Source organism: Oncorhynchus clarkii, chromosome 13, assembly GCF_045791955.1.
Source record: "Oncorhynchus clarkii lewisi isolate Uvic-CL-2024 chromosome 13, UVic_Ocla_1.0, whole genome shotgun sequence".
NCBI lineage: Eukaryota > Metazoa > Chordata > Actinopteri > Salmoniformes > Salmonidae > Oncorhynchus > Oncorhynchus clarkii.
Genome location: NC_092159.1, coordinates 25,748,186 through 25,820,274, shown reverse-complemented (window position 1 = coordinate 25,820,274; position 72,089 = coordinate 25,748,186). Strand labels below are relative to the sequence as shown.

Sequence of the window (72,089 nt, the reverse complement as noted above, 5' to 3'; positions counted from 1 at the left end):
GAAAGGAAACCGTACTCGATTTGAACCTCTGGTTGATCTTGAGGACCTTTATACTGTAAGGAAAACCTCTGGGAGGCTTAGTAGCTCAGGTTACCTGAAAATGCCACAATGTGAAAAGGGACAGCACAAGTTGGAATGAACTCCAGACATCCTACAGCTACGCTAGCATGGGGGGAAAAGCAGCCTCATTTGTACAGGTGTCAGAATCAATTTCTCTGAGGTGTGAACGACTAAACCAGAACTTCTAGACCAGAACCCATAGCTCAACCTAACGCATACTGCCGAGCAATAGAGAAAGGTACTGTAGGTTGGCTTTGGAGTGAGAATATAGAGATTGGTGAGAGTTGCTTGACAGGATTGGGGTCAATTAAAATTGAAATGTGGTGAAGTACAAATTGTTGATCGCAATGGAACGACACATCTCTCAAACTTTGACATTGAATTTGGGAAAAAAATATTAGCCTTTGAGAAAAGTAGTTTATTTTTATCAATGTCTGTCATTCTTGAATCGTGTGATGGAATTCCCTCCCAGAAGAGAGAATGTCTAGCTTTCCAAAAACCCAACTCCCTTGGTGATAGATTCCCTGTTAATGAAAACCACTCTCTGACCGATCTCCCAGCGGAGCTTCATGTGGTTCTGATTACTCTGGGCTACTTAGTTCCACTAAATGTCATGCAACCCAATAGTTTATTTAATGATTGTCGGTTTTCCAGCTCTTTTAATGAGGCTCGCTCGTAGGTTACCTGTGCCCTATGGATGTTCAAAAGCCATTTTCATCAAATGACCTGTATATTTGTTTGCTGTACAATAAAATCAATAAGTTGGGTAATAAGAATTACTGATTGAGCCGTCAAGATTCTTCACCTCGCATGGTCGTTAATATCCAAAATACTTATTTTTGATTAGCCTACTAAGCTCAACTCCAAGGTGAAGAAAGTTTCTGATGAACTCCACCACCGGAGTTGAGCAGAGACCAGGTAAGCATTTCATAATTGACTTTTTTTTTAAAAACTATTGACCTTGGCCGAATCAATATATTCTAAGATGAATTCCACAAAGTCTGGTCTCTGCTCAACTCCATTGGTGGAGTTAATCAGAAACCCTGCACCATGGAGTTGAGTTTAGTCAGCAAATGTTGTACCAAAAGTCTATAGTTCCTTGACTATGCAGCGTTAATGAGACCAAATACATTAAATACCATCTGTCAAGAATAGACTTGGTCTAGGCACCCATCCTAATATTAATCCAGTGAGATAATAACACTATCAGCATCCCATGTCAATGAGATTTGATATTGCTCGAAGGACTTGCAAACTTTCAGGTTTCCCTGAGATGGGTGAACTGACTGATCAGTTGTTTCAGGCAAAGCAACAGAGTTATGTTACGAGGATGTGACTTGACAGAGATTACAGGACATTAAGACAGAGGACCCTAAAGTGAATATTCCCTCTCCTTCCTCGTGCCCGACCGTTGTCTGAAAGGGATATGGCCTCTGGCGGGATCCCCGGTACAATGTGTGTAAGTCTGCCCCAAATGGTACCCTATTCCTTATATATTGTACTACTTTTGACCAGAGCCCTATGGGCCTTGATCAAAAACAGTGCACTTTATAGAGAATAGGGTGCTATTTGGGATGAAGGAAGCCTAGAAGTATCAGTGTCCTCACTGATTGGGATGTGACTAATTAATGGAACACTGTGAATTGGGGCAAAGAAGGGGTCATTAGGAGTTCATTGCAATTCTCAGATAACGTAATTTCAGCTGAAACATTATCGGTAGTAAACACTTTCGGCCATCTTGTTCTAGGTGTCAGGTGGGCCATAAAACCACAAACTGTTCCCCTTAGATGTGTCGTGTAGGGGGTGATATCAACACAACAAAAAATTGCAACAGTGAAATGTTATTTACATTTGGCAAGGGAGGGTCTAGTCAAATCCCTTTACAAACAGATAATTGTTCTAAATTAAACAGCGTTGTGAGACAATAGCATTGTGATTAAGTCCGGTAGGTAGGAGATTGGCATCTTGGTGCCTCTGATTTGCAGCAACAATGCTGTGCACCCAGACTACCGGTACAGTTACACACCTGTCTGATGATAACGCGACTCTCCTTACATGTGCCCCAGCCAGAGTGGGTAGCAAGCCTATCTCTCCATCAGACAGCTGCCAGCCTACTAATGAAGGGACCTGACGAGTCTGTCCGGATGGGTTGACTGCATAGGCTGGGCTGCTGAACACGGTGCCTCGGAGCACTCCTCGGATGAAACTGAAACGCACTGAGTGGTGTGTGTGCTGGGTTGAATGGTTTGCCAATCTTCATAAACTTAAAGATGCAGTCCCGGATCTTAAGCACCTACAAATTTAGAACATATACGAATTGCAACAAAAAATATATATTTTGGGGACCCATTTCAAAATGAGTGTGTGAAATTATACAAAATCCCTGGAGCATCACTTTAACAGTGAGATTCCCTCAAGGTATTGAGTGGTGTGTGTGTGTGTCTGCGCTGGATTGAAGGGTTCACCATAGACATTACAGTAAGATTCCTTTATTGTCTCTAATGTCTATGGTTTGTCCCATCAAGACGGTGAGCAGAGCTTGCAGACAGACCAACACAGCTCCTCGAATAACCGAGTGTAAAGGATCTATGTAATAAAGTGATACATGGTGTGGATGTGATTGAAGTGGGGCCAAATCCAAACGAGCGGACTGTTCAGTCAGGGCCAGATCCTGAGGCTCCCACGGTGCAAACTGATATTCGACTATGGCTGAAGGATTCATAAGATCCCAAGTTACAGGACCCTGAAAGGGTTCAGGTCTCTACTCACACGCTCTACCAGACTGCATGTGTGGTGTAGTCAAAGGCAAAGCCACTTCAAAACCTTTCTAAAGCCCTGTTTATACCCGTTTCTAACAGGCATAATTTGTTCTCATCTTGTCGACATCCTGATTGTCCCCACATTTTTAGACAGGTGTAGACAATTAAAAGACTAATTGTGATCCAATTTTGATCAGATCTTCCTGACCAATTCCGGAGGTAGTCGGGGACTCATTGTATCTGGATATCAATCAAGTGTATACAGATCTGGATAATCAAACTATTGAAATCCTCACTATACAGGTCTCTAAATTAATTGGCACCATTGGCTTATTGCATCAATTATCTTAAAATTAATAAATTAACAATTTTGAAAGAATATCTGCCAAAAAATGTGCATACGGGGAGGGATCAGGATATCTGGTCACAGTATGGACAGAAAAGATACACATTTTACTGCCATGTGGGCACAATCAGAATGTGGATAGGATCAAGAGAAAGGATAGATGTTACATCCTAAATGGCACCCTACTCCCTATTTAGTTCCCTAAAGGCCCTGGTCAAAAGTAGTGCACTACACAGGGAATAGGGTGCCGTTTGGGACGTACACCATTTCTGTTGAAAGCACTACTCATTACAATGTGTGCTGGTCCTAAAGGAGCTCTTCGTACTGTGTTGACTGTTGCATCAAACTGGTTATTTTGTGCTTCGTGACAGTAGCTCTGTTGTATTCCACAAAAATAAATGATGGTATGCTAAAGAAAGAGTGACCCTACATGACACAGAAACAAAAGGGCACTAGATGTCACTGCTGTACACAATATAGTATTGTCTGGAAAGGGTGGGTGGGAATCCTTTCGCAACTTTAATATCTGTATGTCATCTTTTGAGGCAGTTTCATTATTGTGCAAATGACAAACATATAAACAATGTCAAAAAAAAGAAGTAAAAGACAGATAAACATAATATAGAAACATATGACAGCACAAGACGACTCGTGTTTTTAATCAGAAAACCGCTCATGTTGTAATGCTATGGTAATTTACAAAACTGATATAATGAATAATATGAAAACGTGACAGGACAAGCTTAGCCTACTCTGCAAACACAACTGGTAACAGACTCCCTGAAAATAGGTTATTGTTTATTTTTTTTTAAAGTTACTTTGTTAACAGTTAATAGATTAACGTAAATAAGAACATGTATATTAAAACTATTAAAATCTTATTCAGAAATGGATTGAGTGATGTAAATTACGAGTTAGAAAACAGACAAAGGCACGGCAGCTCTAGCCTTGTACAACCATCCTGGACTAGCGAGCTTACATTCTGTTTTGCTACGAGATCAGGATGGTAGTACGAGGCTACAACAACTCTATAGTGAGTCTACTTTCAAGAGCTCTGTATGGTCAGTCTAGCACAAGTCAACGTTTAGAGTAAACCAACACTGTCCAACTATGATTCTGAATCTTCTTGTATATGTGCACTGTACCAGCCTCAGGTTGGAGCCCTTAGGTTGTGGGCCGTCTGCATCCGTTGCCGTCTCCTCTCCATGGCCTGCTGTTTCTTCAGTTCAATCTCCACCACAGAACATTTCCCAGCTGCTTCACTCCCAGTGCCTTGTTGATTAGCTGTGCTCCCAGCTACACAAGTGTTTTTGACCCGAGTACTTTCGTATGACTTTCGTATGTTCTGTGGCCTATACGTGGAGTTAGTGCCAGCATTTCCAGCTGAGGCAATGTAACTCGGTCTTTCAGAACCAGAGACCACAGTAACAGGTACTTTGTTGTTATTGAGAGAGTGGGTGCTCCCGTTCCAGGGGGCCGATTGTAAATAAACTGAATTGTTGGGATATTTGGATTGTGTGGTCTCAGTCGTTTGATTTACATTGTATCTGCTGCTATTCAAAGGCGCAGAGACAGGGACAAACTTCTGACTTTCTGTCTGATTACTGGGCAGGAATTGGGAGCGTGTGATAACAGGGTCCTCCATGCTCTGTACCTGGCTTTCCAGGTGATCACATGCTTGGCACAATAGGTCATCGTCTTTGTCATCCCAGATGCAGTCAGAAGCAAAGACAGAGTCCAAGTCGTCCTCTGGCATGACGCTGTGGCTAGCTGGGGCCTTGATGACACCTGTTCCCTTCATATTGCTGTTCTCTGTGGGCTTGTGGTAAGAGCTATTCTCAACCTGAAGGGGCCACATTGAATAAGAGTTGGTGAAGTTTGATGTGCATGAGCTGGTTGAGATCGATGTACTTTGAAAAAGAGGCACCTGCGGCCAAGCCTTTATTCCATTAGACAGGCGCTGTGTTTGCTGGCTAAGTTGGTAACTGGACTCCATTGACGGAGCTTTGTTGATTGGAAAGAGACTTGGTTGGTTTTGCCGAACGTTCCTAAGCGGTGCTGGTTTGACAGTGTCGGGGACATTCCCTACTTTTGGTAATGCCTCTGAGAGGATACTTTTTGATTGTACATTAGGATTTGCTTCAAGTGTGAATGTTTTTCTGTTTTTCACAGTTTCATTCTGTCCTTTAGACACCGCTGGTTTTATGTCTCTACTTCCTTGAAGAGCATTTTTGGGAATGGCTGAGGGGTTGTTGTTTTCATGTTTTGTTTCATTCGACCCTTTTTGGGTCGAACAATGATTAGGAGCGGCAAAGAGGTCTGGGTTTTGGGTCATCTCAAATACCAGCGAGTCCTCCAGCAAACCGTCATTTTCCCAGTCGTCGTCAAAGTTATTATTTGCTGAGCATCTTTTGACAGGATGCGATGAGGAGACGGTCGAAGTGTGGCCATGTATGGAATAAGGATATTTTCCAGGAATTACTTTGGAGGACGCAGGCGCAGTCTTCACCTCCAAGGACTGAGGCAATGAATTCTGACTTAAGTTCAGACTTATGTGTTGAGTTGGTCCATCAAATAAAAAATCCAAATCATCTTCCATCTCATGGTCAGGAGGTATCTGGTCTTTGGAGTTTCTCATGCGGTTTGTTTTAAGGGCGGACTGTGTACTTTCAGGTGTGCCATTACTCAGTAAGGGAGGAGGCTGGTTCTCGTTGCCATCTGAAACCAATATGTCCTCCGAGTCTGTCCTCCAAAGCGCCAAACTCTGCTTGTGCATATCATTGACTCGTTCTTCGTCTTGCCGAAACATGTTGAAATCAAACTGTTTCGCCAACTTTAAAAGGTCGTCCACTCCATTTGTCCTGTAGGGAAATCTTTTTTTTAAAGCTATTTGCAAGTGACAAGCTCTGTTCTAATAATTGTACAATGTAGGAGAGAGGGAGGAGTATGTTATCTTGTCTTGGGGATTACCTTGGGGATTTCTTCTTGGCCCTGGGCTGCTGCATCTCTGGGGTGCAGGGAATAGCACTGTCTCCAATCCACTGGAGCAAGGATGACTCTGGAACTACAGGTCTCCCATGCTTAAATAAGATCAATTATAATAATATTACTACAGTAAATATTTCAGAATAACATAGTATCTGTGAGTATTGAACAGCACTATACTAAGAAAGAGCCAAATGAAAAAGAGTGGATATATGATGAGAAAATCACATCACTGGGTTTAGTAATGAACTTTGTGCTAGTTTGAATACATTTATTTGATGGCACACTTGTGGCTAGCTAGCCAGAGTATTACCAACCTTGGGAGCTATTCTGTTGACAATATCGGAAATGTCCACAATTCCAACATTTGCAGAGTACTTCTTGCCTCTTTTGCTAACTAAGAAGGAACAGGAAAAAAGGTAAGACAGATAAGGTGAGGTAAACTTTAAAAATGTATCATCACTGCTTAGCCTGGCAACATGCAGAGTTATATTGACATGTAAATATAATTGCCTGTCCTAAGGGGTGAAGGGGAAGTTGCATCCCAAACGATATCCTGTTGAAGTTCTGATTCATTCATTGGCGACTCTCCTTTGTTGAATACATTGTTGTATCTTGATCTTGTCACACGAGTTGGCTTCTTGAAATCTGATGGTAGATATGTGAATGATTATGTCATTTTAATTGGCTCACATGGTAACCGTTAGCTAACTAACTAAACCAAACAAAAGAAGTAGCTAACGACATGCCATTAACTCCTAGCTAGTCAGCGGACTAAACTTCCTTCAACATGGAGCGGAGTTTAGCCCACTACTAGCTAGTTGGCTTTAGGCACCATCTAACCAGAAAATAACTAACGTTACATAACTAGCTAGCAACGTTTGTAGCGCAACACTGCACATTAGTTAGCTAGGCACGGTGCACAGCTAATAAGCTGTTTTCATTGCTTACGTTACGGACTACAGGAAGAGCTAGTTAGCTAGTTAGATCAGTGACTGATCAATTCAACACATCAATCATGGCTTGCAAGCTACCGACCTTGACAGGTTTTTGGAGAAACAATGAGAGATGGAGTTGCCTGCGTTTGTTTGAGGCTTCTTCTCAGTCTGTTTGTTTTCGGTTTCCCTCCACCTTGCTTGCTCTCGTCTGAACCAGCTGTCATTCCCGACGCGGGCGTATCACATGTTCGCCATTCTGTCATATTGTTCGCAGGGATAGTAACTGGCATTTATAATGAAACTTGATATAAAGATATGTAGGTACCAGAATGTCTTTAGCTACATCGTGTAATAGCGAAATGTAGACATGTTGTTTTGGAACAACATCAGAGATTCAAACATTCCGCCATGTTGTTCCCATGATTCAGTTCCACTTCCGTTTCAGAAAGTATTTTTGTTCGAGGGCCTCCAATTTGCGTTGTTGCTGCACATCACATACAAGCATGCATAGAGCTCCAACGACAACATACAACTGAAATAGCCCCTGTTCCGAATTGGAATGTCAGCTTTGTTAGAAATTATTTTTGTCAAATTTGGTTAAGGATACATTAAATTGTTATTTATTTATTATTATTATGTATCTATATATTCAACAGCATAGTCCATGTTTATTATGTGGTCTAGATCTTTTAATATGGGACAGCTTTCTCTGAAACCACAGTGCCGGGTTATCATCATCCCACCTGCCCCCTTAACTAACTAGGCCTACTGTTATTATGATAGATTTTATAATGTAACTTGAATGTAATGTAAATGGATAATGTCTATTTTTTATATATATTTTTTAAACATTTCACCCAAGGGGGGGGGGGAAGCAATGACTTTCAGAATGGACATTTATTTTTGTTCTTGAAAAAGTAATAACTTATGAGAAATTGTATTGTATGAATTGTATTCCCATTTTTGTCCTGGCACCTCATCAGGCTCTTTCTCTGAAAAGACTGGAGGCAATGTCTGCTGCTGCTGCGGTGAAAAGTCACAGTAACACCCTCTGTCACACCAAATGTGAACACTCCACCCAAATGATAGTGAGATGAAAGAGCAGGGGCCATAGGCCCGTCACTTCCAATTTAGGTATGAAGCGTCAAACCCGCAGCCAGGAGATGCCTTGGTGGCCTCTTTTGTTGGAAAATTCAAAACCAAAATGTCATTTGCCTTGGAGGGAATACCATGACTGTACAGAGCCCACACCTCAACACATTGTCCTTACTTCATTTGTTTATCTAGCCATAGGTGGTCATATGGCACCTAATGTCGAAGCACCTAATTGGTGAGTTCATTAGGGGAATGTCATTGGTGTGAATGGGGCATATTGCAGATCACAGTAACAGCTGTGGTAGTTTGGTGGAATTACAGAGAGAACCCTAGCACCGTCTGCTCCTCTGGTGCCTGAGTGCTTTGCCACTGGCGGTGTGGGGGTTCATCAGAAACCACTGGGCCTTAAATTCAAAGGGCAAGATATAAGCATACAGATAAATGTCATTCCTTGCAGGCAACAATGGGTGATATTCTGGACACATAAAATATGCCAAATATTTGCTGGCTCCTCTAGGCTAATTTTGTGCGCTTACACATTGTTGAGCCTCCAATGAGGGTGGAGTTAGTTATGTATCCCTTGGTGATTCCGGACTGTGACGAAAACCCTAGCATTCATCAACATCCCTTCACTTTGAAATACCATACCACAGCAACTGGCTCCTGTCCAAAGACAGATATGCACGATATTTCATGGAGGGCGCCTCGGAATAGAATACCCTGCTGTGCTAAAGAAAACTGTGTGTTTCTATGCACTGAAAAACAATCCATCGCCGTGCTGTCAGAGAGAAAAAGGTACCTACCTGTTTTTTGCATTAGAGTGGCTAGGCTAAATACATGTCCCCCCCCCCCCCAAAAAAAACATTTCAAATGTGAGCTGTGACAATGGCCCAGGCTCTAATAAAAGAGCACAGAGTTTTCAGGTTAGCAGATCTCTTTAGAGCTGTCTCAGATTATGTTCTGTAATCTCTCCTCAATCATTGCTTACATAGGCCTACACTCTTAGGGGGAAAAAGGTTCCAAAAGGGTTCTTTGCAGAGGGATAGGGTTCTACCAAGAACCATTTTGATCAGAATAACCCTTTTTTGGGAAGACAAGGGTTCTTTGTAAGGCAAACGGTTCTACATTGAGTCTTTAACATCCAGAACTGTTTTTGCAAGGAAGGGTTCTTTGATGATTCTTTGGAAGGCAAGAAGGGTAGAACCCTTCATAGAGGGTTCTAGGCTGAACCCTTCATAGAGGGTTCTAGGCTGAACCCTTCATAGAGGGTTTTAGGCTGAACCCTTCATAGAGGGTTCTAGGCTGAACCCTTCATAGAGGGTTCTAGGTAGTACCATATGGGTTCTTTGAAGAACCCTACATAAAGGAGCAAAGCCCCAACCACCATATTGTTTGTTTAAAGAAAAATCTGAAGTAGAGAACTTTACAGACCATGAGTGGTCTTCTTATACACCATGTAATGAGGACATGAATAAGGGCTCCTTATGGTATAGCTGACCCTGCTCATTCCTGATTATATACTGAACAAAAATATATAAATGCAACATGCAACAATTTCAATGATTTTACTGAGTTACAGTTTATAAAGGAAATCAGTCAATTGAAATACATTCAGTAGGCCCTAATCTATGGATTTCACATGACTGGGCAGGGTGGACCTTAGAGGTCATAGGCTCACCCACTGAGGAGCCAGGCCCAGTCAATCAGAATGAGTTTTTCCCCACTAAAGGGCTTTATTACAGACAGAAATATTCCTCAGTTACATCAGCTGTCCAGGGGCTGGTCTCAGACAATCCCGCAGGTGAAGAAGCCGGATGTGGAGGTCATGAGCTAGCGTGGTTACACATGGACTGCGGTTGTGAGGCTGGTTGAGCGTACTGCCAAATTCTCTAAAACAGCGTTGGAGGAGGTTTACAGTAAAGAAAGGAACATTACATTCTCTGTCAACAGCTCAGGAGGACATTCCTGCAGTCAGCATGCCAATTGCATGCTCCCTCAAAATTTCAGACATCTGTGGCATTGTGTTGTGTGACAAAACGGCAAATTTTAGAGTGGCCTTATTGTCCCCAGAACAAGGTGCACCTGTGTAATAATCATGCTGTTTATTCAGCTTCTTGATATGCCACACCTGTTAGGTGGATGGATTATCTTGGCAAAGGAGAAATGCTCACTATCAGGGATATAAACAAATTTGTGCACAGAATTTGAGATAAATAAGCTTTTTGTGCAAATGGAACATTTCTGGGATTTTTTTATTTCAGCTCATGAAACATTGGACCAACACTTTACATGTTGCGTTTATATTTTTGTTTAGTGTCATTTAGGATTTTAGACAAATCTGACGGAGTTCACAAATATCCGGACATGTCTTTTAGGAATCACAGAGAAATATTCTTTAAAGTCACAGAGATCTATTGCAAGAAACTATATAAGATCATTTATCAGTTAATATACATTTTTGGGGAGAGTTTCCAGGCATAGAGCCGACATGGAAGTGAATAATAATAGCATTTAGAAAATTCCCAAACAAATCTTTCCCTTACAAAATCCTCCTAAATGTAAAATTTAAGCTCAAATAATGCAATAAAATCTCATTTGTTTAGCTGTAAAAGTAAAGTTTCCCTACCGGACAAGGATTGTCCCGACTTTCAAGAATCTGAGCTAATTTCCTGCAATTCTACACATTTTGCCATCAGGCTGAGAGAAAAATGTGCAGTTTTAGAGCTAATTTCCTGTAATTCAACATTTATTTCATGGCTTATGACGTGTTCACATGCTATCTGGGGGGCCTGAACTCTGTAGGGACTCCAACCCCACAAAAAAAAAACATTTTTACTTTTGGTTGGGGGCCCCCAAAGCTCGTGGAGATTGTCTCATAAAGTATATCAACGTAACAGTCTCTGTGGACAAGATTTATTCAGGGGAGCTGCAACAGGTTTACTTTAGTTTTTCCTGGTATTTTTAACCGAGCCACAAAGAAACTGTCAATGGGTTTCGGCCACATTTATTTGAAGAATGAAATGAGAATAATTAGGCAATTTAACAGCTATGAGAAATGGAGTGCTTTGTAGAAGAAAAAAATACAGTTTAGCAAAGGCAGCTTTTGCGGTTTGCTGCCTTTGAGAATCTCAGAATTCCCCCAAACTGGAAAATGTCTGCTTCCATGGAAACATTTGTCCCTAAATTGTGTCATCCAGAAAGAAAGAAAACATATTTTCAAAGTGATCAGAAATAAAGATGTCCTAATTCAAAACAGTGGAGTCATTGCTTAACTACTGAAAGACAAGGATATTTCTGGAAAGAATGTCGCCTGAGAAAAGCATGAAGCACTTTTTCATAGAAAAACATTTAACTCAATGAAATATGGGTGTTGGCACAAAACAACCGAGCAGACACGATGCCACAACCACATTGAATGTCTTCCTTTGACTACAGGAATCACTTTTAATAGTGGGAGATGTGCAGCTAAACCCTTGGCCACGCTTGAAACGGAACTTCATCAATAAACACATTTGTTAAGTCTCCCCGAGCGTCGGCGTACCGTTTACCCACGCTGCACTTGAAATATAATGTTTCGAGAGCCCCCTTCAGATTTCCACTTCAACACACACTTTAATGTGTGCAATTGACTCTCGACTACAGTTTCATTACCGAACCATAAATTACATAATAAGTGGCTCAGTCAGATCCAACTGAAAGCGCTCCAAAAAGTTACCCCTAAAAGTGCCCACTTATTCGCTTCATTGTAAGATATGCGTGTGTTTAGGTTGAGTTTAATACAGCATTTATTGCCACCGACTGGTCTGTTCTATTGTAATGTCATGCAATGTAATGCATGTCATATGGATTTCAGTTCCTAGTATTGTGAGAAATGTGAATGGGAGACACAGAGCACAACTCAATAACGTATTGTGTCCTGAGGGAGAAGGGCAGCATTTGTCAGTCATGTCAAGTGGTGCCAGTGAGATCTCCAACCATCCTTAAACTATGTTTAAAGAAAAGGACATTGCATGCACAGGAATTGCCTTATTGTGTTTGAGTTTGGCTGAAACAGTTCTCCTCCACTGCAAGCAGGAAGTGTCCAAACTTGACTCTTAACAGAGCACATAGGTCCTACGCGTGATGGATAATTGAGAACCTGGTTATTTTAGGCGTTGTTTAATTCCCTAGCATGTACATCCTAGGATACATTGCAGTGTAGCAGCACAACCCATTTCAATCAAACAAGCATGTTAGGACTTCAGTAAAAACAACAGACACTGTAAAAGCAAGGTTCTGAAGCACCAACGTCCAGGCCACCTGTGATGTGATGTTCTCACACCTACAGTACCTGTATCCATAAAGCATCTCAGAAAAGGAGTGCTACTCTAGCACCAGTTTAGCCTTTTAGATCATAATGTATGACATTACAGGGGAGACCTGAGTGTTGAACAGCACTCCTACTCTTGAGTTGCTTCATGAACACAGACCCAGATCTACTCTGAGAGGTTCCACGGAGCACTGTGTTTTCTGTACAACAGCATAACTTGTTTGCCAAACTAATTTCATATCTGGTTCCCAGGAAACCTCCTTCAGAGTCAAGGTGAAGCCTGCTTGGCTGTTCCAGGCCAAGGGCTGTTTCAATTTATGGAGAATCTTTACTGGACTATCGGGAAACAGCCTGCAATCACTGCACTGCAATGAAAAGCTGAGATTATCCCGTCTTTGGCAGCAGTTACTTAGATTTTTTGACTGTACAGCTTTGAGATATTACATTTCCCCGCACATGTCATATTGGTCTTGATAAGACTGTTTCATCCATCTCTGCAACTTTTATGGACACTTTTTCTCCACTTGCTGGCGGCCCCCTGAGAGAGGAACGTAACGTGCGCTACCATCAGAGAGATGTAAAAAGTGAATGGAGATGAACTTCCTTAACGGGAAGGGATGACTTTTAGAACAGGGGTGTTGTCCTGCTGTAGCCTACAAACATGTTGCAGCGTAATGCTATTGCAACAGGTTTAGGTTTCTAATAGTACATGATGTGCCGTCTCATCCACCAGCCGGAGCTCCATCTGGAATGGCAATTAGCCTGGGGACAAGGTTACATGTGATGTCATATCCCATCAATTACAATCAAAACCATAAACTTAACATGGGTGGTGCATCAAAGCTGCAAAGATCCACCTTGATATGCGTAAAACCTTTGCTCAAACCATACATACTACATGCCTTTCGCCCTGTTTGATACAGTCAACGGCTCCACTAGCTTTCCTCCTTTCAATATCACCTCTATGTCGCAATCAGAGATTGCAGAGAACCCACCTCGGTGTTTCTATTTCCTGCAGGGGGTGCGGCGGGCGGCAGGCAGTGACCCACTTCGACAGGGGTCATTATGACTGTTTATGTCTCTTCCATCCCGGGGCCAGCCCGGCTCCTGTGTCGCCATGCTTCGCCTGCGCACCACTCCCGTGATGGATGACAAAGCGAGGCAGTCTTATTGGAAAAAGGCTTGATTTACAGCAAGGCTGGCTGCCACCGGGCTAATGGCTTAATTTCTCTCTCTGCTCCGCTCGGCGGCACGTGATGTCATCAGCCCCAAGGTCATTTGTTCGTTGAGCCCCGATATGGCTCTTTGTTGTGGTGTCCAGAGGAGTATGGGGGGGGGAGGGGGTGATGTGCCTTTGATCAGTGGTACTTGCAAGACCATATGTGTGTGTGTGCACTATGAGCTTTTAGCTTAATTACCTTGATTCTGGTGATTATTTATGTATGCAGTGCTTTATTATATACACTCTATATTGCGCTTGTGTTACAGTCACCCCCCCACCATTGCCCCCATCTATTTGCCTCCACTCATTCACCCATGTTGAGTGGCTATTTAAACTCACTGGCGGCATGTCGGCCTACTACTCCCAGTCCCCACCTACTTTAAATTAGTACCGTCAAACAAGTAGTATGAGTAGTATATTCTCCGCATATACTGTATGATATCAAACATCTCTTAGCTCACATTACACTGCGGGCGACAAAAGAATGAATACTCTTCCGGGATATTTGATTTCTATTGACAAAGCAACTTGCTTTTGAGCTAACTACCGTACCTAATTGAGCCATCGCTAAAGGTAAATGGACAAGTGTTGGGCCAAGGCAGTCAGTGTCATTAGTAAGATTATTTTGAGTTTCCCCTCATGCCAGTTTTCCTCTTAGCTATCGATTATTTGTAATTTGGTGTCATTAGGTGTATCGGTAAACAGGAAAAATGAATGGAGTCTAGACAGACTGGGAGTGCAAACAAAGGAGGAATCATTAACTGGAAGGGATGGGGATTACGAAGTGCCAATGAATGGCGGCTGTTTTGAACCGCACATTTCATGTGAGCTCTTTAAACCTGCAATGCCTTTTTCCAGAGGCATATGCACAAAAATGTAGGTTACTGTAACACACACTAGGCAAGCATAACATCAACACCGTGTGCCATAACACTCTACGAAAGTACAATGGTAGCTTGTGAATGGTTTCTGAAACTTTTATATATTACATGTGTAACATACAAATTCTTCATAAAGATGGGTTGGCTGACAATCTTATCCAACCCTGTCCGTTTTGCCCCGTAGTTGCACAGGTGTTGGTTTTGTTGCTCAACAACCAACCTGTCTATAAGCTTTATAACGTCTTCTTCATTTCAAACCACACTCTGTACCGCTGCCCTCTGTATGCCCTACAGGAATGGCAGCCATCTTTCATATGTTTGCCTTTGGTGGGTAAATCATTGTAATTGTTCCTTTAAATGCAGCGACTTCCTGCCTACTGGGTCAATGTCTCCCGTTGGGGTAACCCGACCTCCCGCCTTCCTCTCCCGGGGGTAACCATGATCCATGCCTCCCTGGATTCCTTGATCCTCTGTCCGTCATCCAATACCTTCCCCCTCCACTAGCGCAAGGCGGTACAACATTTAATCCCATCTTAAATCAAGAATGTAATTAAGAGTAATAAATTATCCAATTTTTACTTGAACGCACTTGGATTCTGCAGGCGGCCGGGAAACGTCCTAGACTTTCAGAGAGACAAAAGACATTGGACACTTTTCAAGAGTGGGAATGAGCTCATGGCAAGTGTTACTCTAAAGCAGACTATTGATGGGCTGGGTCACACACCCAGACCAAGACCTGGAGGAGTGGAATGGGAAAACCTTGCTCTTTAGATTGATGCCTTGCTGGAATTTGGGTATGTTCAGACTAATGTTGGTTATGTGAGTCCAAATTAGGAGCTGCTTTGTTTATATAAACCCCTTACCTCTCTCTGGGCTCTTCGCCTATAGCCAGAGAGGGGTCATCCCATGGGCACTCACTACTCCCATCATTTTGAAGGCATATATATCTCCGCCTGTGTCTCTCGCATTCTTTCCTATTGAGCGAACGCACAATGCGGGGAGAAGGGCCTAAAAGAGCGTTGCTTCAAATCAAAAGTTCACCACACAAACACACACATGCGTGAGCAGTACGCACGCACACACGGACATGTGCATATGTGAACGCACATGCACACGTGCACATACACACATACACACACCTCTCTCCCTCCCTCCACCCCGAAGCCTGTTGAGTACGACGGACCTGTCAGACAAGAGGCCGTTGGGGGACTTGTGGAGGGAAAGTGCCTTATGGAGAGAAGTCTGGAATGCACTAGCCTTTAGCGTAACCGGAAAAGCCGGCAAAAAGGAAAACACTGCAAACCTATTCATTATCCGTCCCGTGACACTTTTTTCCAACGTTGAGACTAGTAAAATATCTCCATACCTCCTGGGCCAGTGGTTACGTGTGCATTACCGATTGCGCTCTTGCGAAAGGGTGACAAAATCCCATCATACACCCCATCAACTCTCGGAGACTTATTATCTGTTTGAGAGGACTATAGGTTTACCATGTACACACTGCGGGCTTGTGTGCCAAATGGCACGCTGTTCCCTATATGGTGCACTACATTTGTAGTAGTGCACTATATAGGGAAAAGGGTGCCATTTGGGAGGCACGCTGCATGATGTTTTGAGTGCCTGTATCGACACGCCTCCATACCAAAAGCATTAGCAGAGGATTAGAAAACCAACTGAAAAAAGTATGCTAAAGTAAGTGTAGCGTGAGTATGGTTAATCCAAGTCATTGGAAGACGTGACGTTGACATTGAAGCTATTCCACGGGCACTATTCTCGAGTCAGTAAGGTGTGTCCGAAAAGGCACGCGATTATCTAGTGCACTATTTTCACCCTAGCCCTTTGGGCCCTAATCAAAAGTAGTGCACTACATAGGGCTCTGATCAAAATAAGTACAAACAAGGGTCTGAATAGCACCATAGTTGTATTTGTATTTATTATGGATCCCCATTAGCTGCTGCCTCAGCTACTCTTCCTGGGGTCCAGCAAAAAGAAGGCAGTTTATACAATTTTAAAAACATTACAATACATTCACAGATTTCACAACACACCGTGTGCCCTCAGGCCCCTACTCCACCACTACAGCATATCAACAGTACAAAATCCATGTGTGTATGCATATGTCTGTGCCTATGTTTGTGTTGCTTCACAGTCCCCGCTGTTCCATAAGATGTATTTTTATCAAATCAAATCAAATCAAATGTATTTATATAGCCCTTCTTACATCAGCTGATATCTCAAAGTGCTGTACAAGAAACCCAGCCTAAAACCGCAAACAGTAAGCAATGCAGGTGTAGAAGCACGGTGGCTAGGAAAAACTCCCTAGAAAGGCCAGAGCGTACTTAAATTCACACAGGACACCGGATAGGACAGGAGAAGTACTCCAGATATAACACACTGACCCTAGCCCCCGACACATAAACTACTGCAGCATAAATACTGGAGGCTGAGACAGGAGGGGTCAGGAGACACTGTGGCCCCATCCAATGACACCCCCGGACAGGGCCAAACAGGAAGGATATAATCCCACCCACTTTGCCAAAGCACAGCCCCCACACCACTAGAGGGATATCTTCAACCACCAACTTACCATCCTGAGACAAGGCTGAGTATAGCCCACAAAGATCTCCGCCACGGCACAACCCAAGGTTGGGGCGCCAACCCAGACAGGAAGATCAAGTCAGTGACTCAACCCACTCAAGTGACGCACCCCTTCTAGGGGCGGTATGAAAGAGCCCTAGTAAGCCAGTGACTCAGCCCCTGTAATAGGGTTAGAGGCAGAGAATCCCAGTGGAAAGAGGGGAACCGGCCAGGCAGAGACAGCAAGGGCGGTTCGTTGCTCCAGAGCCTTTCCGTTTACCTTCACACTCCTGGGCCAGACTACACTCAATCATATGACCCACTGAAGAGATGAGTCTTCAGTAAAGACTTAAAGGTTGAGACCGAGTTTGCGTCTCTCACATGGGTAGGCAGACCATTCCTTAAAAATGGAGCTCTATAGGAGAAAGCCCTGCCTCCAGCTGTTTGCTAAGAAATTCTAGGGACAATTAGGAGGCCTGCGTCTTGTGACCGTAGCGTACGTGTAGGTATGAGTTTATTTATTGATTTAATTTTACTGCTTGCATCAGTTGCTTGATGTGGAATAGAGTTCCATGTAGTCATGGCTCTTTGTAGTACTGTACACCTCCCATAGTCTGTTCTCCCCATCTTAGCTACTGTTGTATCAATATGTTTTCACCATGACAGTTTACAATCCAGGGTTACTCCAAGCAGTTTAGTCACCTCAACTTTCTCAATTTCCACATGATTTATTACAAGATTTAGTTGAGGTTTAGGGCTTAGTGAATGATTTGTCCCAAATACAATGCTTTTAGTTTGATAAATATTGAGGACTAACTTATTCCTTGCCACCCACTCTGAATCTAACTGCAACTCTTTGTTAAGTGTTGCAGTCATTTCAGTCGCTGTAGTAGCTGACATGTATAGTGTTACATCATCTGCATACATAGACACACTGGCTTTACTCAAAGCCAGTGGCATGCCATTAGTAAAGATTGAAAAAAGTAATGGGCCTATACAGCTGCCTTGGGGAATTCCTGATTCTACCTGGATTATTTTGGAGAGGCTTTCATCTGTTAGACAGATAACTCTTTATCCACAATATAGCAGGTGTAAAGCCCTCAATCTTTTTATCATCAATTCTCTCAGCCAATCAACAGTCATTTGTGGAAGTGCTGTGCTTGTTGAATGTCCTTCCCTATAAGCATGCTTAAAATTTGTTATCATTTTTTTTACTGTAAAATCACATTGTATCTGGTCAAACACAATTTTTTTCCAGAAGTTTACTAAGGGTTGGTAACATTCTGATTGGTCAGGTATTTGAGCCAGTAAAGGGGGCTTTACTAATCTTAGGTAGCCGAATGACTTTTGCTTCCTTCCAGGCCTGGTGGCACACACTTTCTAGTAGGCTCAAATTAAAAATATGGCGAATAGGAGTGGCAATATCGTCCACTATTATCCTCAGTAATTCGTAAGAAATGGCCCTGTCACCGACAGCCTTTCATTAATCTCAACTTGTCATCCTTGCAGTGGTGTAAAGTACTTAAGTAAAAATACTTTAAAGTACTACTTAAGTAGTTTTTTGGGGTATCTGTACTTTACTATTTATATATTTTTGGAATATTTACTTTTTACTCTATACATTTTCCCTGACACCCAAAATTACTCATTACATTTTGAATGCTTAGCAGGACAGGAAAAGGGTCCAATTCACACGCTTATCATGGCAACATCCCTGGTCATCCCTACTGCATCTGATCTGGCGGACTCACTAAACACACATGCTTCGTTTGTAAATGATGTCTGAATGTTGGAGTGTGCCCCTAGCTTTCCGTAAATACATTTAAAAAAACAATTTGGCACCTTCTGGTTTGCTTCATATAAAGGATTTGAAATCATTTGTACTTTTACTTTTGATACTTAAGTATATCTTAGCAATTATATTTACTTTTGATACTTAAGTATACTTAAAACCAAATACTTTTAGACTTTTACTCAAGTATTATTTTACTGGGTGACTTTCACTTTTACTTGAGTCATTTTCTATTAAGGTATCTTTACTTTTACTCAAGTATGACAACTGGGTACTTTTTCCATCACTGCATTCTTGTTTATTCAGGTTGGGGGGTTGGAAATCCAAGAGTATTACATCTTGAATCTGTAAGCATATACATGTTAAAGATGAAGTCCTGAATCTTAAGCGCAACAAATTCGTGACATATTGACAAATTGGATTAACATACTGTATCACATGAATTGCAAAATTAATATGATATCATAAACATTGTAACATTTCTAAAAAGTGCACTATGCAGAAATCGATCTGCCAGTTTCTGGTTGCAAAAATTCAGTCTAATTTCAGTTTATGTGACAAAACGACAGTCATTGTGTGGAGAATCATTGTACCATCTAAATCACTGTGACAAAACTTAAAAAGCACAGAAATAGGGCACATATAATAGACCTACCGCTTCTTAGAATTGCTTTTAATAAGAATGACAGATCTAGAACTCACATTGTTTTATGTGAATTTGGTCAGGTGGCCCAAAAAGTTACATATTGTAGCTTTAACTAGCTTTAACGCGTCACGCAAAATGAATGATGTAGTACACAAAAAAAACTGGTCCGTTTTGGCTCATGAGCACCACAAAACTACTGTCCGAAATTATACAAACATTTGAGAGTGCATCGTTAAGGAAAATGGTTTATTTGATACATTTTTTTAAAATGTATAAATATATAACAGTGATCTGTGCAGGACCTTTTTCGCAGGAGCACCACATTCAACATAAATACCTCTTCCACAATTTTTTCCGGACATTTTGCATTTTTCTATTAGCCTTCCTTACATTTACTTTGAAAAACGGGCCCAATACATGTAACACAGACAAGAGTGATTGATTGTTTTTGTGCATGTTTGAAACAGCGACCAAATTATTTTCTTGAGGGCATTAAGGTATTAGTTGCCTTGGGTGGCCAACCAGCACAGATATTAGCCACTCTATCTGTCCTCACAGAGATAACATTGTCAGTCTAACTCACTTTATCACTCGGAACCCGATAACAACTTTTACCTAACCATCTCTCAATGTTCTGGAAGTTTCTGCTGCTTGTACCAGCATGCCATAGTTTGCATGTCAGTCTGCAAGGAATTTTTCTGTCAAAATATTTTGTACCTTTCACGGAATGTTCACTTCTGAACTTTACAACATTAGTAATGAGATATTGACATTACTAGTCAAGACTTGTGAAATCGCTGCATGTGACTATGTGGAGAATTCAGAAGACAAAACTAGTCGTGTAGCTTTCAGTGGTTTGCAGTTGCTCTGAACTTGTGACATGCATTTGAATGGAATCTAATTGAGTTTTAGTGAATTGAAATTGAAATGAACAGAAATTCATTTCATCCAATTTAATTTATTTGAAGTGAACTAAATAAAATATTCCCCAGATAAAGAGGAAATCTTCCTCTTCCTCCTCTTTCCTCTGGTAGGTCCAGGCTGAGGTGAGGTGGTGGCCATGCCTTGGCCCCTGCAGCACCCTGACACACAGAGAACCAGAGCAGTGACCCACCTCAGGAGACCAAGTCATCCGTCACTGCATGTCGGGCCCCCAGGGCCCCAGGGGTCGTGGCCTGCTGATTCCATCCATTGTTTCAGGGTGACTGCTTCTCCTAGTTGCATCAAATACAAAGGCTATTTACACACTGGCTCGGAGATGTCACCAGTCCTCATCTTGATTCCCATTAGCATTACTTGTGTGCATCTGATTTATTCTGTTTAAGTCTGGGTTTCATTGTAGATCTAAATTCAAATGAAACTTAATTGTGATGGATTAGATGGACTAGATACAGTGCTTTCAAAAAGTATATTTAACCCTCGACGTATTCCACATTGATTAAATAGATTTTAATATTAACAAAGTGAAAACATGTTTTTAGAAATTTTTGCAAATGTATTGAATATGAAATACAGAAATATCTAATTTACATAAGCATTCAATACATGTTAGAATTACCTTTGACAGCGATTACAGCTTTAAGAAGTCTCTAAGAGCTTTGCACAACTGGATTGTACAATATTTGCACATTATTCTTTTTAAAATGTCAAGTTGGTTGATGATCATTGCTGGACAGTCATTTTCAAGTCATGCCATAGATTTTCAAGTTGGTTTAAGTCAAAACTGTAACTAGGTCACTCGGGAACATTCAATGTCGTCTTGGTAAGCAACTCCAATGTATATTTGGTCTTCTGTTTTAGGTAATTGTCCTCCTGAAAGGTGAATTTGTCTCCCAGTGTCTGTTGGAAAGCAGTCAGAACAAGGTTTTCCTCTAGAATTTTGCTTGTGCTCAGCTCTATTCTGTTTAGTTTTTTGTTTTTTTTACTCCCTAGTCCTTGCCGATGACAAGCATACCCATAACATGATGCAGCCACCATGCCTGAAAAAAATGAAGAGTTGTACTCAGTGATGTGTTGTGTTGGAAGTGCCCCAAACATAAAGCTTTGTATTTAGGACATGAAGTTAATTTTTTTACTTTAGTGCCTTATTATAAACAGAATATTTGTATACACTACAGGCTTCCTTCTTTTCACTCTGTCAATTAGGTTAGTATTGTGGACTAACTACAATGTTGATCCATACTAAATTTTCTCCTATCACAGCCATTAAACTCTGTAACTGTTTTAAAGTGGTGAAATCCCTGAGTGGTTTCCTTCATCACCGGCAACTGAGTTAGGAAGGACGCCTGTATCTTTGTAGGGACTTGGTGTCAGTGGTGTCAGTAAAACAGAATGGGACAGCCCTGCTACTTACTGACTAATTTTTAACTAATTTGTAAAAACTTGTAAAAACGTAATTCCACTTTGACATTATGATGGGGTATTGTGTGTAGGCCAGTGACACAACATCTAAATTTAATCAATTTAAAATGCAGGCTGTAACACAACAAAATGTAGAAAATGTCAAGGGGTATGAATGCTTTCTGAAGGCACTGTATATCACTACTTTGTTGATTGATTTTTGCTTAGTTCTTCATTTATTACTTTGTAATAAATCAACACTGCAATTGCCACATACCATAATCCCTAAAGTGGCCCCACGCAAACTTTATGTATTTTATATTTGTTGTTTACACAGCACTTTAAGCATATTTAATGAAGTGGTTACAAAGTGGCATGATGAATCCTCAGCTGGAGGAAATCTGCTATAATCACACATTTAGGTAGCGTCCTAAATGGCACCCTATTCTTTATATTGTGCACTAGTTTTGACCAGAGCCCTGGTCAAAAATAGTGTACTATGTAGTGAATAGGGTGCCATTTGGAACGCTGCCGTAGTTGTGAAAAACAGTCAGATGAAGGCAGTTTCCAAAATCCCCTAAAGATGGCAGTCAAACATGGGGCTTAGTTCACGTTGGCTTTATCGGAGTAGACAGCCATGTCACTCAGGAATGTGAGACTTGCAGTGGAATCATGAGGAGCAGAGAGATGAGGGGGGAATCTTGACAAGAAAGAGTTACATTTTCATAAACATTATGGTGCTATTTTCTTCTTTTAAAAAAAAATTACATTTGTGGCAAAAAATAAAATTTGTGGCAGCCTCATTCTCTCATAATCTCGACACTTGATAAAAGTCGATAACCAACCGAAAATTCCACAATATCCTTCTGTCCTCAAACCAAATTAGTAAATTGATTTTAAGAGGAAGATAAATGATTCCTTTTGTGGCCGCCGGCTTTGAAATAAGGTGTATCTAGGGAACTCCCAGAGGATTGGGAGAGTGCATCTATTGAGAGGGAGAAGTAGAGCGTGAGCAGGAACTAATCACCCCATTTAAGTGTTTGGGGCAGATTGACGCAAATCTATTTTTCCCCCCTCAAATTCCAGGGAAGACTCTCATTTGTATATAGCTAGGCCTTTCTCACTATTGAGTGTCTTGGTAGTGGATAGTGGATATAATTTGTCTCTGGAGAGTCTCACAAAAGGATATCATGTAAATCGTAGGCCTATGTCTATAGTAGAAGATCATGTTTTAGTAAGTATCAGCATATTTTCAGTCCCTCAAATTCCATGCAAGACAATGCGTCTTGCATGGAATTTGAGGGACTGAAAATATGCTGTATTATAGGCCTTCTCACTATTAAGCATCGTTGGTAGTGGATAGTGTAGTGTACAGTGCCTTGCGAAAGTATTCGGCCCCCTTGAACTTTGCGACCTTTTGCCACATTTCAGGCTTCAAACATAAAGATATAAAACTGTATTTTTTTGTGAAGAGTCAACAACAAGTGGGACACAATCATGAAGTGGAACGACATTTATTGGATATTTCAAACTTTTTTAACAAATCAAAAACTGAAAGATTGGGCGTGCAAAATTATTCAGCCCCTTTACTTTCAGTGCAGCAAACTCTCTCCAGAAGTTCAGTGAGGATCTCTGAATGATCCAATGTTGACCTAAATGACTAATGATGATAAATACAATCCACCTGTGCGTAATCAAGTCTCCGTATAAATGCACCTGCACTGTGATAGTCTCAGAGGTCCGTTAAAAGCGCAGAGAGCATCATGAAGAACAAGGAACACACCAGGCAGGTCCGAGATACTGTTGTGAAGAAGTTTAAAGCCGGATTTGGATACAAAAAGATTTCCCAAGCTTTAAACATCGCAAGGAGCACTGTGCAAGCGATAATATTGAAATGGAAGGAGTATCAGACCACTGCAAATCTACCAAGACCTGGCCGTCCCTCTAAACTTTCAGCTCATACAAGGAGAAGACTGATCAGAGATGCAGCCAAGAGGCCCATGATCACTCTGGATGAACTGCAGAGATCTACAGCTGAGGTGGGAGACTCTGTCCATAGGACAACAATCAGTCGTATATTGCACAAATCTGGCCTTTATGGAAGAGTGGCAAGAAGAAAGCCATTTCTTAAAGATATCCATAAAAAGTGTTGTTTAAAGTTTGCCACAAGCCACCTGGGAGACACACCAAACATGTGGAAGAAGGTGCTCTGGTCAGATGAAACCAAAATTGAACTTTTTGGCAACAATGCAAAACGTTATGTTTGGCGTAAAAGCAACACAGCTGAACACACCATCCCCACTGTCAAACATGGTGGTGACAGCATCATGGTTTGGGCCTGCTTTTCTTCAGCAGGGACAGGGAAGATGGTTCAAATTGATGGGAAGATGGATGGAGCCAAATACAGGACCATTCTGGAAGAAAACCTGATGGAGTCTGCAAAAGACCTGAGACTGGGACGGAGATTTGTCTTCCAACAAGACAATGATCCAAAACATAAAGCAAAATCTACAATGGAATGGTTCAAAAATAAACATATCCAGGTGTTAGAATGGCCAAGTCAAAGTCCAGACCTGAATCAAATCAAATCAAATCAAATCAAATCAAATTTATTTATATAGCCCTTCGTACATCAGCTGATATCTCAAAGTGCTGTACAGAAACCCAGCCTAAAACCCCAAACAGCAAGCAATGCAGGTGTAGAAGCACGGTCCAATCGATAATCTGTGGAAAGAACTGAAAACTGCTGTTCACAAATGCTCTCCATCCAACCTCACTGAGCTCGAGCTGTTTTGCAAGGAGGAATGGGAAAAAATGTCAGTCTCTCGATGTGCAAAACTGATAGAGACATACCCCAAGCGACTTACAGCTGTAATCGCAGCAAAAGGTGGCGCTACAAAGTATTAACTTAAGGGGGCTGAATAATTTTGCACGCCCAATTTTTCAGTTTTTGATTTGTTAAAAAAGTTTGAAATATCCAATAAATGTCGTTCCACTTCATGATTGTGTCCCACTTGTTGTTGACTCTTCACAAAAAAATACAGTTTTATATCTTTATGTTTGAAGCCTGAAATGTGGCAAAAGGTTGCAAAGTTCAAGGGGGCCGAATACTTTCGCAAGGCACTGTATGTCATGTTTCTCATGCGGGAGGATGCCACAATAACAATATGTCATATAAATAGTAGGCCTCTGTCTATATATAGTACAATACCATGTTTCAGCGTCAGCATATTTGTTTTGTCCCTGTTGCAGCAAGAGTACAAGTAGCCACAGCTTGGGAGGGGTTGGATTTCAGTCAAGTGCATTCCAGCAGATATTTTATTAGTAGTGATGCGGGAGTTTCACATCTATACCACATTATGCTTCCCCGTATCCTCAAGTAATCCTCAAACATTCTATTCGCCACAACAGTTGATTTGGGTTTAAACCTTGTTTTCTCACATTGTGATTCAAACCTGAGAGACTATGGGTCTTAGCTAAGTTTCTAATGTATTATTCCGAGATATTGAAAGACAAGAACAAGAAGCTTAGAGCAATGTGCTTGTTCATTTAGTGGACCTTCAAAGCCCACCTGGTCTGTTCTCGTCGGGGGTTCGGACGTGACCACAGCGTCCGTCATTCAGAATAACCTTTTGGCCTCAACAGCCTGCTTCCTTCAGCCACACCTCACACAGCAGCTGAGAAACCAAAGAGCGAGAGATAGCGACCCTTCTCTGTTCTTACCCACGCCACCAACACTGAGGATGCGTCACAAATGGCACCACATTCCATATATTATATGGCACTTTGGACCAGAGCCCTATCAGGCCTAGTCAAAACAAGTGCACCATATAGGGTGCCATTTGGGACACAATCTGTGTCTGCATAAGCCCTTTCCACCACAGTCGGGTGAGTCAAACAAAGTAATTAGTCAATAAATACAGAGCAACCCAGGCGAAGCAGGGAAGGGGGCAGCCGCTAGGCAGGAAATCTACTGTGTCATTTTTCCCATCACTGTACTGTACCAAGCTGTACCCTCCTACTAACTGTCTGGGTTACTAACTGGGGTTTTGGTAGCACTTTACATTGAGTTGCACTCATACCGGTGTCGTAGCCCTGTAATTACTACTCTTATAGGCTACATGTAGCAAGGAAATATGTAATTACACTCTAGTTACTTAAGTGTTACAAAGCTCTTTACCACATAATATGCGTAAATTGTATGACAGGACCTCAAAGCATTGAAATGGTTCCTTTCTGTGTTGTTCATACAGCAAACTGAGAGAAACTGGTCCTGTAACTTATTTTTTATTTTCAAACGCAAAGAGATTCGTGGGGGTAGGAGATAAAAGTCTATGAAAAAAGACTCACACACATAGTGTGAATTAGACAAGACAAGTCCTTTTTTTGAAAAACAGCACAGTACGGCAAAGCAATACCAGAGCACTTGCAATAGTTATCGTTACTCGTCCGTAGAGAGTTTGTGGTAAAACTGTAAACAGGACACTATTGCCTCACCTTATTGTAATTTTCCACAATTACAACAATTTCAATATAAAAAAAAAAGAAGAAGAAGAATGGTTTCCAGGGTGTTTGTTGTTTTAAAAAGACCCCCCAGTAAAATACGGACATCGGCTTCTTCTCTTGCTTACAAGTCCACTGCCAAGACAAGAGTGTCTTCACCCTCTATAACTGTCCATGCAATGCAGCAGAGAAGGGAAAAGTGAAGGACTAAGTGTTTGTTTGTATTGGTTGAATTAACAGAGTATTGAGGTGTCCACTGGAGAGCTCCAGTAATTGTAGTCCCCAGAAGGGAAGTCCTCACAGCGTCAGAAGTCCACACAACGTCAGAAGTCCTCACAACGTCAGAAGTCCTCACAGCGTCAGAAGTCCTCACAGCGTCAGAAGTCTTCACAACGTCAGAAGTCTTCACAACGTCAGAAGTCTTCACAACGTCAGAAGTCTTCACAACGTCAGAAGTCTTCACAACGTCAGAAGTCTTCACAACGTCAGAAGTCCTCACAACGTCAGAAGTCTTCACAACGTCAGAAGTCCTCACAACGTCAGAAGTCTTCACAACGTCAGAAGTCTTCACAACGTCAGAAGTCTTCACAACGTCAGAAGTCTTCACAAGGCATGATAGGGTTTCCAAGGCCTCTCATAGTCACGATGGTGGTTCAGCAACAGTGGCTACTCAGACTGAACCACTTGAAGGAAATGGGGGAAGTTGGAAAGGGGGGGGGGGTGGCACCAGCCCTACTGACAAACAGTCAGGTAATGGTGGTGAGTTTGGGCTGGGCACTAGCGCAATCGATATCGCTGGGTCCCGGAAGAGTCACGGAGGGAGGGGCAACACTGAGAGATCATGCCCCAGCGGTGGGGGTGGTTGGTGTGAGGGTAGAGGTGATGGTAGGGGCACCAGTGAAGGTCAGAGTGATGCGCATATCCGTGCTGATCCGACCGCCATGGGACACGCCGTCCTCTGGAATACCTGGCAGTTCTGCTGGGGAAACAAACAATGAGTAAAATTGAAAACAACACCAGTGTGTAAAAAGTTACTTTAGCAATAAAACTGTGTAGTGTTACTTTAACTCTATAACACTGTGTGGTGTTACTTCAACACCATAACACTGTGTAGTGTTAGTTTAAAACTACAGCACTGTGCACGGTTACTTTAACTCCCACAGAGACATGTACTGTGTGCAGTGAAGCGGCACTACAATGGGGTGACATGTCGGGACAAATGGATTTCCCCTATCCCACTAACTCTTAGATCAGTGTTCATGAAGGAAATGAGAGGAGGAGGGAGGAAAAAGAGGCCACTGGTTGAGCAATTTAGAGCTGGCTAGAGTGCAGCACTCTGCGGCTGAGCAAGAGAGCAGCGTGGCTGACCCATTCTGTTTCACTGACACCAGGGGACCCAATCAACAGGCGCTACTTCCCGATAGAGAGCAGAGGCTAAACGCCCCCGAAGCCTTATTCTCTCTTTCTTCTCTTTCGTTTTCTTTCTTTCTCATGAGTCCCTTCACTGGTGCTCCCCTCAAAAGATGGCAACCCTGACCCCTTGGAACGATGTTAGCAAACCTTGGCCGAATAATTGGCGGAGAGGCTCCTTTAAACAATGGCCTCCAGCGGTGTTAGGGCAACGCACAGGGGTCAGTGAGGAAGTTCACCAAAGGATGCCTGAGGGGGTTTCTGGGTAGAGAGAAACATTTTGTACGGGGGGGGGGGGGGGGGGAATAATCCTGTACGCTCGTTAATTTGTGGGCCCGTAATCGCCTATTGTCTGGGAAGAGAAAAAGGACGATTTTGCCCAGCCTTGGCTAATTTTGCGGAATAAGAAGAAAAGAAAGAAGAGGGCCAAACGACCAGGGAACAGTCATTTCTGCAGTGCAGAGGGGTCCGGGGGGCTTCTGCATGGCTTGCTTCGGATCTGAACTGACAGGTGCATTGTTTCCCAAGGACCCATAAGCTCAATAATCGCAAGGGGAAGAAAACGTAAATGCTCCTTCTGAGGAGTCTTTAATTGACTTTGGTTTCGAAGTAATGTCGCCGAGTGACCGTATTAGGAAAAAACCCGACGAGTCTCGAGTCTCTCTCCAGTCTCGGCCGTAAGCGGCTCGCTTAATCTTCCCCGTTTGCCGGGCTTAATGAAAACATCTTATGAAGGAACTGGAGCCCTTAATCAAATAAGGCGGGGAAACCATTTCACGTCCCTCGTTAATGATCAATTCATTCAATGGGAACGTAAAAGAATATCGCTCATCTCTTATGATTAAATTGACCCCGCAATCTTTGAGAGCTTTACTTTAATTAGCCACTCAATAGGGCCGAAATGCAACTGTGAGGGAGCTGGATGCCACCATCACTCAGTAGACGGCAGAGGAAGATTGACTCTCGGCCTGTGTCGGTCTTGCTCCTGTTCCCATAGGATTTCGGACGCCGCCTCCTACCCCATTAACAATTGTCACGTGACAAATTCGTTAGCACTACGGCTTTCCATCGAGCGTTCACTCCGGCTGTTTCTAAACATGCACGTCTGAGAAGTCGACTATGCTTTCTTTCTTTTTCTCTCTCCGATGGTTGACCCTTTGACAGTGGACGGCCATAGCAGGTTCTTTCCCACAGTGCGTGTGAGAAGCGGGAGCAAGGAAAGGTGGTCATTTCTGTCCACGTGACCAGTCAAATAAATCGATTGGTCACACCACCAGCGTGTACATATTTCATTTAGACCAAGTCAATTAGCTTTTGCCTTTTCATCCTGCTGCAACGTGGCAGTAGCTTCATGCTGCGTTCATGTACCGTACACTCTGTCTCTGTGTGTCCGTGCTAGCATGCCTTGTACCTTCTTCGTGATGCTGTGAGCTCGGAAAAGTATTGGGACAGTGACACATTTTGTTGTCGTTTTGGCTCTCTATTCCAGCACATTGGATTTGAAATGATACAATGACTATGGGGTTAAAGTGCAGACTGTCAGCTTTAATGTGAGGGTATTTTCATCCATACCGGGGCGAACCGTTTAGAAATTCAAAAGTATTGGGACAAATTCACTTATTTGTGAAGTAGTCAAAAGTTTAGTATTTCGCCCCATATTCCTAGTACGCAATGATTACATCAAGCTTGTGACTCTACAAACTGGATGCATTTGCTGTTTGTTTTGATTGTGTTTAAGATTATTTTGTGCCCAAATGAATGGTAAATCATGTTTTGATATTTTGGAGTCACTTTTATTGTAAATACGAATACGTCTACATTAATGTGGATGCTTGATACTTACAGTGCGTCCCTTTGGGCTCTGTGCTAAGTCCGCAAGGGGTCACATGTAGTGCCACTGTCCCTCCACGCCCATACCCATGCCCATCCCACCCATGGGCCCTACGGGGAGAGAAGAGGGACAAATTAGAGAGTTGTGAGGATGGGGGAAGAGAAGGGGAATAGAGATGAAGAGGACAAAGACTTATTATTTGGGTCAGTGAGGTGAGGCAATGCAAATATTGCAATGTGACTGGTCACACCTGGTCAAGACTGTAGGGGGAGAGGGAGGGCAGGGGAGATAGGGTGAGTAAATTATACTGTGACAGGGAACCAGTCAGGTCCATGGTGTGTGTTGAGGGACTCAAAAGTATGTGTGTGTGTGTGTGTGTGTGTGTGTGTGTGTGTGTGTGTGTGTGTGTGTGTGTGTGTGTGTGTGTGTGTGTGTGTGTGTGTGTGTGTGTGTGTGTGTGTGTGTGTGTGTGTGTGTGTTTGTGCGTGCATGTGTGCATATGTGCATGTGTGCGCGTGTGTATGTGTGTGTCTGGGACGTAGGAGTTAAGAGATAGGAGTCTTTACCAGGTGGTCTGATTCCCATGTGTGTCTGGCCGTCCATTACGAACCCTCCCATTGGTTGACCATCTGGGGTGTAGGGCCCTCCTCCAGTCACTGGCGAAAAAACACAGGCCGAGACAGAAGGAATTGCTAATTAGAATATTGCATAAGTTTTAATTACCGGTGCGCCCCCATAAAACGTCCCCCTCCCTTTCCTGGTTTGGTCTGTCCTCATTATTCTCTCACTATTATCCTCTAATTACAAGATTATTTGGTAGGTAATTTTCTTCATCAACAGGCTTAATTACTAACAAATGACTTTGTTTGTATTGGTAAGAGTTAATATCATGTTGTCCTTATGGCTTATGCTGTGAAAGAGCAACTTGATATCAGCAAATAGATTACTGTTCTGGCAACTTGAACGTAATTACCTCGAAATACACAGCAGCACTGTAAATGGGAGATAAGTCACTTATAACAACACTTTGACTCATTAAACGCGCGTTTAAGCGAACCACTTAACTATGATTATAGTACGTAATTAAGGAACTACTTTTCCACCAGGTTACTATTTAATCCATCCACTATCGCTTATGGAACAATTAGTGGCAGAGGAAGGGGCTGTGATTCGGCTTTCTGTCTCCCTCATATCATAAAGTGTAGGCAGCCTCAGGTAGAGAGCTGGTTCTGGTTACATGAGCCGGAGCAACAGTTCAAGCTCCTCGGTCCGTCTTTGAACTTTACAGAGTCCCCCTAATGCAACCCTAACCCCTAACCCTCATCACAGGTCATAAATTTTACAGCAGCTCCAAAACAAGGCATGTGCCAGGGGACTGCTCTGTCTTTAGCAGAGAGGGAGAGAGAGGAAGATAGAGAGAGAGAGGGGGGAAAGAGAGAGAGAGACTAACGAAGTGAACCAAAATCCTACTCAACAACTTTTTACAGTAGACAACGTGTGTTTATTTATGAAAAAGTTTTAATTCTGAAATTACATTTCAATTTGTAAAATAGCTAAGGAAAACGACTGGTCATATTTTAGCTTCAGTTTCACTTGCACCTTGTTTGTTTTTTAATCTAAGGTTAAACGTTCAATGGGCTGGCTAGTCAAAGTGATTAGCGTCTTTGTCTGGGCTAATCCTCTGGGTTTTAGTGGCCCTTCACTCCCGTAGTTAAGTCCGTCCGTCCGTTCAGTTAAACACATTGAAGACCAGAAGGGGCAAAATACTGGAGATAGTAGCAGGAGAAGTACACCAACGATTCATTTATGTTTTAATTCATGTAAAAAAAAATTGAGATGTTTTAAGATTTGTTTTGATCTATGTTCACCTGTTTACTTGACGAGTTCATATTCCTGCGTTGACTTGAAGTGAAAAAGCTTTACCACATGAATTGAAACCCCTCAAATTTGACGGGAGACTTGCCTGCTCTATTGGACTGGTCGATCATGGGCTGTACAATTCTTCGTCTCGCGTTGATGAACCTGAAAGAGAGGGAATGAGGGAGGGAGGGAATAGGGGAGGGCAGTGGAGGAGAGAGAAGACAGCAACAGGTTATAAATGAGGCCTGGCGAGCAGCATATGATTTCAATGTACTGTTTCGGGACCACAGAGGAAAAGCATTCATTCGACTTTGGCGTTACGAGAAGAAAAAAAGACTCGCTGTCAGCGATGGTTGCCTGACGTTGTCCAGGCGTCTGGTCTACACTTCACTAAAAGAACGTGGAAACCTCAACTTCCTCTCAAACTGTGGCTTTCAAAGAAAAAAAAAATGGCTTCTTGGACAGTAACTGTGATTCTTATCAAACCAAACACCTGGAATATCTATGAGTTCATAGCAAACGGCCGCTGCTGGTGGAAGCAGACACTTCTTTGATATCCACCAATACAGTAGACACTTGATATACTGTCTCTGAAAATGTTGGTCCTTTAAGTCCAAAACATTTCATGTCACAGCAAAATTCTATTTAGCTTTTCAATACATAAAATACACCAAGCACTGATTAAGTAAAGTCCTCAAGTACTAGTGTATTACCTGAGGTGCATTACGGAATAGCAATGTTTGCAGAGAGTTGCCCTACATTCATACACGTCCCCTCTAAGTATAAATGTGCTCTTGAAAGCCATCATTCTGGTATGCATGATCCCTGAACTTTGACCCTGGCGGCCCCGTGACCCAGCGCCCTCGGCAGAGGAGCACTCTGGTCTTGCTCAGCCTAAAGCCTTGTGAACCCGCCCCGTGACCCCTGCCGACCCGGGGAGTGAAAGCTCAGTGGTTCCAACTTGATTTATGTCCCCCTGCCTTTTTACCCCTGGCGGGATGGTTCCATTTCATCTTTTTCTTCGGGAAAAAAAGAGAGAAGCGAAAAGGGGAGGAACGGGTTTCCTTTTCAGGGAAACAAAAGCCACAACACTCCTTTCAGCAGGGCCTGAAAAAAGGCAGAAGCAGGGGGTGGCAGGGGGGCGGAGGAGTGGGAGGAGGAGTGGGGGGGTGAAGATGAGGGGGAGAAGAAGACACTAAGAGAGAAGTGAGGAGAAGAGGCCGAAACTGAACGAGAAAACCGAGTCATATGACGAAGCCTATCTAGAGCTGCATGCTTTTTCAGTGTAATAACATACTGTATATCTATCAGACAATAAAACGTGGCTATTAGGTGATGTTTTGGGTGATAGAACCATAAAAATAAAGGGGAACCAATTACTTTCATATCAACAAAGCCTCGACAAATGAGGCGCAAAGTCCCTTAGGCCAGAGTGCTTCCACAAAAAAACCACAAGAAGGACATTTCCTTGATGATACTGTGACGAATCATGGTGGTGAGCACAGGGGGTGTATGTAGTGTTAGGGGTCTCAAAGGAGAGAGAGATAGAGGGAGAGAAAGGGGTGGATAGGCTGTGGGGCGCACTGTTTGTGTGAGAGCCCGGGCGCCACCACACACCCCCTAGCTCCGCCTTTTAAGCAGCCAATGAAAGGGGGAATAGAGCGCCATGTGGCGCGGCCAAGGCTGCGTCCTCTGTTAGGGAGTTAACAGTTTCACCCCTCCGCGAACCCTTCACACCATGGGACTGCGTTTATGGCCCTGCTTCAGCCCTCCGCTTCCCAGCGCACAATAAGTGCGACCATCCACCCCTCTCTGGCTCCCACTCCCACAATAGAGGCCTATTCTTCTGACTAGACGTGTTGTAAAAACCCTCCACTTTTGAAAAGCGTTGTTTTTCTTCAGAAAGACATTATTTTACGACGGCTTTGTGTGATATGAACTTGTACGCTTAGCGTGTAGTGAAGTAAGCACTTCTAGATTCAGCCAGGGTATCCACAATAGGGTTAGGGTCAATTTCATTTCAATTCAATCATCTCAGGAACTATTGCATTGAAAAGCCTTCCCTTTACTTTCACTTCCTGAATTGAAATGGAATTGACTCCAACCCTGATCCACAACTTTATAAATACTACCTCACCACCAAGCACCATCAAATGTACACATAAAAACACAGACCGAAAAGCATTTTCTGTTTAAAGTAATGCCCCCAAGAAAGGACAACCCCAACAACTGAAATATCCTTTAGCTAATTTGGTGCGGTGGCATCTGTTCTCGTCCACTGCAGGCTGCAGAGCTGGAGCCTCAGCACGGTGAAACGCCTCTCCTGTGAGGATTAAAATAAACGAGCGCTCCCCTGCAGTCTGGGCTCCCCTGGTCGTAAAATGGCCCCTAAACCCACCTCCCCGGGTGTCATTCTCAGGTCAGCTTCCCCCTCCCCCCCTCCCCTCCCCCTCAGTCCCCCCACAACTCCCCCCTTGCACGACCGCCCTTGGGTGTGTTTGAATAAACCAGTCCAGCTGTTTGCTGTGAAAACGCCATTGACATCACCCCCCCCCCCCCCCCCCCTTCTCACCTGTTCCAATCAGCATATGGCCCTGTTATGAGGTGGGGGGGACTTAAACGCTTCGGCAACCTCTCCACAACCTCTCCGCAACCTATCCTACTGCACTTAGTATGTGACTGATAAACGAGCCCATGCATGTACAGTATATTCAAAGCACTAACAGTACGTAATTAATGTCAATTGAACGATGACTATGCAATGCATGTGTATGTCGAGGAAATTGAATGTGCTGCTGCTTCATTTAAATCAGTGGTGTAAAGTACTTAAGTAAAAGTACTTTAAAGTACTACTTAAGTCGTTTTTTGTGCACTCTGTACTTTGCTTTTCTATTTATATTTTTGACAACTTTTACTTATACTTCACTACATTCCTAAAGAAAATAATATAGTTTTTACTCATACATTATTTTCCCTGACACCCAAAAGTACTTTGAAAACTTAGCAGCACAGGAAAATGCTCCAATTCACACACTTATCAAGAGAACATCCATGGTCATCCCTACTGCCGCTGATCTGGTGCACTAAACACACATGCGTTGTTTGTAAATTATGTTGGAGTGTTGGAGTGTGCTCCTGTCTCTCCATAATAATAAAAAACAAGAAAATGGTGTCGCCTTCTTTGGTTAAGAAGAAGTATATGTATATATATACAAATATGGAATTGAAATGTTTTATACATTTACTTTTGATACTTAAGTATATTTTTTACCAAATACTTTTACACTTTTTACACAAGTAGTATTTCACTGGGTGACTTCCACTTTTACTTCAGTCATTTTCTATTAAGGTATCTTGACTTTAACTCAAGTATGACAATGTAGTACTTTTTCCACCACATAAATTCCAAAGAGGACATAGAAAAAATGGGAGAAAAAACGTCAGCGCCAGCCGCTGAGTTGAGAGGCCAAACGGCTCTGAATTCCTACACACACGCTCGAATATGTGTAACGCTCCACCGCAGCCGGCGATTCCAAGAACAGTACTTGTGTGTGTGTGTGTGTGTGTGTGTGTGTGTGTGTGTGTGTGTGTGTGTGTGTGTGCGTGCGCGCATGTGTGCCAGCGTGCTTGTACACATACATACGTGCATACGCACAACCATGCATGTGTCTGTGTGTGTGTGTGTGTGCACATTTGTGTGTCTGTGTGTGATTCAAAAAAAAAAGGACATACGCGGGCGTCACCTATAACTCCCCACGGCAACATTAGGCTCTGTTGTTGAACAGTGGGAGGCCATTACCTCATCACTAAACCCCCCCTTACCCCCCTTACAACCATCAGTGGGTACCTCTCGCCAAACTCAGAGGAGTGTTTCCATTAACTAAACTGTGAACCCGCCATCTCTCCATACACAGACAGACACACACAGATACTGGTAGAACATAGAAATACACACACACACACACGCACATGTCCATTTAAAAGCATACATGGGAGAGACACCAACAAGAATGCCTCATTTGCAGTTTTCTGAAAGCAAAGTTGGCTAAACTTGCAAATTCATTTGTATTTCTCAGCATAATGCAAGAGAAAAACCTGGACTCCCTCTGAAAATCAGCTCGCCAGCCAAGTTACCACGGTAACAGACAAATAATAGATGACACAATATTAGCGTTGCTGCAAGAAGTCATCAATCTCCATCAAATGAAACAATATTTCCCATACCCCACCCCTCACCACCCATCCAGAATGTGCAAGCATCCTATCTACCTCTCTATTTATATTCTTCCTCTCCCTCCATTCCCCACCCCACCTCTCTCACACCCCTGATTCCCATGGGGCCCGTGTGGTACTACTACCTGCATGCTAGGATGAGCAGCTAACCAACGCCCCTGAGAACCTATCCTGATTGTGTCCCTAATGGCACCCTATTCCCTATATAGTGCACAACTTTTGACCAGAGCCTATGGTCAAAAGGAGTGTAAGGGGCACTGGTCAAAAGTAGTGCAATATAAAGGGAATAGGGTGCCATTTGGAACACACACAATGTTTCACGACCTCACCGTCCTTGAAAGAGGAAAAGTGTGTCGCTGAGTGTGGACCAGCAACAAGCTGGGTTCTCCGCTCTACCTGGCTACAGGACATGTCCTTTCTGTATGAGTTTTGAAACAGAGTGAATCGGAAAGGTACTACTGTGCACTGTCCAATAGCGATGCAGTTTTTCGTTTCCATTGTAAGACATTTTTCTACGGTGTGCCTGACTGAACAGGACCCAGGCAGGCATAAGTGCTGATTGCAGCTGAGTGTGCAGGAACACGCTGGGTTCTCCTCTCTACCTGGCTACAGCACCTGGCCTCTCTGTGTGAGCCATTACCTTCCGCCCAATAAACATGGCAGTGTGGCACACCGCAGGCCATCTTCGCTAGTTTTTGCTAATTATTACTGCACTATTCAGGTAAGAGTGAGTTTGAGATTTCAGATCTTTGTGGCGCATGTATTTGTATTAATTGTGGATCCCGTCTTCCTGGGTTACAGCCAAATTAAGGCAGTTATATACAATTAAAAACATGACATTACATTTCACTACAGATTTCAGAACACATTAAGTGTGTGCCCTCAGGCCACTACTCTACTACCACATATCATATACAACACAAAATCCATGTGTAAGTGTGTGTATAGTGCGTATGTTATCATGTGTGTGTATGTGTGTGTCTCTTCACAGGCCCCGCTGTAACATAAGATGTATTTTCATTTGTTTTTTAAAATCAGATTTTACTGCTTGCACAAATTACTTGACGTGGAATAGAGTTCCATGTAGTCATGGCTCTATTTAGTACTGTGCACCTCCAATAGTCTTTCCTGGACTTGGGGACTGTGAATAGACCTCTGGTGGTATGTCTTGTGGAGTATTCATGGGTGTCTGAGCTGTGTGCTAGTAGTTCAAAAAGACAGCTCGGTGCATTCAACATGTCAATACTTCTCACAAATACAAGTAGTGATGAAGTCCATCTCTCCTCTACTTTGGTCCATGCATATTATAAATGTTAGCTCTCTGTGTACATTTAAGGGCCAGCCGTGCTGCCCTGTTCTGGGCCAATTTTAAGTCCCTCTTTGTGGCTCCTGACCACACTACTGCAGTCCAGGTGTGACAAAACTAGGGCCTGTAGGACCTGCCTTGATAGTGCTGTTAAGAAGGTAGAGCAGCAATTTATTATGGACAGACCTCTCCCCATGTTAGCTACTGTTGCATCAATGTGTTTTCACCATGACAGTTTACAATCCAGGGTTACTCCAAGCAGTTTAGTCTCTTCAACTTGCTCAATTTCCACATTATTCATTACAAGATTTAGTTGAGGTTTAGGGTTTAGTGAATGATTTGTCCCAAATACAATGCTTTTAGTTTTTGAAATATTTAGGACTAACTTACATATTTCTTGCCACACATTCTGAAACTGAATGCAGGTATTTGTTAAGTGTTGCAGTCATTTCAGTAGCTGACATGTATAGTGTTGAGTCATTAGCCAGTTGCAGGTCATTAGTAAAGATTTTAAAAAGTAAGGGCCCTAGACAGCTGCCCTGGGGATTGCCTGACTTTACCTGAATTATGTTGGAGAGGCTTCCATTAAAGAACATCCTCTGTGTTCTGTTAGACAGGTAACTTGAAGCACAATACATCAGGGGATGTAAATCCATAACGCACACATTTTTCCAGCAGCAGATTATGATTAATAATGTCAAAAGCAGCACTGAAGTCTTAAAAAACAGCTCCCCCAATCTTTATATTCTCAATTTCTCCCAGCCAATCAGTGCCGTACATGTCGAATGCCCTTCCCTATAAGTGTGCTGAAAATATGTTGTTAATTTCTTTACTGTGAAATGGTAACAGACTGATTGGTCGGCTGTTTGATCCAGTAAAGTGTGCTTTGCTATTCTTGGTAGTATAATTAATGTTGCTTCACTCCAGGCCTGAGGGCACACACTTTCCTGTAGTCTTAGATTGAATAGATGGCAAAGAGGAGAGGCAATATAGTCTGCTATCATCCTCAGAAATGTTCCATCAAGTTGTCAGACCCAGGTGGCGTGTCATTGTTGATAGACAACAATACTATTTTCACCTCTTCCGCACTCACTTTACGGAATTAAAAATGACAATAGTTGTCTTTCATAATTTGGTCAGTTATGCATGGATGTGTAGGTTCAGAATTTGTGGTTGGCATGTCATGCCTACGTTTACTAATCTTGCCAATGAAATACTCATTAAAGTAGTTGGCAATATCAGTGGGTTTTGTGATGAATGAGCCATCTGATTCAATGAATGGAGCCAAGTTAGTATTTTTGCCCAAGATTTAATTTAATGTGCTCCAAAGCTTTTTACTATCATTCTTTATATAATTTATCTTTGTTTCATAGTACAGTTTATTCTTGTTTGTGTTCCGTTTAGTCACATGATTTCTCGATTTACACTACGTTTCTGGCTGTGCAGCCAGACTTATTTGCTATTCCTGTAGCCTCATCCCTCTCAACCATACAATTTTTCAATTCCTCATAAGCCCACAGTGATTTAACCGTTTTTATAGTGCTTTTAATAATTTTATTTTTAATTTTTTTATTTTATTTTTTTTTAAATTTTACCCCTTTTTCTCCCCAATTTCGTAGTATCCAATTGTTGTAGTAGCTACTATCTTGTCTCATCGCTACAACTCCCGTACAGGCTCGGGAGAGACGAAGGTTGAAAGTCATGCGTCCTCCGATACACAACCAACCAAGCCGCTGCTTCTTTAACACAGCGCACATCCAACCCGGAAGCCAGCCGCACCAATGCGCCGGAGGAAACACCGTGCACCTGGCCACCTTGGCTAGCGTACACTGCGCCCAGCCCGCCACAGGAGTCGCTGGTGCGCGATGAGACAAGGACACCCCTACCGACCAAGCCCTCCCTAACCCGGGCGACGATAGGCCAATTGTGCGTCGCCCCACGGACCTCCCGGTCGCGGCCGGTTACGACAGAGTATAGTGCTTTTCTTAATGGGTGCGTGCTTATTAGTAACTGGAATGGAATAGGCAATTTCATAAATGTGTTAAGTGCAGCATCTGGTTGCTCCTCATTAAACAGAAAATATTATTTACATATATGTATGACCTCTTATACAATATATTAGGCACAGCCTTTGGAATTTTGGTTTTCCTAGATACAGTGGGGCAAAAAAAGTATTTAGTCAGCCACCAATTGTGCACGTTCTCCCACTTAAAAGAATGAGAGAGGCCTGTAATTTTCATCATAGGTACACTTCAACTATGACAGACAAAATGAGGGAAAAAAATCCAGAAAATCACATTGTAGGATTTTTTATGAATTTATTTGCAAATTATGGTGGAAAATAAGTATTTGGTCAATAACAAAAGTTTATCTCAATACTTTGTTATATAGCCTTTGTTGGCAATGACAGAGTTCAAACGTTTTCTGTAAGTTATCACAAGGTTTTCACACACTGTTGCTGGTATTTTGGCCCATTCCTCCATGCAGATCTCATATAGAGCAGTGATGTTTTGGGGCTGTTGCTGGGCAACACGGACTTTCAACTCCCTCCAAAGATTTTCTATGGGGTTGAGATCTGGAGACTGGCTAGGCCACTCCGGGACCTTGAAATGCTTCTTACGAAGCCACTCCTTCATTGCCCGGGCGGTGTGTTTGGGATCATTGTCATGCTGAAAGACCCAGCCACGTTTCATCTTCAATGCCCTTGCTGATGGAAGGAGATTTTCACTCAAAATCTCATGATACATGGCTCCATTCATTCTTTCCTTTACACGGATCAGTCGTCCTGGTCCCTTTGCAGAAAAACAGCCCCAAAGCATGATGTTTCCACCCCCATGCTTCACAGTAGGTATGGTGTTCTTTGGATGCAACTCAGCATTCTTTTTCCTCCAAACACGACGAGTTGAGTTTTTACCAAAAAGTTATATTTTGGTTTCATCTGACCATATGACATTCTCCCAATCTTCTTCTGGATCATCCAAATGCTCTCTAGCAAACTTCAGACGGGCCCGGACTGGCTTAAGCAGGGGGATACGTCTGGCACTGCAGCATTTGAGTCCCTGGTGGCGTAGTGTGTTACTGATGGTAGGCTTTGTTACTTTTGTCCCAGCTCTCTACAGGTCATTCACTAGGTCCCCCCGTGTGGTTCTGGGATTTTTGCTCACCGTTCTTGTGATCATTTTGACCCCACGAGGTGAGATCTTGCATGGAGCCCCAGATCGAGGGAGATTATCAGTGGTCTTGTATGTCTTCCATTTCCTAATAATTGCTCCCACAGTTGATTTATTCAAACCAAGCTGCTTACCTATTGCAGATTCAGTCTTCCCAGCCTGGTGCAGGTCTACAATTTTGTTTCTGGTGTCCTTTGGCAGCTCTTTGGTCTTGGCCATAGTGGAGTTTGGAGTGTGACTGTTTGAGGTTGTGGACAGGTGTCTTTTATACTGATAACAAGTTCAAACATTAATACAGGTGCCATTAATACAGGCAACGAGTGGAGGACAGAGGAGCCTCTTAAAGAAGAAGTAGGTCTGTGAGAGACAGAAATCTTGCTTGTTTGTAGGTGACCAAATACTTATTTTCCACCATAATTTGCAAATAAATTCATTAAAAATCCTACAATGTGATTTTCTGGATTTTTTTCCCTCATTTTGTCTGTCATAGTTGAAGTGTACCTATGATGAAAATTACAGGCCTCTCTCATATTTTTAAGTGGGAGAATTTGCACAATTGGTGGCTGACTAAATACTGTTTTGCCCCACTGTATAGCCACTATACAGTATTATGATCACTACATCTGATGGATTTGGATACTGCTTAAGAGCAGATTTCTGCAGCATTGGTAAAGATGTGACCAAATACATGTGGATGATTTCGCGCTTCAACATGCAGGACTTAGTGAAATAAAAGAATGAAAATGGCAATAAAACAACAACGATAGAAATAGAAATAGCACTATATACATAATAACAACTGTGGCAGCGATTAATTAATTGAGGTGGAGGCAGAGTAAAGACTATTGAAGGGTTGTGGTGGGGTGGAATGACCATAGGGGGAGCACCGTGACTATTGACTGAAATAAAAACAATACAAATTGCAATAAAAAAAGTTATAATATACATTAACAACTGCAATAGCGATGAATGTCGTTAGGGTAGGCTACATATGTTAATGTGGGCTATTTTTAGCACTTCTGAGAATCGTGATTGTTTTTATTGCTTTACTGGGAGGCTTATCAGAGGTAGACATGACAGTGATATTTATGTTGGAGCTGATAGTGCAGGGTGAGCTGCACACAGTGGACTCCCTACTAGGGCACGCCACCTCAGTGCTCCAGTATAACTCCGGTTCGTTCATAGGCAGATGATTAGCGCATACAACAGCTGTAGAATTGACAGAGGATTGTTCTGTGGGTATTGATTTTGACAGATGCATATTGGGAAATACTGTGCATAGTGCATACATATAGGGAAATACTGTGCAGAGCGCATACATATAGGGAAATACTGTGCATAGTGCATACATATAGGGAAATACTGTGCATAGTTCATACATATAGGGAAATACTGTGCATAGTGCATACATATAGGGAAATACTGTGCATAGTGCATACATATAGGGAAATACTGTGCATAGTGCATACATATAGGGAAATACTGTGAATAGTGCATACATATAGGGAAATACTGTGCATAGTGCATACATATAAAGGCTAAACAGTAGTTGGAATGGTGTAGAGTTAAACCATAAACCACTGATTGCATTTTCTGTATTTGCTAATGTATATTGCTGCGTATATTCGCCTAGGCTAGGGTTCAATTGGATAGGATGTCTGTACATCTGTACATGTGAAGACTGAGATTTCTCATAGAGTAATTGAATCATCATTCTTGTCTATGTTTTGCCTCCATAACCAGACAGCATTAAACCCCTGGCAGGCTATTACCTCATACTTTGTTAATAACTGTGGATAGTTATTCATAAAATAGATCAAAGTACAGTGAAATGTGCTACTTTCTTCTTTCAGATGAGTAAATACTGTAGTAAATGCACCGAAGCACCACTGGAACTATTCTACAGGTTTCCTCTCTTTCCAATTAACTGAAGCCAACAGACTGTAAGGGGGGATATTTTCGGGTGTTCCCAGAGGAATTAATCATTCAAATCATTAGATGCAGGTTGCCTGGGGTGGAGTAAACTAACTAAGGCAGCATCCCAAACGGCATCCCATTCCCTATATAGTGCATTACTTTTTACCGGAGCCCTATGGGGAATAGGTTGCCATTTAAGACGCGGCCTAAGTATTACTGCCATGTAAACACATGCAGACGCCAAACAACCCCAATCCAACTCACCAATTGTTGACTTGTAGGATCGTTAACCCTGTGTCCTGGGCCAGTTGTTTCTTCTGCTCTTCCGAAGGGTAAGGATGCTGTTTCAACGAGAAAAAGAAAAAGAAAGACCATATGAATATAAAGGAAATAGTAACTGAAAGAAAACAAAAAAATGGCTTTTGTGTTGTTTGTGTCGTTGTGGCTGTACTAGCAGCGGCAGCTGCTAATTAGCGTGGACAAATGGAGGTGTGGCTCCAAAGACTCATTAGGGCAATATGAAATGGAATCATAATTAATGGTGTGTGTGTGTGTGTGTGTGTGTGTGTGTGTGTGTGTGTGTGTGTGTGTGTGTGTGTGTGTGTGTGTGTGTGTGTGTGTGTGCGTGCGTGTGTGTGTGAGCCAATTAAAGAGTTTACCAAAGTGGAGAAACAGCTATATTAATTAGGGGTGATACTAGTGCTTTGCACATACACACACACACACACACACACACACACACAAGCACACACACACAAGCTCCTGATAAGCCCTAGAGTAGGTTGAGCTGGCTCTCTTAGCAGTGGGGGGGATATAGATACAGGCGTGTGGAGTGTGAGTGTGAGTGTGTGTGTGTGTGTGTGTGTGTGTGTGTGTGTGTGTGTGTGTGTGTGTGTGTGTGTGTGTGTGTGTGTGTGTGTGTGTGTGTGTGTGTGTGTGTGTGTGTGTGTGTGCGTGCGTGCGTGTGTGTGTGAGCCAATTAAAGAGTTTACCAAAGTGGAGAAACAGCTATATTATTTAGGGGTGATACTAGTGCTTTGCACATACACACACACACACACACACACACAAGCACACACACACAAGCTCCTGATACGCCTTAGAGTAGGTTGAGCTGGCTCTCTTAGCGGTGGGGGGATATAGATACAGGCGTGTGGAGTGTGAGTGTGTGTGTGTGTGTGTGTGTGTGTGTGTGTGTGTGTGTGAGAGCCAATTAAAGAGTTTACCAAAGTGGAGAAACAGCTATATTAATTAGGGGTGATACTAGTGCTTTGCACATACACACACACACACACACAAGCTCCTGATACGCCCTAGAGTAGGTTGAGCTGGCTCTCTTAGCAGTGGGGGGGGGATATAGATACAAGCGTGTGGAGTGTGAGTGTGTGTGTGTGTGTGTGTGTGTGTGTGTGTGTGTGTGTGTGTGCACGTACGCGTGTGTGTAGAGATGGGAGTGTAAGTCACATGGGAAGAATCCCAATGCATTTAACAGCGCTCCCTTTTCTATTTTCTTTTTTTTTTTCTTTTTTTTTTTTGAATTTTACCCCTTTTTCTCCCCAATTTCGTAGTATCCAATTGTTGTAGTAGCTACTATCTTGTCTCATCGCTACAACTCCCGTACGGGCTCGGGAGAGACGAAGGTTGAAAGTCATGCGTCCTCCGATACACAACCAACCAAGCCGCTGCTTCTTTAACACAGCGCACATCCAACCCGGAAGCCAGCCGCACCAATGCGCCGGAGGAAACACCGTGCACCTGGCCACCTTGGCTAGCGTACACTGCGCCCAGCCCGCCACAGGAGTCGCTGGTGCGCGATGAGACAAGGACACCCCTACCGACCAAGCCCTCCCTAACCCGGGCGATGCTAGGCCAATTGTGCGTCGCCCCACGGACCTCCCGGTCGCGGCCGGTTACGACAGAGCCTGGGCGCGAACCCAGGACTCTGATGGCACAGCTGGCGCTGCGTACAGCGCCCTTAACCACTGCGCCACCCGGGAGGCTGCGCGCTCCCTTTTCTATTTACTTTCCCCTCCTACTCCCTAATCTGACAGAACTGGATAGGGGAGCACTATGTCAGTAACTAAACCAAGCCTATGGCTTTCAACCACCTCCAGACCTGTCAAGTCAGTGAGAATAAGGGAGCTAGGATATAGGAAAGTAGGTCAAACTATGGGTTGACCAGAAGAGGAAAACATCCACTGTCCCAGCCCTTCATAGGCTGCATCCACATCCGACCGTGATTGGGAGTCCCATAGGGCAGCGCACAATTGTCCCCAGCATCGTCTGGGTTTGGCCGGTGTAGGCAGTCATTGTAAATAAGAATTTGTTCTTAACTGACTTGCCTAGCTAAATATAGGTTCAATTTAAAAAATGTAAACAATTAGATCTACTGCTATTTAACATCAAATCAGAAATCAGACCTCCACTGTGACCGGTTCAAACCAACTGAGATGCCAAACACCTGCAGGCCAATTCCACATAGGCACAAAGCTAGAAATGACACGCTTTACACCTGGAGAATATTTATCTACCACATCCTTTTTTTGTGGCGACAGGGAGAGGGTCTTTGATGTTACTGAGTTTTTTTCCCATTGACACTGAATCAATTGGTAATGGATGCCTTTCCCTCTTGTTTCCATGTGATTTGATTGTAGGTCATTGGCCTAAACGGAGTCTAATTCGCCACAGAAAGTGATAATCTCAGTGTCGCCTCATCAAATTGTCCTTCGCTGTCTGTCGGCCATGTTCCATGTTCCTCCAAGTGGCCTTTGTTCCTGAATAACGTGGATAATTATATCAACTCAGAGAAGGAAAAATAGCAGCAAAACATGTTTGAGAAAATGTGAATTAAAAACTTGCCTTGAACCAATCTCTACAATGACATTCATAAGGAAAAACAAGTTAAGATACCATAACATCTTCCCAGAACACAAAAGTGAAAGCACAATCACACACATGCACACGCAAGTACACACACTCCCGCACACACACACACTCCCGCACACACACACACACACACACACACACACACACACACACACACACACACACACACACACACACACACACACACACACACACACACACACACACACACACACACACACACACACACACACACACACACACACGCACACATGGGAAAGGCTGGTAACCTCAGGCCTAATTTCAGAGTTTCCACTCTGGGCCCCAATCCCGACCCACCCGCTCATTATGAATTATAATCCTGTTAGCAAGGACTAGCGGCTCTAACCGCCCCAGAGTTAAGGCCGGGCCATCCCCAACCCTGTAATCAGCACTGAGGCCTGGGTCCCGTTCAGTAGGGTACCCTGTGGAAAAACACATTGTACACGAGTTCAGTATCTCCCCTTTTTGCTCTGTTTCAAAAGCTTTCTCCCTACTGGACATGACCCTTGGCTCTGACACAAGGAAGATGAAGTTGCCTCTCAACGCTGATCCAAGGTCAGTTTGTGATTTTTCCCTATAACGGTTACCGTTAGGATTATAGCATTTAAAGCAGATCCTAGATTTGGGCCTATAGGGACATTATACTCGGAGCACTCTGGCATGAATGGCGACACAGGTCTGCCGCCAGCTAGCAGCCACTCCATGCTCAGGCAAGAACTGCTCTCTAGCATGCTGGGACAGAATGAAACCATGTCCTCCAGGTGAATGGCTAATAGACACCAAATCTCCAAGGAGACAGAAGACACCAACAGCAGAAAAAGTAGTGTAGAGCAACACTAATACTCAGGGGCAACAGAGCTGAGCTAAGGCTTAGCTGAAACAACTAACCTGAAAATAAATGTAACTTGGCTTAGCTTCCAAACAACTAACTTGAAAATGAGCCTAACTTGGCTTAGAATTCCAAACAACTGACTCTACCGGAAACTGAAAGCAACTTGTCTTATCTTCCAAGCAACTAGCTTTTTACAAACAACTAACTCTACCTTATAATTTATATAACTTGGCTTAGTATCCAAAATAACGGACTCTACCTGAAAATTTAACGTAGCTTGTCTTAGCTTCTAACACTATTGACTCTACCTCAAAATTAATGTCACTTCTTTTCAACTGTTAGCATGGGATACCGAGACTACCAACAGTCAACAGGCCTCTATTTCCCTCCCTACTTACAGCCAGCCTGCCCACTCCGAGGGGAACACCTCGTCACCATGCCTTTCAGCACCACATTAACAGCAACAGAGGGAAGCGTCGTCAACCAGGCCGATCCTAGCAGGCAGGTCTAAACACATCAAATGGAAAGGGGGCCTCTACTGTCAAACTGGCGAGAGAGTCAGTGTTGGAGGGGTGTTGGTCAGAGGGGTTTGTAAACACACACATGCACATGTGCGAGAATGCACGCATGCATGCACGCACTCACACATACACACATGGGCATAATGTACACATATACACACACACACACACAAACACATCATACACTCTTCCACCCTTCTGCAACACACTACACCACAACTCACATAGTGGGCCCTGACTTGCCTGGTGTCGACCACTAAGTGGCTGCCGCTGGGCTGTGGGTTGTCAGGCAGCCTAGGTGGTGACAGGCCAGCTGTACCAGTCTCCCACCTAGCAGCCATTCATCCAGCCAGGCAGGCAGGCCAATGTAGGCCTTAAACAGGGCCCAAAGCCCCAGGCTACATTCCTCTGCTGCTAGCCCCAGCAATGGAGCACGTCAACCAACCCCACCCCCCCCCCAAACAAGGGCCTCTAATGAGTGGGAGTACCTACTACTGACCAATCTCATTAGTAAACGGCAGTAACAGAATACGTGGCATTTCACGGCTATGGGGTAAAAGAGGGTAGGCAAGGGGGCTTGCCACTCTCTTCCACACCTGCTGTGTGGAGGGAAGGGTTGCTGTGAGCAAATGGGGGTTTGAGCTGCGAGCTCTTTGAGTTCACGACTGAACGATCAGCCCGGGCCAATTCAGGGGACGTTTTGGGAGGGTGATTATGTTGTTTACTGGACCAGTAAACCTGTTAGGAGGTTGTAATTACTCCTCATTTGGAGTGAGGAGCCGCTAACCAAGGGGCGGTCGGCCCAGCGCGCCCACAACCGGACACAGCTGAGTAGGACGGGGGCGAGAAGTGTGAGGTGAGAGGAGCGGCGAAAATAGGGGAGGGTAAACGTACTGTATATGAACCATCATCTCGGTCTGCAGAGTTCACCCATCTTTATTTAACACTACATCCCGAGAGAGAGCACTAGCTTTAGACGGGGTGTAATTGAACTACAGTCAGGCCAAATTCTAAACTTCACAAAGAATTAAAAATCTTAACAAACTCAGATTTGTTAGCATTTTGCCATTTGTGGCATTTTGGCAAGGGCAAAATAAAGATGGGTAAGGAGAGGGACACTCCCCCCAAAAAATATATCCAATGTGTGTCCAGCTGCTGTAGGGGAAAGCAATCAAGACAAAACATCAATTGCGGAGCAACACCAACGAGTCAGGTTTAACTGCTGAACTCGTCTCTAGTGCACCCCCAATCAAACTAAAGCTTCCCCCTGTTCACTGTGTACTGCCATCTGCCAATCTCCTCCAGCGTCCTCGGTCCATTGGCCCTCTTCTCCTCACTTCATTATCCTTTCCGGGACTAAACACTGTCCATTTACCTTGTCAGAGAAAAAGGCCCCAGCCAGTGATGTATGTGACCACATGCTGGATTTCTGGGGAGGTCAATAAAGGCGACCCCCGCTGGGCGCTGAGTCCCAAGCCACTGGAGGTCCCTGGGGGCCTGTCAAAAAGGTAATGGATGATGTTTTCACTGCAGGGTGAGGGACCCAGAGAAAGAGCGAAGACCGTCCCCTGACACAATGGGGCGCCAGCATTGGATAAATGAACTCAGATGCCCCACAGGTCTCCTAAAAATACCCTGTTTGGCTGCCCCATCTTTCTGCTCCTCCCTTCTTTGTATGTGTCTCAAATGGTACCCTATTCCCTACATAGTGCACTACTTTTGACCAAAGCCATATAGGCTAGTAGTGCACTATGTAGGGAATTTGATTGCCACTGACTCCAATAATCGTCTTCTCATTACTTCCAAATATTTCCCTGGAACTCAAATAACTCAAATAACTCAAATAACTCAAATAACTCAAATAACTCAAATAACTCAAATAACTCAAATGGGCATCGAGAACAAAAAGGATCTAAAAGAAAGGTTTAAAAACAGTGGCAAGAAGAACTTCAACTACCCCAACAAAGAGGCGCATTCAGCTAAAAAGGGAGGGTCATATTTTTAGTCTGAGAAGCCAAGACGTGATTATACACCATGTGTAATGTTCTTTATTCTTTAATTGGGTGGCGCCAACGATTCTGAGTGCTTGCTTGGATAGAATTAAGGTATAATCAGGAACCGTAGGTCCCGGGACTAAATTGAATTTACAAATATGAATATGGATAGATGGATTCGTCACACGTACATGAGTGGTGCTAGTCGGGGTGGTTTGGGGTTGGGGAGGGGGGGGGGGGGGCAGGAGAGACCAGTCAGGCTATAGTCAATATTTAATTTGTATAATTTCATGTCCCAGATCTAATGACATCAGGGCAAGACCGCATTATAAATGAGCCTCTGTGTAGACGGGGGGAGGGGGAACGGGGATGGGTATGGCTGGCTGCCGTTGGCATGGGACAGGGATTCCCAGCCAGCGTACATATAGGCTGCTGTGTGGCACACCATAGTTTGCCATGGGTGATTGGCACGTCAACATCCAAGGGGGCTCTGGCAATAAACAACCAATGACGAATGGGTTCAAATGACCTGTCGAACTTTGACCTTTGACGATCCCGGGGCGAGAGAGGATGAGGTCATTCCAGGGGCTTCCTGTGAAACGCTAGCCAGACTCCACTTTTTTCTGCTTAGGAGGGCATTCCTTTTTTTCAGGAAAGCAGGATAGCAGGATAGAAAATGTTTCTGCATTGCATGGGTTACGAACTCTAAGGTTCGGGAATTAGGCCATCTCCACCCCAGTTCAGATGTTCTCTTCACCTCTGTGTAACCAGAGCATTCCATAACTCACAGATGTGGGTGTTTTTTAATTACAGGTAACTTGACATTTATTCAAACCCAACTTCAATGAACAAAGTTACCGTACGCTTAGCGACCCAGTACAACTTCTTTTCCACCCGTTTCTGCTCAGGTTTGGGTAGAATGTGCTTTCAGGGTTGGAGCACGCGTTATTATTACAGCACATCTGTGAGCAAGAGGGTGGCAAATTAGCCTCTAATTGCATTAACAGGGATTATGCCTTCCACTTGGTTTTTGCTTTTTACATGAAACACTTTGTAAAAAGAGAAGCAAAAACATGTGAAGAAAACAGCACGTTCTGCGGTGGTTTCTCTTTTACAAGCTGTGGCTCCCCTCTCTCTCGCAGGCTTAAATATTCTGTTCACAACTAAGAGAAATTTTAAAAATCTCAAATGAAAAAAAATAAATAATTATTAATAAAAAATGAGGGAACTTGCTAACCCCTCCCTCACTCCTCACCCCGCCTCCGATCCCCCTCACCGTGGTAACGACACGCCAAATCCCAGTGGATCCTCCCACAATGTAGTGGGCATGGCAACAATCTGAACGCCTGGGTTTCGTCCCATTACCCTATCACATAATTACCTTTTCTTTGGGGAGCCCCGTGTGCAGAAAAAAAGCAGAGGGGGCTGTTTCCTAAATGGCACCATATTCCCTACATAGTGCACGACTTTTGATCAGAGCTCGATGGGCCCTGGTTATAGGTAGCGCACTGTATAGGGAATGGGGTGCCATTTGGGACGCAGTCAGGGTCTCCTTTGGGCTTTTCGGGGCAACGGCTTTCGTTTACCACTAATTTCTTGATAAATTAAAAGGAAAAATACCATTTGTGTGAGTGGGTAAAGAGAGGGAGTGGAAGAGATAGGGGTGTGAAAGGAAGAAAAGGCCTGTGGTTCCCTGCTGGAGGGGCAAGAGTGCTGCCCCATTTCTCACCAGGATTCCTGGTACACACACACACACACACACACACACACACACACACACACATCCGCAGCCAGCTTGCTAGACCACATGCATGAAGCTTTACCAAGTCGTTGAGAATCGATACGGTGTAAATGGAAGACACTGTGCTCATAGTTCTAAATCCCACTTAACTGACCATGCACACAAACACACACACACAAACATTTTACTCTCCAGAGAACCTGGGAATGTCTATGGTCAACTCTCTCTCCCTACCTCTCTTCCTCCCCCCCTCTCTCTACCTGGGTTATCTCTCCTCCCTCTCTCCCATATCCCATCTGCTGCAGGCTGAAGCCACCCAGGTTCAGTGGTAGGTCCTGGCAGCCACCTTGACCCCCATCGAGACATCCCGATTTAGCCTCTCCTTGTATGGAGCCTGGACAGAAAAAGGGGGGAAAATGCCTACATAGCAAAATCCTCTCAGTGTTTCTCTCTCAGTGCCTGCTGGCCAATTGACTAGCTTGCTAACTTTGGCCAAAGCTGTAAATCAGATATGTCTGTGTATGTCAGATATGTCTCCCTTTCCGTGAGGCTATGGACACAGATAATATTGCCTCCCTTTTTACTGCTACTACATTCTAGCTCTCACTCACGTCGGTAGCCATGAAGTGCTTTGAAAGGCTGGTCACGGCTCACATCAACAGCATCCTCCCGGATACCCTGGACCCACTCCAATTCGCATACTGCCCCAACAGATCCACAGATGATGCAATCTCAATTGCACTCCACACTGCCCTTTCCCACCTGGACAAAAGGAACACCTATGTGATAATGCTGTTCATTGACTACAGCTCAGCGTTCAACACCATAGTTGCCCACAAAGCTTATCACTAAGCAAAGGACCCTGGGACTAAACACCTCCCTCTGCAACTCGATCCTGGACTTCCTGACGGGCCGTCCCCAGGTGATAAGGGTAGGCAACAACACGTCTGCCACGCTGATCCTCAACACTGGGGCCCCTCAGGGGTGTGTACTTAGTCCCCTCCTGTACTCCCTGCGTGGCCAACACTCCAACACTATCATTAAGTTTGCTGATGACACAACAGTGATCACAGACAATGACGAGACAGCCTATAGGGAGGAGGTCAGAGAACTGGCAGTGTGGTGCCAGGACAACAGCCTCCCCTCAATGTGAGCAAGACAAAGGAGCTGATCGTGGACTACAGGAAAAGGCGAGCCGAACAGGCCCCCATTAACATCAACAGGGCTGTAGTGGAGCGGGTCGAGAGTTTCAAGTTCCTTGGTGTCCACATCACCAACAAACTATCATGGTCCAAACACACCAAGACAGTCGTGAAGAGGGCATGACAAAACCTTTTCCCCCTCAGGAGAGGGGATTTGGCATGGGTCCACAGATCCTCAAAATGTTCTACAGCTGTACCGCTGAGAGCATCCTGGCCAGTTGCATCACTACCTGGTATGGCAACTGCTGGGTACAGCTTCTACCCTCAAGCCATAAGACTACTGAACAATTAATCAAATGGCCACTGGACTATTACATTGACCCCCCCCCCCCCCCATTTGTTTTGTACACTGCTGCTACTCACTGTTTATTATCTATGCATAGTCACTTCACCCCTACCTACATGTACAAATTACCTCGACTAACCTGTACCCCCGCACACTGACTTGGTACTGGTACCCCATGTATATAGCCTCATTATTGTTATGTTATTGTGTTACTTTTTATAAATGTTTTTATTCCATTTTTTACTTTAGTTTATTTGGTAAATATTTTCTTGACTCTTCTTGAACTGCCCTGTTGGTTAAGGGCCTGTAAGTAAGCATTTCACGGTAAGGTCTTGTTGTATTTGGCGCATGTGACAAATATAGTTTGATTTGATGTGAATGTTAGCCAAAGTCTTTATCACAACTCACTTCACTCGTAGCGACTGACAGGAGAGTTAGGGAGAAGTTATCTACAAAATAATTTTCACTATAGCTTTGATATGCCTTGTCAAACAAACACACACGTACGTACACACACCCGCATGACAACTTCGGTGGAGTCAATTCAAAAGTCATTTCAACAGCCAAATCCTTCTAAACCCGCTAGGCAGCAGTGGAAAAATCCCTCCCTCATTGCTACATTTCAGACTTGTCACAACAACCCTAAACACCCGTAAAGTATAACTGAGGCTAAAGGGCATGACTTGGAGCTCAAAATGGCCGCCGGTATTGAGGTCTCCCTGCTTGGCTTCTAAGAAGTGTAATGGTGATCCACCACTCTACTCACCGTTAAGTGCTGGAAGAGCCACGCCCTCATGATGTTGGTGGCCACTTTAGGGAAGATGCCTCGCTTCTTGTTGTGACGATCCCTCTTTTCCTTGTCAGGGTCGTCGTCGTCCCCAGTGCTGGGAGAGGCCACCCCGTTGTCCATGCAGTCACCTGTACAAACAAAGGCGACAGTTTGTGTGGGTGAGTGGTTTCGTTGGGGAGCTAAGGAGGGAGGTTTGGGACATTTCGGCTCCAACCTGGCAAACGACTATCTCCTCTTGGGCAAACAGAAAACAACTGCTAGTTTAACTTCAGAAATTGTATTTTTTAAAACAAATTTCCCCAGGTTGTGTAGGGAATAAGGACGGACCATTCTGCTACAACCTGGCTACCGACTATCTTCTCTTGGACAATAGTCAACTGCTCATTTTGCTTGTTGTGGAATGACAAACTTTATATTTTGCATGATTAGCCAGCGATCGTGCTTTCCTGGCCTTGCTTAAGCTGAATGTGTTGAGTTAGTGCATTAAAAGATAAATGTTTTCAACCAAAAGGAGAGAATTCTGCTGCAGCAATCTTGGGCAAAAGACAGCAACTGATCATGTTTTCTACAGACATTCTACCCTTTTTACACAGTTTTATCACAGCTCTGAACATATGGATCAAACTGCAGGATGCCGTAATAGAGTTACTGCTACACAGTCTTTCAGAATGCGAGGAGAAAGCTCTGAAGTTGAAATATGGATGGATCTGGGGGGGGAAATCTATTTCTCTCCACATTTCAAACGATTGACTCATCAACATCTTCATCCAAGAAACCTTCACATATTTATCAGAAGAGAGTGTCTGAACGAATAGGTTGAGTCTTCAATGTTCCATACAAAACACTCCCATGTACTGCACACGTGATGCACCAAACCTCCCCAGAACATATATATATATATATATATATATATATATATATATATATATATATATATATATATATATATATATATATATAAGGATTTATGAATATACATCTCAGAAAGCTTTTAAGCCAGGGGTTGAACTCTCTGACTCACTGTACTGTGGGGTTGAACTCTCTGACTCACTGTACTGTGGATTTGATATGACCCACCCAGAGCACCATCTATCCACCCCCAAAATCCATACAGTACACCTCCAAGATACCACAGACCTCGAGTGCGTCCCAAACGGCACCCTATTCCCTACATAGTGCACTACTTTTTGACCAGGGTCCATAGTGCTGAACTCTGTAAGGAATAGGGTGCCATTTGGGATGAACCCGCAGTCCAAAACCAGCCAATGATTTAATACCCAGTTTGTTCCTCTCGCTGTTTTTTACTCTAAAGTCCGCCTCTTATGTTTACTTAGCTCCCATCTGGCCGAGGGAGCTACACTGCTGGCCCTGGGTTCACAATCCAAGATGTCTCATTGGACGTGATTGCTCCTTCGATCTCGCCTGGTCTCAGATCGGTTTGTGCTGCCTTGCCAACTCCTATGGTCATTGTTTGGGGCACGCCGAGGGCTTTGCTAAAGACGAACTGGATGAAATGCTGGATTGAAGGTAGCCTGGCCCTGGATCACGCTGTACTGTCTTGCCAACTCTATCTTAGGAGTTGGCAAGACAGCACAACATATCTGGGACCAGGCTTCCTTCGATCCAACACTAAGTCCATTTCATATTTAGCAAAGCCCCCACTAACTGCTAACCTCTCCACCCAAATGCAATTACAAATCATGTCGTACGCAGTATTCTTGTCAAGTGCCATGTAATGAGGTTAATTTTATTTAACCCCCCCCCCCCCCTTTTAACAGCAACAGGCAAGGTTAGAGACAGTCAGTTAAAGCCGAGCAGAGCAGGCATATGGCAGCAACTACCGACCACATGAGTATAATACCAGTGGTGACTTCACTAGCTGGGAGGTTGACTTCGCTTAGGCTTCTCCTGCCATTACCTTCACCGCCAAAACAGAGGTGAGATTCTACTGGGACCGACAAGAGTCTGAGAAGGTGGAAATAATCATAAAAATTATGCTGAAGTCCATAAACAAGCTCTCGGCCTCATTAGGGGGACGACGGCGGACTCCCTCAGGCTGATTTACACTCCGCACTGCGCCGCGTTGCGGCAGCGTTCTCGAGCCCAAACGCCACGAGGAGAGATATGCCGCCGCTGGGGTGACTTTGGGCCCAACCTGCTAATGGTTTGTGACAGCTCCGAGCTTCACAGCGACAACTTGGGTAGCGGGTGGAGACGGAGACGGGGGATACGCGCTCTACAGTGACTAGAGCTGCACATGTCAAATCCTCCTCCTCCTCTACATCCAGCTGTGTGTGACTGTGAAGGGGTGGGGGGGTTGTGTTAAAAGACGAAGGAAGGACCAAAGCGATGCAGTGGCTTGGGGAGGTCCGGAGAAAGTGGTAGTGGCAAAGGGAAGTCAACGCTACGCTTTGCTTTCCTGTTTGGCATCCAGTGGAGGAGTGAGGCCTTACAAAGGAATGTGTTGCCCCTGGAAGAAAAAAAACTCTGAACATGAAGTCAGCTCAGCTGTGGTTATGCAGCCTTGACCATGCACACGCCAAACCAAAGGATTCATTGCTCACCCTCGCTCTCTTTCCCTCGCTCTCTTTCCCTCTCTCTCCCCCTCTTCTTTCTTTTATTCCCTTTGCCCTCATTCCATTCCCAGCCTTTTTTTCTCCTTCTACCGTTCAATATCGCTGCTTGCTCCTTTCTCTTCCAGCGTCAAGGTTAAGGGGCACAAAAATCCACTTTTCACGCAAACATTGTAAGTCAAGCTGCCGAAGCTCGGCGCTCGCAGCGGCTGCTGAGCTTTCAGAAGTGCTTGCACAACATGTTATTGGCCATGGTCTGGTGCAAGGGGCCTGGGAGGAGAGAGGACCTTTTATTTTGCACCAGGCTTCCGCCATTGGTCCTTTCTTGCAAGACGCACTTCCCTATAGGAGCAAGGTAGCCATGTGACCATTGTCCATTGACCATTGGCCAATCCAAGGGTCTGTGAAGAACGGCCTCGCTGCTCAGGCCAGGCTTGTGATAACTTCAAGCAACCATAAACAACAAAACACGGACAATGCACAAAGAAAAGATTGAGATGAATTGACTACTTGTCTTGGATGGACTTTCTCTATTGGCTACCTGCAAGCTCAAATGAACCGAAGCTAAATGTTTGACCAAACCGCAGACATCCCCATAGCGATGAACTAAGTCGTTGAAACAGTTTGCCTTCTTTGGGACATTATTTACCAGCTTTCCCTTTGTTTTCTTTCTTCCTCCTCTTTTTCCCGGCAATGACACCTCCCCTCCCTACAGGTGAGAGATAGTTTTTCTTTCAGTTAAAGTGGGAGATAACAAATCTCTCCTCAGGTATGTAATCAGGTTTTTCCTGAAAAGTCAGAAAACCATGACTATCCAGTGGTAGCTTCTCTGGTCCTCTAGGACTATCTACGAGATGCAAGGAACAAGTGTTAGGGTATTACTGGACGACATACCATAATAGGGATCAACCAAGAATCCACTTTCCAATAGAAGCTCAACCAATACATTTCTGTCAAATACTACCCTTGATGGAGCCACAATTCCTCAACCATCCAAATGGGGAATAAAAAGGGCATTAGGGGTGTTTGTGTTCTGGGCCTTGTGTTCTGGGCCTTGTATTCTGGGCCTTGTGTTCTGGGTCTTGTGTTCTGGCTGTGTGACTGTATTTGTGCTTGGGAGTTAAAACACACAGATGTCCCCGAAGCAGTCCACCCGTGGCGGTGCTAAACTGAAAATGTATTCGGGAGATAACAAAACCCCTGAACGCTTGTTGCACTTGGCACACAAACAGCACTTTGCAAATGGCCCTGGTAATAGGTGATACACATCTGACTGAAACTATTTGGACAGTGTGGTGGGAGTCCACAAACCCAGAGCCCTGCTCATAAAGACGGCCAATAGCAGAGGAGAGAGAGTCCCTTTTAGTCTTCTTCTCTACCTCAACCATTAGGAGCTAGCCTAGCATTTTGTGTGTGTGTGTGTGTGTGTGTGTGTGTGTGTGTGTGTGTGTGTGTGTGTGTGTGTGTGCGTGCGTGCGTGCGTGCGTGCGTGCGTGCGTGCGTGTGTGTTGCTCTCTGTTATTACTCTTTCCCCATGTCCAAATAAAAGAGGCGCAGAGGCTGGTATATAAATCGTCGCTCAGTCGACAAGAACATAATGCGCCCTTTCTTCCAGATCCAGTCCCAGGCTGAGCTCAGCACTCACATTTTTCTGTCAACCCTCATCACTCACTCTCTCTTTCTCTGTGCTGTCTCTCTTTCTGTTCAACATTACATCCAATCCAAACTCGACAACACGTGACACTCACTCATTGGCTTGACATCGGATCCGTCCCAACACTGTCTCGCTAACCGGAAAGTACTTGATAGGCGAACACGATAATGGTGGACACCTTTCTAGTATTTCTACCTGTAGGTGAATCTGATCTGTCCCAGAACTCTAAAATAGCTTCCTCGTTCCTCCCACTGATATGAAAGTATACTTGAAAGACAAAAGCAATAGTGATGGACACTTATCCTGTTATCTTACCTATCAGTGAGTCCTTACCTTCTTCACTGTTGTTGTCCCCACTGTGTGACGTGTGTCCCCCACTGGAGGGCCCGGGCGTCCCCGCCGAGCGAACTGATGCCGTGTCATCGTGGTCTCTGCTCCACGAGATCTGATTGGATGACATGACACCAACAATCAGCCAAGAAACTACCGTATGAATACGGTTTACCACAGAGAGCGCGTCAATTGTCTATGCGCCATGTAGAAACCAAGGGCTTTAACAGGAGTTAGTCATAAAGAGTAATCCACGGCCGACTGATTAAAAGAGATGTGGATGGAGACCCTAGGTACGTCGGCACGAAAGCCGCATTCTTAGTTTCCTTACATATCATATCCATATCATATGCAGTACATATCATGTGGAGGGAAAAGGAGAAACACTGTAGCCGCCTGTAGTAAACAGCCCTGTACACACTGGCTAGCTACTCCCCTCAGTTGGCGGCGCATCGTGGCCAACTCAATGCTAACTCCAGGTCAGAATGCAAACCCTTATTACTCATAATTGTTTTTGACCAGCAAATGGATAATAATAAGTCCTCTTTGGGAAGGAAAAAAATGATAAATATATATCATGTATTACGCTGCATACCAAGAGAATGCCGTCAGGCTGTGGTAATCTAGAACATATGCTCGGAACACAAATGGTTAAAGCAGCAATGGCCAACTCCAACAAGAGGGGCTCCCAACGAAACGAGCCAGGGGGATAGAAGAGAGGGAGTGAGTACAGGACTGAAGAGATTGGTTCAGTCAGAATGGAACCGCTCCTGAGAGACCAAGGGTGGCAAGTACCGAGACACACACACACACATGTACACGAACACGCACATATGCATATTCCCACACACACACCGCCAACCACCTCCCACTATTCACCCATAATCAGTGTTAGGTAGTCCCTATGCAGCCCCACTCGAGAAGAGAAACTAAGTGTGGGATTAAGTGTGAAAAGGGTACACTATTGGGCTAGAGGTGAGGGGACAAAGTGCCTGTAAGGTAGGGTGGGTGTCAGGCGGGTGCTGTACCATGGATGGACTTATGGGTGGGAGAGTAAAGGCTGGTGGGACTGGTTATTGGGTTGACCTCCACATCCAGGGGCTACACGTGAGTGTGCTGCTTCATAACATATGCCATTTAGCAGACACTTTTATCCAAAGCGACTTGCATGTTAGTATATGTAACCCCAGCGGGAATCGAGCCGACGACAGGCTTTGCTAGCGCCACACTCTTACCAACTGAGCCACACAATTTGTTAAATCAAAAGCATAAGTCAAGAGTGCTTATAAGACTCAGGGGACCTGCGCTCATCATTGATCGCGGTGTTTGATCGATCATAAAAACACTCTGGCAGGTGGCAGCACACCGTCAAAGATGACCGTCAAAGTGCAAATCAGCGGATGTGACAGAAGTACTACTGGATGGAAGTCTCCCTATCTGATGGAAATGAGAGGACTGAAGGGGATACGTGTTCATTAGTGGATATATAGTAGTGTGATTCACACTAGAATACAGCATAGACTTGGATAGAGGATCATTTTATAATACAGAGCTTGGAACCCTGTAGTACAGTGAATGGGACACTCAGAGCATCTCAACAACAGGCTGACATAGGCTAGGGAAGCCTGAGTTTATGCTCGTTGCGTTGGTAAATTAAAGGGTTAAATGGTTAACAAGTTGCTGTGTGGCTGACATGGCACTCAGAGGAAGGGATTCCATATTCTTAAAGCCTTGCTCAAAGAGTGGGTGCAACGTGACTTGAAAACTGGCTTGGTTGCATTCACACGAAAAAGGAGCAGACTTGACTCTTCACCTCTTGTCCCTTTTTTGATCAATGGCATCTTTTTTCAAGCACATGCAGCACAATGAACATAATTAACACATAAAAACACCATAAAATTGCATAATAACAATTAAAATGTTTCCCATAGTCCCCCTAAGCTTATTCAAGAAGTTATATAATATAAGCCAAGCAACTGTTTTCTGGGATCCTTACTTCAAACACGTTTTTTCCAAAACATATTAATGTTCATGTCCGAAAAAAGATGAAACAATTTATTATGCTTTGAAATGAAATGGAATAGAAACTTTGTTCTCGTGGTCATTTTGTCAAATGTTAGGCCTACATTTGATATTTGATTTATTTTAAAGTCGCTTACTAATCTATATCACTAAGAGGAGGCCAACAATTTCCTAAATGATATGTTTTCCATAGGCCTATCCATTTTGATTAAACGATCTGGACAGCATAAAACGCGTGCGACATGTTCTCTGTATAGGCCTACAATTCAAATGCACTTAATAGACGACACGTATTAATACGCACGTAATAGACAAGAGCTTACCTGATCAAGGGGCCCAGACGATCTTGTAAAATCTTCACTGTCAGATTTATTTCCACCGTCCCTGTCGTCTATGACCAAATCAATGGGCATTTTTCCTTTCAAGCAGCTGATGTATCGATGACAGAAATTATCGCATAACTCGTGTACCTGCAAACACAGAGGACAACCAAACATGTATGAAAACTGAGTGAGCACTATACCATATGGGAAAGCCCTAAAAAAATAAAATGTAGGTGGTGGCAATGAATGGTAATTATAAAGAATAGCCTATCCCTGGCCTTGTGACAGGCCTAAGATACTATTCAAGCAAATTGGCTTCAAAAATAGCAGAACTACATTACATCACAAGCATTTTACATTACTTGTAGAAAAACGAATGATTATTTTATATGTCTTATTTTTTGTATATAATTGAGCGAGAACTGTAGGCTACTTTAGCAACTTGTTCTCCTCACTACTGAAAGTTGCAATACAGGCCTAACATGAGCAATATGGCGACTATTATATAAACGCCCTCGCCTAATATTCTGCAAGCGCATCCATCAATGACAACATTATCAACTCCGCAACATGAACATTTACTTGGGCAACCAAATATACTACCGCCACTATTACACCTCTACTACGGAGTTATAGCCTAATGCTATGCATCGTCGCAATCGATGGTGATAAAATATACCGTGCATGAGATGGGTATGAGTAAATATACCTTCTCCAGCTCGAGCAGATGAAACCGTAATACTTGAATTGCTTGTATCATCTAGAAGGAAAACGTTTGCATTAAAACATTTTATTCACATTTTGGAGCGTTACATTATTATTAGCATTACGTGTGTGTGTGTGTGTGTGTGTGTGTGTGTGTGTGTGTGTGTGTGTGTGTGTGTGTGTGTGTGTGTGTGTGTGTGTGTGTGTGTGTGTGTGTGTGAGAGATCATTAGGATTAAAATAATTAGCATGAACGCAAACAAACTTCATGACAAGAAAATCGTTTTGACAGATTACGATTACACGAGCGTGTATCTGCTATGACACCATTAATAACAAGGACTGTGATGAAGTCCAATTCACACTAAAGTGTTGGCTACTGTAAACAATTCATGAATGTATTCATAGGTTTGATACTGTGAAGGGCCTAAAGCAAGTGAGTTCTTACCAAGTTATCAATTTCTGGATTTGATGAAAATATAGGCTTCTCTGATCGAATCTGAAACAAAAGTGTTAGCAGTTCACTGTTCACTGAGTGTCATACATCATTCATAACCATGGTGTTCACATGCATAGGACAGTTTGTCGCTTACAAAGTTTCCACAATGCAGAATGACAAAACATCTATATATGCACAACTGTTATCTACCCTAGAATATACGAATTTGAACGAATTTGAACTTCAACCAAAACAAGTAAATAGATATGTCCAACCTGTTTTGAAAATACTGCTATATCCTCATTAAAAGACTCGGAGGAACACACGTCGCCTCCAGCGACCCCAGTTTCTCTCGGCGTGCAAGTTGCTAATTCACATTTTTCAAAAATCAGAGCTAGAAGTGGGAAAAGAGGGTGCCTAAAAGGAAGAGAGAGGACATTAACACTGTACGCCGCCTTGGAAAGTTTGCGAGTCGGTATAGGCCCAAACTAAGAAAGTAGGTTACATCGGCTTTCACTCACATTGCCTACTGTCTTCAGTTGTAAATTGAATAAATATTGCACTAATAAAACATTCAGAAATGTATCAGCACAATAATTGCATAAAAGTAGGCCTAGTCTTACTGCGTGAAATACTGTATGGCATCCTCAGCTCTCGAGTGCCTTATTTAGAACACGATTCAACATTTTAGGACAACGAAATAACGCCACATTCTTCAGTGAGATTAGCTCAGGCAAAAAAATTACATTCTGAACTTTTCAATAGAGTTTAAGACTATTAAATTTGGCCTGAAAATAGGCCTATATTATGGCACACACATATAAACAACGCTGCCTATACATTTTTTAAAGTATAGGCAGGGTAGTTTGAGAATGTGTTTGATGTACAACTTTTTAATTCTGAGAGTTGGATTTAGAAACACTTAGGGAGTTAGGTTATCTATCTCGAACACTGACTCCTGCTAAACAATAGGATACATCAAAATCGTTAATTTTGTGAATGCAAAATAACATTATAGTTAGACTGAAAGCCAAATGCAAACATAGCCTATGCATCTTTTTCGAAAACTCAGGGGACAATGTCATAATTTAACATTTCAAACAGATATACGTTTTAACAAGCCTATATAGCACCATGCGTAGTGACCGAACACAGAAGAGGTTATAATTAGCGAGAATTTCTCAAAGCCTCCCTCTCTCTTAAACTTCCATCGCTCACATTTGTGGTGCTTGATATCCCCAATGGTTATACACTTTATGTTGGCAGTAAAATAAACGTACCCGTAAATGGCATCTTTGTCTCTTTTTATAGCGTCGTTGACGGAGGAGCCCATACTGGGCGGTATGGCACTGGCGTGTGTTGAGTGCGGGTACTGGTGCGAGTGGAACTGGGGCCCGTGGTTCAGGTGAACCGCCTGCATGGAGCGCGCTGCATGAGGGTCCCCGTACATAGTCGAGGGCAGCCCTACTCCGTCCATTCCATAGTGGGGAAGGTCTTCATACTGTCAAAAGTGAAAGATAGAGAATATTCTAAAAGAATAACCAATGACACTGTTGTGCTACCTCTCCTGATTTTGAATGAAAGCCTGTGTTGATAATAGCTAAACTAAATGTAATAATGTAATAATACTGACAATAAAAACGAATTATAAAGACTAATAACAAGAAAAATCTATTAACAAAAATGGTAAAATAGCTTAAATTATGTTGTTGGCAGTCTATACTAATTATAGCAATTAAGTTTAGGCCTACTAAACTAGTATATAAAATAAGTGCTAATGTGTTAGTTACATGATGCTAATAGTAGCATGTTTAGTGGTAGGAATAATATTAGTGGCAATAAAAGCCTATGTTGATCGTCTAATTAAATATCAATGGAAAATGTTCATTGTTTGTGGGTTAGTGTTGAATCATTAACATGTTAAAACGTTGTGAAAAAGAAGTTCACTTTTATGTGTCTACAACTTTCAAACGGTTTTGGTATGCGTAATTCTTTCAGGCGAATAGAACTACAGGGTCTTGCTTAGACAAAACAATATCACAAATGTCTACACTTTTCAGTCTGTATTCTTGCTGATAAAGAAATCAAATATTGTTCTGTTAATCTTGACAAAACTAATAGCTTAAAGAAACGTTTAAAATGACAGATGCATTTTTAGATAGGCTAATTGTTCATGCACGGCTATACGTGGCCTATCTAAACTATTTCGAGTATATTTCGAGAACGTTTTGAAGTAATCAAATATTTGTTATTCTAAATGTTGAATTGATTTATTTGTATGTCATATATCAGATAAGAATGTATAAATATTATGAAATGTTGAAAAATACAGATATCAACAAACTAATCACAAAGCGAACATTCTTTACATAATTCGCATATCTGTAAAGACTGAAATTGCATACACACAAAACATTTGTGAATTGTCGTTCATGTTCTTGTTACCAAACCTACATAATGGTTTTTGTAATCTTTTAAATTGAACACTGGTCCCCCCAACATTAAACATTAAACACTGGCCCCCCCAACATTAAACATTAAACACTGGCCCCCCCAAAGACGGATGCTGCGTTTATGAAATGCAGAATATCAAAACACATGGCATAATAGTACAAATTAATTATGTGATGAAGTTTGCAGTCTGCAGTCTATAGCTCTTTAGACAATATGAAAATGCAATTGTTTATTCTACTCACAGACGTTGAAATGCTGAATAGTATAGGCTAGCACGTAGCAGAAGTATATTTTACGATTTATAGCTCTACCAAAGGGCCGAAACAACCTCTTATTGCATAGCTGCCTGCTTGTTTTACCATACAAATGGAGAATTGCGCACAGTAATAAGCCACGTCTCAATAGTAGCTTTATTGCCATTGCTAAAAGTTCTGTCAATACACACCCGTTGCGCCATCGGCCTGTCACTCTCGCCGATTCCAATCGGACTCTAAACGTCTTCTACGAGGCCAGGGCTGAGGGAAAATAAACACCTAACTCCAAATGCAAGATTAAGAATATTGTGCTCGTCTCTCCAGAGAGGATGGTTGCTAGACTGCCAGCATAAATCCAGCAGTAGATAAAAACACCACAATCCAGTACAGAGCTCCTTCTCTTTCTCCTGGAGACCGTTCATAGACAAGCGACACTCGGCTACGACTTCACGCTTGAGACTGGTGTAAAATGCCCCTTACAGAAAAATAAAAAAAACATTGATACTCTAGTCTCGCTCAACAAGCAAGCTGTCAATCAATATCGAGGTTGTCAAGTTGCTTAATTAATGATGACTCGTCGCGCTCTTCCCTCACTTGGAATTCTTCAGATATTCATGTAAAGATGTTCAAAAACAGTCCCCATCGTGTCCTCGATCACTTGCAACTCCAGTGAAGGTTTTCTTTGATGCAATACCATCCAAGTGGAGATCTAAAGAAGGAGGGGTGATATTTTCTTACTTAGTTTTTCTTAAAGGAGCCGTCGACTGTCCGTGGGTGTGTTGGTGGATCCCGATGTGCAGTGCGAATGCCGTGCTTGGGTCTCCAAATGCGCGCGCGTGTGTGTGTGTTGTTGCAGGGCGCATAACGCAGAGAGGGTAGCTTTGACCAATTTATGCCATACCGGAAGTAGTGGTGGCCATAACTGGTCACGTATTGGAATGGGCCACATCAAGTGGAGAACCAGGTGGGGGCGTTTGATAACTGTAAAAATAGCAGATATTCAATCGCAGATATTCAATCGCAGATAGGGGTTGCATTATCTGGTGGTCAACTGGAAGTTTTGCTGTGGCAATAACGAGCACTCCTTAGGTTATTTAAATAATACATATAAATATTAACAAAAGATAGGCTATAAATAAGCAAATAACTGACCATGAATAGAAACAGCTGTCCATTTTCCCCAAAAAATAAAAGTAGTCTAACAAATAAGCTATTCACTTATTTTTTTTTCTCAGGTTTATAATAGCACTCTAAAACATTTATTTTATTGGAGGTTGTGTGTCAGAATTTGAAACAACTTCGCATAATTGATTGACAGACCTTCTGTCCAATATGACAGTAGAAGTGGGAAGAGAATGGGCGCAATTAAGCGTACATCAAGCTACAGGCCTCTGTTCTCCAATACAAACATTGATGGTTTGGTGCTTTGGAGACATGGACAGCATTGTGTAATGAGAGCTTGCAAATAGATGACTGTACTTGTAAGTGTCAAAAGACAGCCACTGAACTACAGCCTATCAAGTTCAATAACTAAAGTTCCCTCGCCGACCGTGCATAAAATTAAGAATGTCTTTATTCACTGTACGTTGTAGTCTGTAAACCCTTTGACGTTTGCGTAGGGAACCAACAGAGTATTAATGTTATCGGGTCAACTTTAAATGAAGATTGGAGGAGCAGTGATTTAAATATGGCATGAAAGCCGTATAGAGTTTGTCCAACGTGTTATCCAAAGACGCATAGCCTTGCCAAGATTCAAACTGGGAGGCTGGTCGGTGGTTGCCTTCAAAATACGGTAGCTTTACCCAGAGAGAGTGGCTACCTTGTCCATAGAAAAAATAATTTGGCCTTATCTCTCTCGAGGATTTACCTATGAGTAGATGGAATCTTATCAACCTCTTAAAGACTTGGAATATGTGAGGTTAAGAACATATCTCATTCATTTTAAATTAATTAGATACCTCGGCGGTAGGATATTAAAAGCTATTTTCAGATTATAAAATATATTTGATGAAATGAAGCATAGCTGCAGGACGTGCAGGCAGGCAAGACCGCTTTGAAACCAAACTTTTGATTTATTCTGTAATTGGTTGCATGAAGAAGCTATCCAATTATGTCCTTATAATGACATATATTTATTGAAGGTACTATTATTCATGTATTTTTTCTGCCAATCTTAGACTAAACTCTGGAAGTTATGGAAGGACTTGAAGGAGCCTAAACCAAAAGTGTAAGAAAGGTAATTAACGTTTATCTGTGTCTGTAGGCTACTTTTACAGCCTTTATTAACACTCCTAACATGTTTTGATATAAGATTTACTCAGACCACAATCGGCAGGGTTATTCATGTCTAGTTAAATAAAGGTTCAATAAAATATATATATGTAATAATTTCATGTCTAGGCTAACCAAAACGTGAATTAGCTCATTTGGAAGACCCACATTTGTATTGTGGTCAAGAAAAAAACATAGCTGTAGACACTCTAAATTCACATAATTTACAGTAGCCCGCATTTGACCGTTTGTTTAAGAATCTATCTCTCTGAATAGCTCATCAAATGTTTGTTGAACAAACTCAAATTTTCTGTTGAGTGACCAGATTTTCTTTTGAAAACCATTCAAATGTTTTTACACACAGGCCAAAATTAACTTACATTTCACAGAAAACGCAAACGTAGCTTATGAAATAGCCTTTCACAGCTGAAAGTAAGTACGGGAAGAAATATTTAACAGGAACTGGTATCTTCCCCTTATACAATTACTCCATTCTTAATAATGTTATAGAACATGTTAATATCAAATGAAGCAATCTGTTACATCACAGGTCTAGCTGATGCATAACCTACCATGAAATATCTTCTGCGACCAAAAGATGGGTTAACAAGTTCTCACTGTTTTTCACTGATGCTGTTTGGGTATCAGTTTGTTTGGTCGTTTACTGGACCATTTGCGCCATCTAGTCTTAGGCAAGTGCAAGTTCAACTAAGATGTGTGTTGAGTTGTGGCATTTATTGTAATAGATTTGTTATAGAGTTGTTGTAGCCACTTTGAGACGGAAAATATACATTTCAATTTATAGAAACGTATTTTATGCAGACAAAACGTATAGCAAAATAAAGGGGTTACACCTGAGTTTCACAGACAGTTATGCCAACATGGAATTGCAATGGTGGAAAATGTACCCAATTGTCATACTTGAGTAAAAGTAAAGATACCTTTAATAGGAAATGGCTCAAGTAAAAGTGAAAGACACCCAGTAATATACTACTTGAGTAAAAGTCTAAAAGTATTTGGTTTTAAATATACTTAAGTATCAACACTAAATGTCATTGCAAAAATGTGCTAAAGTATCAAAAGTAAAAGTATAAATCATTTCAAATTCGTCAAATTAAGCAAACCAAATGGCATAATTGTTCATGTTTTTTAAATGTATGGATAGCCAGGGGTACACTCCAACACTCAGTAGAGATGACCAGGGATGCTGTCTTGACAACTATGTAAATTGGTCAATTTCTGTCCTGCTAAGCTTTCAAAATGTAACGGGTACTTTTGGGTGTCAGGGAAAATGTACGGAGTAAAAAGTACCACATTCTCTTTAGGAATGTAGTGAAGTCAAGGTAAAAGTAGTCAAAAATATAAATAGTAAAGTACAGATACCTCAAAAAACTACTTAAGTAGTACCTTAAAGTACATTTACATAAGTACTTCACACCACTATGGAATTGTAATATCTTGGTGTGATGGTATGCATAGTAACTGCACTAGTTCACATTTGAAACAGAATTTGGAAAGTTCCCTTTCAAAACAATTACATAATTCTTTATATACAGTTGAAGTCGGAAGTTTACATACACCTTAGCCAAATAGATTTAAACTCAGTTTTTCACTATTCCTGACATTTAATCCTAGTTAAAAAATCTCTGTCTTAGGTCAGTTAGGATCACCACTTTATTTTAAGAATGTGAAATGTCAGAATAATAGTAGAGAGAATGATTTATTTCAGCTTTTATTTCTTTCATCACATTCCCAGTGGGTCAGAAGTTTACATACACTCAATTAGTATTTGGTACCATTGCCTTTAAATGGTTTAACTTGGTTGAAAAGTTTTGGGTAGCCTTCCACAAGCTTCCCACACTAAGTTGGAAGAATTTTGGCCCATTCCTCCTGACAGAGCTGGTGTAACTTGAGTCAGGTTTGTAGGCCTCCTTGCTCGCACATGCTTTTTCAGCTCTGCCCACACATTTTCTATAGGATTGAGGTCAGGGCTTTGTGATGGCCACTCCAATACCTTGACTTTGTTGTCCTTAAGCCATTTTGCCACAACTTTGGAAATATTCTTGGGGTCATTGTCAATTTGAAGACCCATTTGCAACAACGCTTTAACTTCCTGACTGATGTCTTGAGATGCTGCTTCAATATATCCACATCATTTTCCTCCTCATGATGCCATCTATTTTTTGTGAAGTGCACCATTCCCTCCTGCAGCAAAGCACCCCCACTACATGCTGCTGCCACCCCCGTGCTTCACGGTTGGGATGGTGTTCATCGGCTTGCAAGCATCCCCCCTTTTCCTCCAAACATAATGATGGTCATTATGGCCAAACAGTTCTATTTTTGTTTCATTAGACCAGAGTACATTTCTCCAAAAAGTACGATCTTTGTCCCCACGTCCTGACCATAGAAAGCCTGTATTTTCTATGGTAGAGTCGTCAGGGCGTGACTAGGGGTTTTAGTCTAGTTTATTATTTCTATGTGGGGTTCTAGGTTTATTTTCTATGGGGTTTGTGTATGATTCCGATTATTGCCCGTCCTGACCATAGAAAGCCTGTATTTTCTATGGTAGAGTCGTCAGGGCATGACTAGGGGTTTTAGTCTAGTTTATTATTTCTATGTGGGGTTCTAGGTTTATTTTCTATGGGGTTTGTGTATGATTCCGATTATTGCCCGTAGCATTTCTGTAGTCACGGTTTGTTGTTTGTTTTGCTAAGTTTCACTATTAAAATATTATGTGGAACTCAACATACGCTGCGCCTTGGTCCGACATTCATTATAACGAACGTGACACCATGTGCAGTTGCAAACCGTAGTCTAGCTTTTTTTATGGCGGTTTTGGAGCAGTGGCTTCTTCCTTGTTGAGCGGTCTTTCAGGTTATGTCGTTATAGGACCCGTTTTTCTGTGGATATAGATACTTTGTACCTGTTTCCTCCAGCATCTTCACAACCTCCTTTGCTGTTATGGGATTGATTTGCACTTTTCGCACCAAAGTACGCTCATCTCCAGAAGACTACCTGAGCGGTAGTTACGGCTGCGTGGTCCAATGGTGTTTATACTTGCGTACTATTGTTTGTACAGATGAACGTGGTACCTTCAGGAGTTTGGAAATTTCTCCCAAGGATGAACCAGACTTGTGGAAGTCTACAATTTTATGTTTCTGAGGTCTTGGCTGATTTCTTTTGATTTTTTCTATGATGTCAAGCAAAGAGGCACTGTGTTTGAAGGTAAGCCTTGAAATACATCCATAGGTACACCTCCAATTGACTCAAATGATGTAAATTAGCCTATCAAAAGCTTCTAAAGTCATGACATTTTCTGGAATTTTCCAAGCTGTTTTAAAGGCACTGTCAACTTAGTGTATGTCAACTTCTGACCCACTGGAATTGTGATAGAATTCACTGTAAGTGAAATAATCTGTCTGTAAACAATTGTTGGAAAAAAATACTTGCGTAATGCACAAAGTAAATGTCCTAACCGACTTGCCAAAACTATAGTTTGTGAACAAGAAATTTGCGGAGTGGTTGGAAAAACGAGTTTTAATGACTCCAACCTAAGTGTATGTAAACCTCTGAATTCAACTGTATTTGCTTTCACCATGTACAGCTGCTGTGTAACTACAGAAGCTTTTACATGGCATAAGAGCAACTTGTAAAGTGTTTTTGGGGACCCATCAAAACTGTTAAACTTTCCTCCTTCCTAAAGTTAGCATACTAAGAATGTCCCTGTTTTATGAGCTATGCATTTTATACATGCATGAATTCCATTTTACCACAGCATATCCTATCTCTGGTCCAAAATAATAATTTCAACAAATGGTAGGTATTGTTCTTTGTCTCTGAACATTTCAAATAAAAATAGTATTTCATCCTACATAGATAGTCAAGACCTAAACTGAACGATTTTCACATGGACTGTTCTCTGATCAAAGTTGTGAACAAAACTGCACCATCAGAGCTAAATACAGGTGGCCTCAAGCAACACATGGTATCTGTTTCATTCTGCAATATGTCACACTAGTATTCATTTATGGAGACAGATGAGTGCCAAAATCATGTACATAAATGATCAGAATACACAATCCTCAAATGTACATCAGTCACAATCCACAGACAGATACAATTTGCCTTGTACTCATGCAGTATTATTTATGTCCTTGACTTTACATCCTCCACCCCCCACCTTCACCCAAAAATGAGCCCCAAGGGGTGGATAATGACGGTTGGGATATTCTGGTGACAAGGTGGGTGAGTTTGCAGTGTTGTTATTATTACAACATGGGGATTCATTCCAAATGGCACCCTATTGTCTATGTAGTGCACTACCTTTTACCAGATCCCTATGGTCAAAAGTAGTGCACTACATAGGGAATAGGGGTGCCATAGGGGTGCCGTGGGACAATTCCGATTGCCCTGGAATGTGAAAAGAGTGAGTTAAGGGCCACAGAAAAAGGTCACAGCCACAATTATCTCTGGCCTTGGCCTGACAGGGACAGCTGAGCAGGCCTGGTATTCTTCCTGTTGTCGTTTGCTGTTGCTGTTTTAGGGGCCAAATGGACAATGTTTCTTTACCCCCATGGGCTGACTTGGTAGCTATTCTCGTACTTTTAAAGAATCATAAAAATGTGTAAAGATACGAATAGGCTACTCTGCTGAGGATAAACCTGAATGGGGACAGTTTGTGCATATATTTTATGAAACATTGCGTGCACATACAGACAAATACACCCATACATACAGTGCCTTCAGAAAGTATTCACACCCCATTACTTTTTCCACATTTTGTTGTGTTGCAAAGTGGGATTAAAAAGGATTGAATTGTCATTGTGCCAACAATCTACACAAAATACCCTGATGTCAAAGTGGAAGAATATTCTAACGTTTGAAAAAAAACAAACACTGAGTTAGCAAAACATTAAGGACACCTGCTCATTCCTTGACATAGAATGACCAGGTGAAAGCTATGATCCCTCATCACCTGTTAAATCCACTTCAATCTGTGTAGATGAAGGGGAGGAGACAGGTTAAAGATGGATTTTAAGCATTGAGACAATTGAGACACCGGATATGTATGTGTGCCATTCGGAAGGTGAATGGGCAAGACAAAATATTTAAGTGCTTTTGAACAGGGTATGGTAGTAGATGTCAGGCGCACGGGTTTGAGTGTTGCTGCTGGGGTTTTCACGCCTAACAGTTTCCCGTGTGTATCAAGAATGGTCCACCAACCAAACGACATTCAGCCAACTTGGCACAACTGTGGGAAGCATTGGAGTCAACATGGACCAACATGTTGTTCTACGGACCAAAGGTGGTGCAACTAAATATTAGGAAGGTGTTCCTTATGTTTTGTGCACTCAGTGTATATCTTGATTAGAATAGTGTTCAGCTCCCTGAGTCAATACAGGTTAGAATCACCTTTGGCAGTGATTTTAAAGAGTGTTTCTGGGTAAGTCTGAAAGAGCTTTCCACACCTGGATTGTGCAACGTTTGCCCATTATTATTTTCAAGCTTTGTCAAATTGTTTGTTGATCATTGCTAGACAACCATTTTCAGGTCTTGTCGTAGAGTTTCAAGCAGATTTACAGTGCATTCGGAAAGTATTCAGACCCCTTGACTTTTTCCACATTTTTCCTTATTCTAAAATGTATTAAATTGTTTTCCCCCCCCTCGTCAATCAACACAAAATATCCGATAATGACAAAGCAAAAACAGGTTTTTAGACATTTTAGCAAATATTAAATACAAAAAAACTGAAATATCACATTTACATAAATATTCAGATCCTTTACTCAGTACTTTGTTGAAGCACCTCTGGCTGAGCCACTCAAAGACATTCAGAGACTTGGCCCAAAGCCATTCCTGCATTGTCTTGGCTGTGTGCTTAGGGTTGTTGTCCTGTTGGAAGGTGACCCTATGCCCCAGTGAGGTCCTAAGCACTCTGGAGCAGGTTTTCATCAATGATCTCTCTGTACTTTGCTCTGTTAATCTTTCCCTCGATCCTGACTAGTCTTCCAGTCACTGCCACTGAAAAATATCCCCACAGCATGATGCTGCCACCACCATGCTTCACCGTAGGCATGGTGCCAGGTTTTATCCAGACGCGACGCTTGGCATTCAGACCAAAGAGTTCAATCTTGGTTTCATCAGACCAGAGAATCTTGTTTCTCATGGTCTGAGAGTCCTTTAGGTGCCTTTTTGGCAAACACCAAGAGGGCTGTCATGTGCCTTTTACTGAGGAGTGGCTTCCATCTGGCCACTCTACCATAAAGACCTGATTGGTGGAGTGTTGCAGAGATGGTTGTCCTTCTGGAAGGTTCTCCCATCTCCACAGAGAAACTCGAGCTCTGTTAGTTACCATCGGGTTCTTGGTCACCTCCCTAAATCAAGGCCCTTCTCCCCCGATTGCTTAGTTTGGCCAGGCGGCCAGCTCTAGGAAGAGTCTTGGTGGTTCCAAATTTCTTCCATTTAAGAAGGATGGAGGCCACTGTGTTCTTGTTGATCTTCAATGCTGCAGACATGTATTGTTACCCTACCCCAGATCTGTGCCTCGACACAATCCTGTCTCGGACCCCTACAGACAATTCCTTCGACCTCATGGCTTGGTTTTTGCTCTGA

General features: G+C 42.9%; 2 protein-coding genes across 3 annotated transcripts; both read right to left on the bottom strand.

Annotated features, from left to right (window-relative positions):
- Positions 1 to 3,642: 3,642 nt before the first annotated feature.
- On the bottom strand, positions 3,643 to 7,516 carry LOC139423861 (ewing's tumor-associated antigen 1 homolog). Its single transcript, XM_071175502.1, has 5 exons — positions 7,189 to 7,516; positions 6,664 to 6,798; positions 6,468 to 6,547; positions 6,136 to 6,245; positions 3,643 to 6,026 (listed from the first exon to the last, which is right to left on the bottom strand). Exons 1-5 carry the CDS (start codon positions 7,376 to 7,378, stop codon positions 4,316 to 4,318), a joined length of 2,226 nt encoding a protein of 741 aa, XP_071031603.1. The 5' UTR covers positions 7,379 to 7,516; the 3' UTR covers positions 3,643 to 4,315.
- An 18,708-nt stretch (positions 7,517 to 26,224) lies between these two features.
- On the bottom strand, positions 26,225 to 63,890 carry LOC139424708 (homeobox protein Meis1-like). 2 transcript variants are annotated; one of them, XM_071176792.1, is made up of 13 exons: positions 63,398 to 63,890; positions 61,779 to 61,999; positions 60,774 to 60,915; positions 60,508 to 60,558; positions 60,065 to 60,115; positions 59,356 to 59,502; positions 57,014 to 57,125; positions 52,430 to 52,581; positions 42,445 to 42,521; positions 31,658 to 31,716; positions 30,261 to 30,350; positions 29,707 to 29,804; positions 26,225 to 27,429 (listed from the first exon to the last, which is right to left on the bottom strand). In XM_071176792.1, the coding sequence occupies exons 1-12, from the start codon at positions 63,407 to 63,409 to the stop codon at positions 29,746 to 29,748; spliced, it is 1,173 nt and encodes a 390-aa protein (XP_071032893.1). In that variant the 5' UTR covers positions 63,410 to 63,890; the 3' UTR covers positions 26,225 to 27,429; positions 29,707 to 29,745. The 2 variants fall into 2 exon arrangements, with proteins under 2 accessions (XP_071032893.1, XP_071032894.1); XM_071176793.1 differs by having other exon boundaries at positions 26,225 to 27,432; positions 63,398 to 63,877.
- Between the last annotated feature and the right edge of the window lie 8,199 nt (positions 63,891 to 72,089).

Coding starts and splice junctions, on each gene's coding strand:
- LOC139423861 (XM_071175502.1), bottom strand. CDS start 7,378: ATGCCAGTTACTATCCCTGCGAACAATATGACAGAATGGCGAACATGT. Junction 6,548..6,663: donor CCCTTCACCCCTTAGGACAG/GCAATTATATTT, acceptor GTTCCTTCTTAG/TTAGCAAAAGAGGCAAGAAG. Junction 6,027..6,135: donor GCCAAGAAGAAATCCCCAAG/GTAATCCCCAAG, acceptor ATTTCCCTACAG/GACAAATGGAGTGGACGACC.
- LOC139424708 (XM_071176792.1), bottom strand. Junction 60,916..61,778: donor GACAAAGATGCCATTTACGG/GTACGTTTATTT, acceptor TCTTCCTTTTAG/GCACCCTCTTTTCCCACTTC. Junction 60,116..60,507: donor ATCCAGAAATTGATAACTTG/GTAAGAACTCAC, acceptor TTTTCCTTCTAG/ATGATACAAGCAATTCAAGT.